Source organism: Gopherus evgoodei, chromosome 1 (assembly GCF_007399415.2).
Source record: "Gopherus evgoodei ecotype Sinaloan lineage chromosome 1, rGopEvg1_v1.p, whole genome shotgun sequence".
Classification (NCBI taxonomy): domain Eukaryota; kingdom Metazoa; phylum Chordata; order Testudines; family Testudinidae; genus Gopherus; species Gopherus evgoodei.
Window position 1 is genome coordinate 901,252 of NC_044322.1, and position 71,934 is coordinate 973,185.

Genomic DNA, 71,934 nt, shown 5'->3' on the forward strand with positions numbered 1-71,934 from the left:
CGGTACCGGTCCCCGGCACCGAGACGATCCTCCGTGCCGGCCCGCGCAGACCCGTACCATCCAGGGTCGGCCCCACCGTGGCCCTCGAGACAGCCGTCCGTATCCTCCCAGACGGACAGCGGCTATGCGCTGGGCACCGACCGGCAGGCGGCGCTGTTTGGTGATCCGCCGCTGCAGGACCAAGGCCCACAACAGTGGGGATTCTGGACACCCTGGGCGTACCATCAGGCCCAGGGCCCCCAGCAGCTCCCTCCTAGGCCGGCGACTGCGGAACGTAGGGCCCCGGAAGCCTCGTTGTCTCGCCCCCCTCCCTCCCCGGAAGGGGAGGAAGGGTCCAAGCAGCAGGACTCCGCTGTGGCTCCGGAGGCAGAGGCGAGGGCTGAGGAAGACCCTCAGTTAGACACTCTCGTGCCGGGGGTCTCATCATCCTTCTCCCCGGATGAGGCGGTGGCGGGTACCTCCTCCAACAGTCCCCCCCGCTGGATCTCAGGGCGCACCAAGACCTCCTCAGGCGATTGGCTCAAAATCTGAGTCTGCAGGCGGAGGAGGTCTCGGAGATAGAGGATCCAATTGTAACCATCATCTCCTCTGATGCTCCCACCAGGGTCGCCCTGCCCTTTATACGAACCATCCAGGCCAACGCCAACACCATCTGGCAGACTCCGGCCTCCATCCCTCCGACAGCAAAAGGCGTCGAGAGGAAGTACATGGCCCCTTCCAGGGGATACGAATATCTCCATGTACACCCGACCCCGTGTTCACTGGTGGTTCAATCGGTGAACGATAGGGAGCGTCATGGCCAGGAGGCTCCGGCCCCCAAATCAAGAGAGGCCAGGCGGATGGACCTCCTTGGCCGTAAGGTGTATTCGGCTGGGGCACTGCAGCTCAGGGTCTCCAACCAGCAGGCCCTGCTGAGCAGATATGCCTTTGATTCCTGGGTGGCAGTGGACAAATTTAAGGAGCTGCTGCCACAGGATGCTCGCCAAGAGTTTACGGCCATCTTGGACGAAGGCAAGAAGGTCGCACGCACGGCCTTGCAAGCCTCCTTGGACGCTGCGGACTCGGCTGCCCGTACCCTTGCGTCAGGTGTTACGATGCGTCGCATCTCCTGGCTGCAGGTTTCCGGCCTTCCGCCGGAGCTCCAGCATACCATACAAGACCTTCCTTTCGAAGGCCAGGGCCTATTTTCTGACAAAACAGACCCCAGACTCAAGAGTCTGAAAGATAACCGAGTCGTTATGCGGTCCCTCGGGATGCACACTCCCGTGACGCAGCGTAGACCCTTCCGGCCGCAACAACAACAACAACAACAATGCAGGCCGTTTTCCCAGTTCCGCCAGCGGCAGGACCTTTACAGGCGCCGCGGCAGGAACGGGAGGCGCAGGCAGTCGGGGAACCAAGGGGGGCAGAACCAAGGCTCCTCAAAACCCCCGCCTGGTCCTAAGCCTTCATTTTGAAGGTGCGCTCGAGGGCGCAGTAACAGTTTCCCCCATGGATCCTTCCCCCCCGTTTTCCAACCGCCTTTCGTTTTTCCTCCCGGCGTGGTCCCAAATAACATCGGACCGCTGGGTCTTAAGCCTGGTGCAGACGGGATACCGCCTGCAGTTTGTTTCGTTTCCTCCTTCCCGCCCTCCTTCCTCGTCCCTCTTCAGGGACCCCTCTCACGAGCAATTCCTTCGGCAGGAGGTGCAGACGCTCCTCAGCAAAGGAGCTATAGAGGCGGTTCCGGAAAACGAGAAAGGCAAGGGGTTTTATTCCCGCTACTTTCTGATCCCCAAGGCCAAGGGGGGCCTCAGGCCTATCCTCGACCTGCGAGAGCTCAACAAATACCTCGTGAAGTTGAAGTTCCGCATGGTATCCCTGGGGACCATTATTCCATCCCTGGATCCGGGAGACTGGTACGCCGCCCTCGACATGCAGGACGCGTATTTCCACATTGCCATTTGGCCGCGCCACAGACGCTTTCTCCGCTTCGTTGTGGGGGCTCTTCATTATCAATTTGCAGTCCTCCCGTTCGGCCTGTCCACGGCCCCGAGGGTGTTTACAAAATGCATGGCAGTTGTCGTGGCGCATCTTCGGCGCAACCGTGTCCACGTGTTCCCTTATCTGGACGATTGGTTGATTCGGGGCACGTCGGAACAGCAGGTGACCAGCCATGTCCGCGTGATCACCGGCATGTTTGCGAGTCTGGGCCTGTTGATAAACACAGACAAGTCCACCCTGAGGCCCACTCAGAAGGTGGAATTTATCGGGGCCGTCCTGGACGCCACTGTGGGCAGGGCCTCGCTGCCTCTGCAGCGGTTCCAGACCATGGCGGCGATCGTTCAACGCTTGCGGTCAGCCCCGTTGACGTCAGTGAGGACATGTCTAACCCTGTTAGGCCACATGGCGGCGTGCACCTTTGTGACCGACTACGCTCGGCTCCGCATGAGGCCTCTCCAGCTGTGGCTTATCAGTCATTACAGGCCGACAAGGCAACCGTTAGACATGTTACTCACAATCCCCCAGAAGGTCTTAGATTCCCTCGGCTGGTGGTTGGACCAGTCCGTATTGTGTGCGGGTCTTCCCTTTCACCCGTCTCAGCCCTCGGTATCCCTGACAACGGATGCCTCAGATCTAGGCTGGGGGGCCCACCTAGGGACCCTGCGGACGCAGGGCCTGTGGTCTCAGGAGGAGGTGGGGCTACACATCAACATGAGGGAGTTGAGAGCGGTCCGCCTTGCTTGCCAAACGTTTTGTCATCAACTTCAGGGTCGTTGTGTAGCCGTGTTCACGGACAACACGACGACCATGTATTATATCAACAAGCAGGGCGGCACCAGGTCCTCCTCCCTGTGCCTCGAGGCGATATGACTCTGGGACTTTTGCGTAGCCCACTCCATTCACCTCAGGGCTTCCTTCCTTCCCGGAGTACGGAACACGCTGGCGGATCGATTGAGCAGATCCTTCCTGTCACACGAGTGGTCCCTTCGCCCGGACGTCGCTCTCTCCATTTTCCGGAGGTGGGGTTATCCCCGGGTGGACCTCTTTGCGTCCAAGGGGAACAGGAAGTGCCAAGCGTTCTGCTCCTTTCAGGGCAGGGAGCCGGGGTCGATAGCGGATGCCTTCCTCATCCAGTGGTCGACCCACCTGTACTATGCGTTTCCTCCGTTCCCTCTGGTTCACAGGGTCCTCCTGAAGGTGCGCAGAGACAGGGCTCGTGTGATCATGGTGGCCCCGGCATGGCCCAGACAGCACTGGTACACCATGCTGCTGGACTTGGCCGTAGCCGACCCAGTTCCCCTGCCCCTTCATCCGGACCTGATTACCCAGGACCACGGGTCTCTCTGTCACCCAGACCTGCAGTCGCTGCACCTAGCGGCGTGGCTCCTGCGTGGCTAACTGGTTCCGAGCTGCGCTGCTCCACGCCCGTGAGAGAGGTGCTCTTGAGCAGCAGGAAACCGTCCACAAGAGCCACGTATTCGGCGAAATGGAAACGCTTCTCCTGTTGGTGCGTAGAGAGAAATCTCCGCCCTATGGAAGTTTCGGTAACCGAAATCTTAGACTATGTTTGGTCCCTCAAAGAGCAAGGTCTGGCCTTATCGTCGTTGCGAGTCCATCTAGCAGCTATCTCCACCTTTCACCCGGGTGCGGACGGTCGCTCCGTTTTTTCTCACCCGACGGTGTCGAGATTCCTTAAAGGGCTGGAACGGTTATTCCCTAACGTCCGTCCCCCTGCTCCAACCTGGGATCTTAACCTGGTGTTGTCCCGGCTCATGGGGCCCCCCTTTGAGCCGTTAGCTACTTGCTCCCTGCTTTACCTCTCTTGGAAGGCTGCCTTTCTAGTAGCTATCACCTCAGCTAGACGGGTGTCGGAACTCCGAGCCCTTGTGGTAGACCCCCCATATACGGTCTTCCACAAAGACAAGGTGCAGCTTAGACCACACCCTGCCTTTCTACCCAAGGTGGTCTCAGCCTTCCACGTCAACCAAGAGATTTTCCTCCCGGTTTTTTTCCCAAAACCTCACTCCTCAGGCAGGGAGCAGCAGCTCCACTCGCTGGATGTCCGTAGAGCTCTCGCGTTCTACATAGAGAGGACCAAACCCTTCCGCAAATCCCCCCAGCTTTTCGTGGCGGTAGCGGACCGTATGAAAGGGCTTCCTATCTCCTCCCAGAGGTTATCCTCATGGGTTACGTCCTGTATCAGGACCTGTTATGACTTGGCCCATGTCCCTACGGGCCGTGTGACTGCGCATTCTACCAGGGCGCAGGCGTCGTCGCTGGCTTTCCTTGCCCGTGTGCCCATCCAGGAAATCTGTCGGGCAGCGACCTGGTCATCGGTCCACACCTTTGCTTCCCACTACGCCCTGGTACAGCAGTCGAGGGAGGATGCGGCCTTCGGAACTGCAGTGCTCCGGGCCGCGACTTCTCACTCCGACCCCACCGCCTAGGTATGGCTTGGGAGTCACCTAACTGGAATGGATGTGAGCAATCACTCGAAGAAGAAAAGACGGTTACTCACCTTTGTAACTGTTGTTCTTCGAGATGTGTTGCTCACATCCATTCCACACCCGCCCTCCTTCCCCACTGTCGGAGTAGCCGGCAAGAAGGAACTGAGGAGCGGGCGGGCCGGCAGGGATATATATTGGGCGCCATGGCGGCGCCACTCCAGGGGGCGACCTGCCGGCCCACTGGAGTTGCTAGGGTAAAAAGTTTCCGACGAACGTGCACGCGCGGCGCGCACACCTAACTGGAATGGATGTGAGCAACACATCTCGAAGAACAACAGTTACAAAGGTGAGTAACCGTCTTTTTTGTAGACATCTATCCTAAACCCCCTTTGCCATCTCTTTTCCCAGCTGAACAGTCCTGATCATTTTAATCTCTCTTCTTCTGCTAGCTGTTCCATACCTCTACATAGATTTTGTTATTCCTCTCTGTCCTTTTGCTAATTCAAATGAATCTTTTTTGAGATGAGGCAACCAGAACTGCACACAGTATTTAAGATGTGGTAACATCATGGATTTAAATAGAGGCAATATATTTTCTGTCTATTTTTTTTTGCCTTTCTTAATGGTTCCGAACATGCTCTTCATTTTTTGATTGCTGTGGCACATTGAGCAGGAGCTGTCAGAGAACTATCCACAATGACTCCAAGATCTCTCTCTTGAGTGGTAATAGCTAACGCAGAGCCATCATTTTGTATGTTTAGTTGGGATGATGTTTTCCAGTGTGCGTTACTTTGCACTTATCAACACAGTCAAAGCTGATTCCCCACTCTGGCACTTTGAGTGCAGAAGGTAGGGGCCCACAAGGACTCTGAAGAATAATACTTGCCACTTCAGGCTTGTATTAAACTCCCAAGGTTACATAGGCCCCTGGCTTTGGGTCATAGTGCTCCCACCACCCAAGTGCAGAACCCCTTTGAGAGCCCAGGTAGACCCATGTGGGAATTCCTTCCTGTGGGGCACCCTCAAGCTCTTTCACCTCCCCTCTGGGGAAGAGCCGAGAAAAGGAAAAGAAACAGAAATCAGCTGTTTCCGCCAGCTGAACCTGGAACCCTTTCTTCCTCTGAGTAGTTAACTGAAAAACACATGCACAGACCCTCTTTACCTCCTAAGACACAGGAATCCAGTCATGTTCTTAAAAAAGGTAAATATTATTTAAAAAAAAGAAAGAAAACACATCTGGATAATCAGGCTGTTGCTAGATATTAAAGGAGCAACTGATAGGGATTAAACACCAAGAATGGCTTTCCTGGGGTCCAGCTTAAGGGTTACAAAAGAAAACAAAAGTACCTGTGTTAGCACAGAGGAATCCACAAGCCCAAAATTAAGAGGCAAAACTCATTGTGTCCAGCTAAACATTTTCTGTCCTATTTATATATATCTGTAGTTCCAAATGAGCAATTCTAGGGATAAATGATGAATTTTTATACCTGGCCCAAGATTCTTATAGCATATCTGCTGCTCTGTCTCTCCAGCTGGGAGAGCAACCGCACAGACACAGAGGGAAATGTTTGTTTTGTTTTTTTCCCCCAATTTTAAAAGTTTCTAGTATTCCTATTGGCTCGTTTGGTCAGGTGCCAACTCACTTCCTCTTACCTAAGCATTTCAGTGAGACTTCTTAACCCGTTACAGGTAAGGCAAGTAGAATACCACTACTAAGAAGGATTTCTATAGCTAACTGACTGGCTGGGTGGCCATAAAAGAGTGCTTCCCCTCTCCTCATTTTCCACAAACACTGACTTTTATCTGCTATTTTTCTGCCCACTTGCAAAGTTTTGTGAGATCCCTTTGTAACTCTTTGCAGTTTGCTTTGGACTTCATTATCTTGCGTAATTTTGCATCATCTGCAAATTTTGCCACCTCACTGTACAAGTCTTTTTTCAGATCATTTATGAATATGTTGAATAGAACTGGTGCCATTACTGATGCCTGGGGACACCACTATTTACCTCTCTCCCTTCAGAAAATTGACCATTTAGTCCTACCCTTTGTTTCCTATCTTTTAATCAGTTACTGATCCAGGACAGAATCTTCCTTCTTACCCCATGACAGCTTACTTTTCTTAAGAGCCTTTGGTGATGGAACTTGTCAAAGGCTTTCTGAAATCCAAGTACACTATGTGCCATGGATCACCTTTAACCACATGTTTATTCCCCCCTCAAAGTATTCTAATAGAATGGTGAGACATGATTTCCTTTTGAAATGCTGTGTTGATTCTACCCCAACAAATCATGTTCAGCTATGTGGCTGATAATTCTGCTCTTTACTAGAGTTTGATCCAATTTGCTTGGTGCTGAAGTTAAGTCTGTATTGCCAGTATCACCTCTGGAGCCTATTTTTAAAATCATCTTCACACCTGATGTGCACAGGAAGGTCATTTTCCCTAAAGCTTGTTACATCCCCCCTCTATGAATACATTCTGCACCTCCCAAGGGGGTCCTGATGCTCCCTGTTTGAAAATCTCTGGATTAGATAATCTATTCACTCCTTCCGGCTTTTAATTTTATGCTTCGATGAATCATTGTCTTGGCTGCAATTTCAATAAGTTGCTATTGTTAATATTGGAAGGAATTCAAGGATAGATGCTCATCAAGAAGAATTCTGATTGTCACAGTAAAACAAGGATATATGGTCCCTTTACCCTCCTGTTTCTGGAGGAATCTTATAATTGTTCCACTCTTTGAACTGAGAACAATAACCTATGTATGCTAAATGCTTCTCACCATGCACGTCTGGCAGCATTCCTCTGTTTCTTTCCTTCTGGTGCTTGTGACAAGCACTATACAGTCACCCCAGCCTTCCTAAAATAAACAGGTTTATTAACCATCAGAAAAAAAGTGTTTGGAAAAGTTGTTAAAAAATAACCGTGGGGCTCCGAGCAGTGGCTCTGGATCCCTGAGCAGCCCCTACCATGGCCCAGCTCTGGCTTCTCTCCTGAAGAGAAGTTGGAGTCTCAGGTAAAGAGAAGGAGTAGGAGTGGGGTATTGGGGGATGGGATGGGATGGGGCAGAGAGGGGGACTCAAATAAGAATAGGAGCATAGTTGGGGGTCACAGAGGGGTGGGGCTTCTGCTTGTGTCCCGCTTTTTCCCTTTGAAAAGGTGGTCACTTTACAGTGAACGCGCTGGGCTAGGCTAGGAGCTAGCTGTGCTTCTGTGTGCAAGCTGAATCCCATTTCTGCCCCTTTGCATTGCTAGGGCAGCACAAACAGAGGGGACAAAGAGGGAATCTGGCCCTGAGTCTCTTACCAGGACTCCTGTGTGTCAGGCCCTCATTCAAACATAACTTTTGGAATGTATTTATCTTCTCACTTCCTCTGTGAGGCAGGGCAGGGCTATTATCCACCTTTACAAACACCATACTGGGTCAGACCAAAGGTCCATCTAGCCCAGTATCCTGCCTTCAAATAGTGACCAGTGCCAGGTTCCCCAGAGGGAGTGAACAGAACAGGGAATCATCAAGTGATCCATCCCCTGTCGCTCATGCCCAGCTTCTGACAAACAAAGGCTAAGAATACCATCCCTGTCCATCCTGGCTAATAGCCATTGAGGGACCTATCCTCCATGAATTTATCTAGTTCTTTTTTGGACCTTGTCATAGATTTGGCCTTCACAACATCTTGTGGGTTCCAGGACTAGCTGCTCCAAGAAGCAGTCCTTTACGGTGTCAAGAAATTGTCTCTGCATCCTATCCTGAAATTACATGTACCGAGTCAATATGGGGACAGTAGAAATTCCCCATTATTGTTATTGATTTTTAATAGCCTCTTTTATCTCCCTGAGCATTTTACAGTCACTATCACCATCCTGAGCAGGTGGTCATTAATATATCCCTACTGATATATTCTTATTATTAGCAGACAGAATGTCCACCCATAGAGACTCTATGGTACAGTTTGCTTCATTTACAATTTTGTTTCATTTGATTGTACACTTCCTTTCACATATAGTGCCACTCCCCCACCAGCATGACCTGTTCTCTTCTTTCAATAGATTTTGTACCCTGGTATTACGGTGTCTCATTGATCATCCTTATTCCACCAAGTTTCTGTGATGGCTATTATATCAATACCCTCATTTAATATGAGATACTCTAGTTCACCCATCTAATTATTTAGTTTTCTGAATTACATGATGAAATTGCATGCGGCTTTTTTTTTCATTTGTTTCTCAACAGATCCTACCTGTATTTTATCATCTTCCATCCTCTCCTCCTTGCCAGGTCATAGAGAATCTCCATTAGTCTATCCTCCCTAACAGATGTCATTGTCCAAACGACATGCTCTTCTGCACCTGTCAGCTTTATTCCAGTCATTAGTTTAAAAACTGCTCCACAAGTTACTTAATGTGAAGCACCAGCATTCTGGTTCTATTTTGGCATAGGTGGAGCCCATCCTTCCTGTATAGGCTCCCTCATTCACAAAAGTTTCCCCATTTCCTAATAACACATGCAGCATTGCTTTGCCTCGGTGCCATTACAGTTAGAAGGGGGTAGACTCATCAGATGCACAGTGCACAGTCATCAATGAGAGAGGAACTACCTAAATGACTGCACCTGGGGCTCCTGCTTTAATCATGTCTCTGACACGACTCAGTCACATGCACCTGGCTGAGGCCACAGGGAAAGGAGGGTGACTGTGTCACTTAAGTATTTCCTTAGCACAGCTGGTGCAGTCCCATGGATCAGGCAGTACCCAGAGCTCAGGAAGGGTGAGGACTGGAACTGCAGAACACCTCTCAGCTATTTCCCTGACTCATGGATGTTTAACCGGAGACAGAAAGGTGACAGGTCAGGTATAATGGGAAACAACATCCACGTCCCTTCTCTTTATTGACTCTGTCAAGAGGAATTCTAAGGTTGGAGCAGGCACCAATACAGCTCTTTATAAGCAAACATCACACTGGTCCAGTGGCTCTTAATGAACACAGACACATTGTAAAAACTGTTACCTGCAGTGGTCTCCTTCCCCAATATGCTAGCCTCCCTCACCAGCCCCTCTCCCATTCTTCCAGACTTTATACCATGTCTGAACCTCTCTTTACAGAGTGGAGTTCACTAGATCTCATCATCTTTGATGTAACATCCTGAATAGAATAGGTGGTCGTGGCCCATGTATTTCATCTCCCATGTCACTGGAGCTGGAGCTAAATGATGAACTGACCCTTCACTTGAAGAACATCCTGATTATCCTAGCAGAAAGGTATTGGCTTTTCACAGTGTACACAATTGGGTTCATAAGTGGTGGAACAAAAAGAGAAATGTAGCCCAGGAAAAGATTGAGCAGTCGAGGAGAGGTCTTCCAATATCCGTGTATCAGACCCAAGCCAATCCGTGGTGTGTAGAAGAAGAGGACAGCACAGAGGTGGGAGACACATGTGTTCAGGGCCCTAAGGCACTCCGCATGGGACGTGACTTTCAGCACTGTTTTGAGGATCATAACATATGAGAGGAAGATGAACAGTGAATCCAACCCTACCACTATAACTATAAGAAAGAAGCCATAGATGTAGTTGACTGTGATGTCCGCACAAGCCATCTTAATAACATCCTGGTGCAGGCAGTAGCAATGGGAGAGGACATTGGCTTGACAATATTGGAACCGTTTAAGGAGAAAGGGCAGTGGGAATATTAAAGACACTCCTCTTAGCACAAACACCAGTCCCATCTTTCCTATTCTTGGGAGGGTTAAGATAGAAGCATATCTCAGTGGGTTACAGATAGCAACAAAGCGATCAAAGGCCATCAACAGGAGTACCGATGATTCAATGAATGAAAGTGAGTGGATGAAGAACAGCTGGGCAAAACAAGCATACAGACTGATCTCCCTAGAGTTAAACAAGAATATACCCAGTGTTGTCGGCATAGTGGATATCGACAAGGCAAGGTCTGTGATAGCCAACATGGAAAGAAAAATGTACATAGGTTCATGGAGGCTTGGATCTGTTTTTACAATGAACAGAATGACTGAATTTCCTACTATTGAAATAACATATACTAAGCAGAAGAAGATAGAGATCCAGAGATGGACGTCTTCCTGCCCAGGTATCCCAGTGAGAAGGAACACTGCAAAGCTGAATTTGGTGTCATTGACAGCTGTCATAATATACTGGGCAAGTCCAGGGAGTTTTGAAATATCCTTCCTGAAATGAAAAAACCCATGAGACTAGAGGATTTTTAACGAGACATCTTTCTGATCTCAGTGCAAGAGACTCCCAGGAGCTTAAGGAAGATAAGCTAAAGCATGGTCTTGGATTTACACCATCAGTAGGAACATAGGCATTGCCAGACTAGATCAGATCTGTAGTCCATCTGGCCTTGAATCAAATGCCCTGTAGCAGATGGTTCAGAAGATGGTGAAAGAATCCCTGAAATAGGCAGCTATGAGATAATCTGCTCTCAAGGAAAGTTTCTCCCCGAGGCCCACTAATTAGACATATATTGTAGTATAAATTAGGCATGTTTAAAGCCCTTCTAAAAGCTTTTCTGTTAAGTCCTCACAACTGTAATTGGATTTTCTGCTTATCCATATAAACATCCAGTCCCTGTTTGAAACCTGCTAAGTTCTAGGGCCCACTGATATCTTGTGGTTGGGAATTCGGCAGGCTATTTGAGTGCTGTGCGATTTTACAGTTGTGATCTTTCCACTGACAACCTTTCTGGCCCTCCATTTTGGAGTGCGGCCCATTGTACCATGACGTGTGTAAACACATGGCAAGTGCATAGTGAAAACGGTCATTGTATTTATCTGTCCTGCATTGAAGCTGTTTGTTAATGTGTTTCCATTATGGGAAGAGGATAAGAAGGCAAGGGAAGGCAGGCTGCTCTCGGTCTGGTGCTTAGGCTCATGCCTGGGTCTGCATGGCTGCCCAGCACCCACGATCTAGGGCCAGAAAGGCTGGGGCTGCGCTGCACACTGTGGGGTGGGGAAGACTGGGAAGCTTGGGGTGCTCCAGGCCTGTGGCACTAGTCTGGGGCACGGCCTGTTGCTGCTGTGGGGCTCTGGCCTGGCTCCATGGGGGGGGAGGTTGTGGAAGGGACGGGGCCTTGGGTGGAAGGGGTGAGGTTGGGGGTTTGCCTGCCCCAGGAGGGGATTCACCACCATGCATGATTTCTTTGCCTAGTTTATATATAGATAATTTTCTCCACTCCTCAGGTTCTATATTATGCATTTTCTCTTTGCAGGAATAATGACTTCAACTGCATCACTCCAGATTTACATGTGTAAATACAACCAGAACCAGTCCCTATTAATTTTCTCTACCAAATACTCTCAGTGATACTCTCTGTCCTAGAAGAATCCCTCCAAGAGAAGCTAAAGTGCTTTGTCTGGCCAAAGCTGACTGACTCCAAGGAGTTCGATCATCCTACAGGCTTCATTTTATCCTCACAGGACCTGCATCCTCTCCCCATGCAAGGATCTGTAGATATTTGGCAAGTTACAAGCTAACATAGTCAGATTGACAGGGGAGGGGTTGGCATCACAAATGGGCAAACAGTTCAAACACTAGGTTTACACTGATATCCAGTTGAGGGTGCAAGTTACTTCAGCCATGTTCATGTACGAGATGATAGGTGTAAATTACATACAACCCTTATTACACTCCCCTTTCCTGCACCTTAGCTTTACTCTTTGCTGAAACACTGACCAACGGTTCGGTTCTCTTAGGATTTCTTAAAAGGTATTGCAGAGTGATTGAGTGCACATCCCTGAATATAAGTGTTAGAAACAGGTTTTGGTCAGTTACCAGGAGACAGTATCATATAACTGTTCACTGAACACAGAGTTAATAACACAAACCATTGCAAACAGTATGTGGAGCACTTCTGAAATACTTTCGAAAGATAAAACCATTAAGTAGTAAACTTCCCACTTTTCCTTCCTGTAGAGACTCCAACAACTTTGGGGCTGGATTTCGATATATCTGCATGTCATGAAATTTTGATTTCTAATATTTGTGTTACAGTGAAAAGTGTTGGCATAACATTTACACATCTGTACTTTAGTCCACACGTGAACCCATTCTTTCCCCTCTGAGCTCCTTTCAGAGATGATTTCTCAGGATAGAGTGTGACTTACAATATAGTGTCAGTCAGCTGGATGTCTTCAGAACCTAAACAGCAAAGAAAAGCCTAGTAGCTCATCTGTCCTTCCGTTAACAGCTAACTGGTTCCCCTCAATCTATAGCCTATATCTAGAGGTTGCAGGGAGGGGGGATAGCTCAGTGATTTGAGCATTGGCCTGATGATCCCAGTGTTGTGAGTTTAGTACTTGGTCCTGCTAGTAAAGGCAGGGGGCTGGACTCAATGACCCTTCAGGGTCCCTTCCAGTTCTAGGAGATGGGTATATCTCCATTATTATTTATTATTACTGGGATCAGTATGGAAAATATTCATTCCCTGAGCTCTCACTCTCTTGTACAGAGTAACCCCAGCACACAATGAGGGTTTGCAGGAAGTGGATTTCAAAGTCAAATGCATCAGTAATCACAGAAATAGAACTTCATTTCACACATGAAACTAGTCTATTTCTCTCTCTCTCTCTCTCTCTCTCTCTCTCTCTCTCTCTCTCTCTCTCTCCATCTACGTCTTGTATTGATAAAATTAATAGCACCCGGGTATGTCATACTGTCAGACATGTAGCTGAGCTGCCATAAGGAATGTGTATGTTAAACCCACTTGTTGGGCTGTTTGCTGTAGAGCTACATTGGGTTAACTATTGAGGTGCTGATGTTATGGCTATATTGGCTGCAACCATTGTGGCTCTTCTCAGTTTAATAGCAGGTTGCTGGGAAACAAGCAGGAAGGGAAACAACAGCTCAGGAAAAGCCATCGCTCAGTAACCACCTTAGGGAGGTTGAGAGACAACACAGGAGCTACAAGCTGGGAAGAGCCTATTTCTGGGCTCCAGCCACATCACACAGCTTGATTTGCCAGAGCTGGGAGTCTGTCCAGAGGTGGGTCAGCTGCTGTGAGAAGCTCTTAACACTGACAGGCACAGACACCTCTGGGGATGTCTGAAGGCCTTGCCCTGCCTGGGTCCCTGTCAGAGAGGGAGGGCTTGGGGTCAGAGACGTGTACAGACTGTTGTTTGAAAACCCTTCAGTTCTCCCATGTTTCGCTTTATTGCTACTGTTCAGATTAAAGAGTAGTTTGGTACAAGAAGCCTGGCTGGTCACTCATCTCACCACTTGTCACAGACTCCCAAAGGAAAGAACCACAGGACCCAGTCTGAATGTGGGAGGATCATGAGATTCTACCCCATGAGAAGGAAGGTTACTTTTCCTGACATCTGGCACTCGGAGACTAGGGAGAGGGGTGAGATGCAGGTAGCCCTGTAACTTTTAGTTGTATCTACAGAGCAGAGATGCTAGAGCCCTCAGCCATTCAGAAAATAGAAATATCCCCTGTCTGACCAGTTATCACAGAGCAATGCAGCTCTGAATACCTGCATTCTTAATCAACCCAAATAATAAAACTTTTGAAAAGGCATTTGCTGATTAAATTTCCAAGAGCAAATAATCCCAGGGCCACCCAGAGGGGAGGCAAGTGGGGAAATTTTCCCCTGGCACTTCAGTGGCCTCCACAAAAGTTTTTTGGAGCCTCTGGAGTGGGGTCCTTCACTCGCTCTGGGGGCCCTGGAAATCTTTCGTGTGGCCTGGGTCCCCAGAGCTTCGTTCGCTCTGGATCTTCGGTGGCAATTCAGCTGCATGGGGTTCTTCCGCTCTGGGACCTGCCGCCAAAGTGCCCCGAAGACCTGCGGCGGAGGGGTCCTTCCACCCTGGGAACTGCTGCTGAAGTGCCAGGTCCTTGGCAGCAATTTGGCAAAGGGATATCCTTCCGCTACGGGTCTTCGGTGACAATTCGGTGGCGGGGGGCCCCACTGCCGAACACCCTAGGCCTCCTGAATCCTCTGGGTGGCCCTGAATAAACCTGTGGCAATTTTTGAATTATTAACTGATATTTCTGAGGATCTCCTTTCACTCAGCCGCTGGCAGGATCAGACCCAGAGCTGAGAAAACCTCATTCAGGAAATTGCAGTTTTTTAACACTCCAAGCCCCCTTTGGATGTCAGATTTGTGTGCAGCTTCAATAACCCCCTGAGGAGCATGGGCAGGTGTAGGGGAGGGGTTCCCAAGCTCCCCAGTGCTACCAGCCCTTCACTGAGTCACTCTGACAGCCCAGCTGAGTCCTCTGCCGCTGCACAGAACATCTGCAAATGAAAACAGCTGGCACCCTTTATCCTTCACTTTTCATCTTAAAGATAGTGAAACCTGCCAACGTACCCAATTCCTGCTACGAGGGGAGCTGCTGACACCAGAGGTCTTCACCCTAAAGGACAAGGAGTCACTGAAGAGGCTGCACAGGCAGCAGGCAGTATCTGTTCAGATAGGAAGGCAGCTGCCTTTATGAAGCATGTCTGCACATTCCCTTGGGGCCACTTGGCCATCAGGGAACCTCAGCTGCTTGGCTTTGTGTGCTCCAGCTTTAACCCCCATCACGGCCAATGGCAAACTGCAGGCGGCAAAATCACAGGGGATGTGCAGTGATGCTACCCAATGGGACTGCAGCACCAGCCCTGCTGCAGGCTCTATTCCTGGCATCTGAGCTTCTCATCACTGTTCATATTGTTCTGATTAGTCACATTGCTACCTCAGGGGCAGCCGAGATGTAAAAATGATGCTGTCACAGCTGTGATCTCGCTGAAATAAATAGTAATAATAAAAATCAGTAATAGAGGATCAGATTTCTCCCATACAGCCCCCTGTCCTGCATTACACTCCCAAAGTGCAAGCTAGGAAAGGGAGATTCTACAATGCTGCACACTTGGAAATTTCCTTGGATCATTCCAGTAGGATATAAATGTCCTCTCTATTATGGTGGTGAAGTGCTGAAATAAATTGTCCAGGGAGGCTGTACACTCTCCATCATTGCAATTTTTAAGAAGTTAGACATACACCTGTCAGGAATGGTCTAGATAATACTTAGATTTTCCATGATCATAGGAGTCTAGACTTGATGACCTCTTGAAGTCCCTTCCAGTCCTGCAATTCTCCCTGAGCCATAACAGGTTGCCCCAGGAGCCAGGGTCCCCAAAGTTAGGCACAGTTCTCAGTGATCCACTGTATCTAGGCTTCCCACCCACAATCCCTCTGCCTCCACAACTGCTCTAGGACTCCCTCTAGCTCCTGGCTAGCACAGGTTCAACAGAGATGTGCTACCAGGCCCTGTCACAGTAGCCACTGCCCACAGGATCTGCTGAAGGGGCCTTGTACAGGCTGCGGGGGGCTGCACAGACATGGGAGTGCTGGTTAGAGTAGCTGATGGGCAATATACTCCAGACATAGACTGGCCAGGAGGTTTCAACCTTTCTATACCCCAAGTGCAGCCATACACTCCGTCAGTGCAACCTTCATTTATGTTACAAGGAAAAGGCAGATGAAAAGCCTCCAGTTTCTCTTGGGGATTGAAAATCTCAGCTCTGTAAACAAAGACCATTGCCCATCTATCCCACATTGAGTAGAAAGTGACCTATATTAATGAGTTTGCATGGTACAGATCTATGTGCAGTGAAAGATCATATAAATCTGGGTTTTTACTCCACCAAGGGTGCAAGCCTGGGAAACTGGGAAATTGGCTGTTGTCTCCTGTTTGTACTTGAGTGATTTAGGATAAAACACTCAGGTAGCTTAGTTGATATTCACCCAACAGTTCTGCAAGAACTCAAATATCAAATTGCAGAACAACTAACTGTGGTGTGTAACCTATCACTTAAATCAGCTTCTGTACCAGATGACTAGCAAATAGCTAATATGATACTGATTATTAAAAAAGGCTCCAGAGGTGATCCAAGCAATTACAGGCCTGTGATCCTAGCTTCAGTACAAGGCAAACTATTTGAAACTATAGTAAAGAACAGAATAATCAGACACATGGATGAACATGATTTGTTGTGGAAGTATCAGCACAGCTTTTGCAAAGGGAAATTATGCCTCATCAGATGATTATGATTCTTTGAGCTGGTCAACAAAGGTGGACAAGGGTGATCCAGGGCATATATTATACTTGGACTTTCAGAGAGTAGTTGACAAGGTGCCACAACAAAAGCTCTTAAGAAATGTAAGCAGTCATGGGGTAAGAAGGAAGGTTCTCTCCTGGCTCTATAACTGGTTAAAAGAGAGGAAACAAAGAGTAGGAATAAATGATCAGTTTTGCAGAATGAAGAGAGGTAGCTCATGATGTCCCACAGGGATCTGTACTGGGACCACTGCCGTTCCATATATTCATAAATGATCTGGAAAAAGGGGCAAACGATGAGGTGGCAAAATTTTCAGACAAGATGAAATTATTCAATATAATTAACTCCAAAATAGAGTGCAATGAGTTACAAAGAGATCTCAGAAAACTTGTTGGCTGGGGGAACAAATGCAAAGTAATTCATGTGAAAAAATATAATTCCAACTATACATACAAAATGAAGGTTCCAAATTAGCTGTTACCACTCGAAAAAGAGATCTTGGAGTCATTGTGGATAGTTCTCTGAAAACACCTGCTCAATATACAGAGGCAGTTAAAAGAAAAGCTAACTGAATATTGGGAACCATAGGTGGTGGATATAAAATGCCAGGACAGGCTCAGCCTTCCCTGGTGCATCTGCGGCCTCCAGACGTCAGTTGCTTGTTTTGCACAGAGAAACAGGTTTGCTTTCATGCAAGGCCACCAACCCGCAGAGGTGAAGCACTTCATGGTTTTATCTACCCCTTGATGTTCTAATAGCGTGTTGTGTACTAGTAAATCATTTTTCTGCATAACTGGGACAGGACTACTCACACTGGAAAATGTTCTCCAAGGTACATCAATATCCCCTTGTTTATATACAACTTTGATTTGTACTTTTGAAAAGGTGAATTTTGTGATAACCAACTTCAAGCTTTTGGTTCCTTTTCTGCTTTTGACAACAATCTGATTATTTTTACTATTTCCTGTTCCTTTGCTAGCAAAACTTTTAGATCTGGAACCCTGTGTTGAATTTCTCTTTTGCTGCCCCCATCAGAGTCAAGTTTGAATTTTCCATGGGATCTATTTGCCTGGGTTTCTTCCATGGAATACTACTACAGGATTATTATTATTATTTTTATTTTTTGGGTAATAAATTAGCATGATGATTTTCCTGAGCATATGGCCCTTTTTACTGTGATATTGCACCTTCTGAATTATGGGTCGCTGTTCTGGAGTGGATACTTCACAGGCAGTTTGCCAATATTCTGCAAAAGTGATGCATATTTAAGTGGAACTCCGTCTGAGGATGTAAATCCATAAGCATCCCATACTAGTAAAAAATATTTTATAAGTGAATTGTATACCCAAGCTGAATTTGAACAAAATTATCAAGGGGTGGCTCTTTGTAGTAATAGACATTTTTTGGCATTGTTCCAATAAGCATGCCACTGTTGAAAGTTTCAGACATTGAGCAGACTGTGGAACACCTGAGAGTGATATTTCCCACAGAGAAGGAAGCCATGCCTGTTTTTCTTGGATTTACTTTAGCGTGGACATTGGTAGAATGGGTATTTGATTTTGGAGGGATATCATAAATTCCAAACCCTGTACATAATTTACCTTGATCATGATAGCTAGATTCATCAACGAAAGAACAATAAATCCTATGATTTTTAGATGGAGTGAGATTAATATGAATAATTGATTTAAGAGTTTCTCTTGATTTACAGCTGGACACACATGAGGGTTTCCAGACTATAACAGAGCCTCTGGCAACGGAGACTGAATCTGCATTGGGTCCACTGTTATTTTTGCCCTGCAATAACAAGGTCCAGTGTGCCAGTTGAGCATTAGACACTTATGCATCTTTGACTTGATTAGAAAGCAAAAACTGAAAGGGTGTATGCAACTATTGTATTTAGGCCTCTCAAATACCCTTGGAGCGAAGGGAAATTTTGAGAGTGGGCGGAAAGAAGGTTACTGCGTGGAGAGACACGGGGGCACAAGTGTCAGCTATCCACCAACCCTTCGTAGACCCCAAATTCATCAACCCAAAGGCCCAAGTGACAATTTACCCCTTCATGTCACAAGCTGTAGACTTGCCTACAGCTGAACTGCCTGTCCAGTACAAAGGCTGGTCAGGAATGTGGACTTTTGCAGTCTATGACAATTATCCTATCCCCATGCTACTGGGGGAAGACTTGGCCAACCAGGTGAAGAGGGTCAAGAGAGTGGGAATGGTTACACATAGCCAAACCAGCCAAGTTACCAGACCCATTCCTGTTCCTGAGCCATCCACAGATGCCCCGTCTGTGTTACCAGAGACCCAGACAGAGGTAGTGGACCCGGATTCCATGTCAACCACTGAAACAGCCACAGCACCTCCAGTCCCAGGCCCGGAACTGGAACAGCAACCAGCACCAGCAATTGCAACCACATCTTCAAACTCAATGCCAGAGGGTGCCAGCGAGCCAAAACTGGCAGAAGCAACAGACAGCCATACCCAAAAGGCTCAGCCAGAGCCTGAAATACCCTCAGGTGCACTAGTGGAGAGCGGTTCGCCAGCAACGGAAACAACCCCATCACCTACATCACTTCCAGAGGGACCAAGCCCAAGTCCCCAGTCTGAGGCAGAACTGGTGACCTCAACCTCAAGGGAACAGTTCCAGACTGAGCAAGAAGCAGATGACAGCCTTCAGAAAGCTTGGGTGGCGGCACGGCGCACCTCACCGCCTCTCAGCTCTTCTCACCGATCCCCGTTTGTTATAGACCAAGGACTTTTATACAAGGAGATTCTTTCTGGTGGACATCGGGAAGAATGGCAGCCGCAAAAACAGTTGGTGGCTCCAACTAAGTACAAGGGGAAGCTCTTAAGCTTAGCCCATGATCATCCCAGTGGCCATGCTGGGGTGAACAGAACCAAAGACAGATTGGGGAAGTGCTTCCACTGGGAGGGGATGGGCAAGGACGTTGACAAGTATGTCCAGGCTTGTGAGGTATGCCAAAAAGTGGGAAAGCCCCAAGATCAGGTCAAGGCCCCTCTCCAACCACTCCCCATAATTGAGGTCCCATTTCAGCGAGTAGCTGTGGATATTCTAGGTCCTTTCCCAAAAAAGATGCCCAGAGGAAAGCAGTATGTACTGACTTTCGTGAACTTTGCTTCCCGATGGCCAGAAGCAGTAGCTCTAGGCAACACCAGGGCTAACGCTGTGTGTTAGGCCCTAACAGACATTTTTGCCAGGGCAGGTTGGCCCTCCGACATCCTTACAGATTCAGGATCTAATTTCCTGGCAGGGATCATGCAAAAACTGTGTGAAACTCATGGGGTGAACCACTTGGTTGCCACCCCGTACCACCATCAAACCAATGGCCTGGTGGAAAGGTTTAATGGAACTTTGGTGGCCATGATACGAAAATTCGTCAACGAACACTCCAATAATTGGGACCTAATGTTGCAGCAGTTGCTGTTTGCCTACAGGGCTGAACCACATCCCAGTTTAGTGTTTTCACCGTTTGAACTTGTGTATGGCCACGAGGTTAAGGGGCTATTACAGTTGGTGAAGCAGCAATGGGAGCAGTTTACACCTTCTCCAGGGACTAACATTCTGGACTTTGTAAGCAACTTACAAAACACCCTCAGACACTCCTTAGCCCTTGCTAAAGAGAACCTAAAGGATGCTCGGGAAGAGCAAAAGGCCTGGTATGACAAACATACCAGAGAACGTTCCTTCAGGGTAGGAGACCAGGTTATGGTCTTCAAGGCGCAACAGGCCCAATAGGTGGAAGCATCATGGGAAGGGCCGTTCACGGTCCAAGAGCACCTAGGAACTGGGAACTACTTCATAGCATTTCCCAATTCCTCACTAAAGCCCAGAGTGTACCATGTTAATTCTCTCAAGCCTTTCTATTCTAGAGACTTACAGGTTTGTCAATTTACAGTCCAGGGAGATAATGCTGAGTGGCCTGAAGGTGTCTACTACGAAGGGAAAAAAGACGGTGGCGTGGAAGAGGTGAACCTCTCAACCACCATGGAATGTCTGCAGTGGCAACAAATCAAGGAGCTGTGCACTAGCTTCGCCCCATTGTTCTCAGCCACCCCAGGATGGACTGAATGGGCATACCACTCCATTGACACAGGCAATGCTCACTCCATTAGAACCCCACCCTACCGGGTGTCTCCTCACGCCCAAGCTGCTATCGAACGGGAGATCCAGAACATGCTACAGATGGGTATAATCCGCTCATCTACCAGTGCATGGGCATTTCCACTGGTTCTGGTACCCACACCAGATGGGGAAATATGCTTTTGCGTGGACTACCATTAGCTAAATGCGGTAACTCGCCGGACAACTATCCAATGCCAGGCACCGATGAGCTATTGGAAAAGTTGGGACGTGCCCAGTTCATCTCTACAGTAAACTTAACCAAGGAGTACTGGCAAGTACTGCTAGATGAACCTGCCAAGGAAAGGTCAGCATTCGTCACCCATGTGGGGGTATATGAATTTAATGTACTTCCTTTCGGGCTTCGAAATGCATTCGCCACCTTCCAGAGGCTGGTAGATGGTCTACTAACAGGACTGGGAGAATATGCAGTTGCCTACCTCGATGATGTGGCCATTTTTTCGAACTCCTGGCCTGAACACCTAAAACACCTGGAAAAGGTCTTTGAGCGCATCAGGCAGGCAGGACTAACTGTTAAGGCCAAGAAGTGTTAAATAGGCCAAAATAGAGTGACTTACCTGGGACACCAGGTGGCTTGAGGAACCATAAACCCCCTACAGGCCAAGGTGGATGCTATCCAAAAGTGACCTGTCTCAAATTCAAAAAAACAGGTCCAATCCTTCTTAGGCTTGGCCGGGTATTACCGGCGATTTGTACCACACTACAGCCAAATCGCTGCCCCACTGACTGACCTGACCGAAAAGACCCAGCCAAATGCAGTTAAGTGGACTGATGAGTGTCAAAAGGCCTTTACCCAATTTAAGGCAACGCTCATGTCTGACCCTATGCTCAGGGCCCCAGACTTTGACAAGCCATTCCTAGTAACTACAGTTGCATCTGAGCGTGGTATAGGAGCAGTTCTCATGCAGGAAGGACCTGATCACAACTTCCTTCCTGTCGTGTTTCTCAGCAAGAAACTGTCTGAGAGGAAAAGTCACTGGTCAGTCAGTGAAAAGGAATGCTACGCCATTGTGTACGCCCTGGAAAAGCTACGCCCATATGTTTGGGGACAGCGGTTCCAACTACAAACTGACCATGCTGCTCTAAAGTGGCTTCATACTGCCAAGGGGAACAACAAGAAACTTCTTCGTTGGAGTTTAGCTCTCCAAGATTTTGATTTTGAAATTCAGCACATCTCAGGAGCTTCTAATAAAGTAGCTGATGCACTCTCCCGTGAGAGTTTCCCAGAATCCAGTAGTTAAAAAGTGTTCTTAAAATGTACAAGTCTGTTAGTTATATACTTAGTGGTATATGTAAAGGTGCATGTGTTGTATTAATCTGGTTATTTTAAAGTTCTAGGAGGAAATCGCCACCAGTGAGCTTCCCCACTGTCTGCAATTTGGGGGGCGTGTAATAAACAGATAGCTAAGGGTTAATGTTTCTTTCACCTGGAAAGGAGTAACCTGAAACACCTGACCAGAGGACCAATCAGGAAACAAGACTTTTTCAAATCTGGGTGGAGGGAAGTTTTTGGTGTGAGTTCTTTGTTTTTGGTCTGTTCCTTTTCCCATCTCTGAGAGTGATCTTTCTATCTCCTGGCTTTCTAATCTTCTGTTTCCAAGTTGTAAGTACAAGGATAGTAAGACAATAGGTTTATATATTTTTTTTGTATTTACATGTGTGTAGTTGCTGGAATGTTTTAAAATGTATTCTTTTTGGATAAGGCTGTTTATTCATTTTTTTTCTTTAAGCAATTGACCCTGTGTATTGTCACCTTAATACAGAGACTATATTTTATGTCCTTTTTCATTCTTTTTATATAAAGCTTTCTTTTTAAGACCTGTTGGAGTTTTTCTTTAGTGGGGACTCCAGGGAATTGAGTCTGCAGCTCACCAGGGAACTGGTGGGAGGAAGAAGTCAGGAGGGAAATCTCTTTGTGTTAGATTTACTAAGCCTGACTTTGCATACCCTCTGGGTGAGGGGGAAGAGAGATTAGATCTCTCGTACTTGTGTTTCCAGGACTTGAAACAGGGAGGGTAGAATCCCTTTGTTTAGATTCACGGAGCTTGCTTCTGTATATCTCGCCAGGAACCCAGGGAGGGAACACCTGGAGGGGAGGAGGGGGAAGGGAAATGGTTTATTCCCCTTTGTTGTGAGACTCAAGGAATCTGAGTCTTGGGGTCCCCCAGGGAAGGTTTTGGGGAGACCACAGTGAGCTAGGCACTGTATAATTCCTGGCTGGTGGCAGCAATTACCAGGTCCAAGCTGGTAACTAAGCTTGGAGGTTTTCATGCTAACACCCATATTTTGGACGCCAAGGTCCAGATCTGGGAAGAAATGTTATGACAGGAGGCGACGGCAGCGCAGTGACGAGAGTGATGAGAACATGGACACGGACTTCTCTCAAAGCACAGGCCATGCCAATTTGGACATCATGGTGGTAATGGGGCAGGTTCACACCGTAAAACACCAATTCTGGGCCAGGGAAACAAGCACAGAATGGTGGAACCGCATAGTTTGCAGGTCTGGGATGAATCTCAGTGGCTGCAAAACTTTTGCTCGCACAAGGGCACTTCCATGGAACTTTGTGACTTGCTTTCCCCTGCCCTGAAGCACAAGGATACAAAGACAAGAGCAGCCCTTACAGTTCACAAGCAAGTGATGATAGCCCTGTGGAAGTTTGCAACGCCAGACAACTACCAGTCAATCGGGAATCAATTTGGAGTGGGCAAATCTACTGTGGGGGCTGCTGTGACCCACATAGCCAAAGTGATCACTGAGTTGCTGCTATCAAGGGTAGTGACTCTGGGAAATGTGCAGGTCATAGTGGATGGCTCTGCTGCAATGGGATTCCCTAACTGTGGTGGGGCGATAGATGGAACGCATAACCCTATCTTGGGAATGGAGCACCAAGGCAGCAAGTACATAAACTGAAAAGAGTACTTTTCAATGGTGCTGCAAGCACTGGTGGATCACAAGGAAAGTTTCACCAACGTCAATGCGGGGGATGGCCGGGAAAGGTATGTGATGTTCACATCTTTAGGAACTCTGGGTTGTGTGAACAGCTGCAGCAAGGGACTTTTTTGTCTCTTCTGCAGACCAGAAAATAACTGTTGGGGATTTTGAAATGCCTATAGTTATCCTTGGGGACCCAGCCTACCCCTTAATGCCATGGCTCATCAAGTTGTACACAGGCACCCTGGACAGTTGTAAGGAGCAGTTCAACTATAGGCTGAGCAAGTGCAAAATGGTGGTAGAATGTGCATTTGGACATTTAGAAGTGCACTGGTGCAGTTTACTAACTCAGCTAGACCTCAATAAAACCAATATTCCCATTGTTATTACTGCTTGCTGTGTGCTCCAAAACATCTGTGAGAGTAAGGGAGAGACGCTTATGGCAGAAGGGAAGGTCGAGGCAAATCGCCGGGCTGCTGATTATGCGCAGCCAGACACCAGGGCAGTTAGAAGAGCACAGCAGGGCTCGGTGTGCATTGGAGAAGCTTTGAAAACCAGTTTCATGACTGGCCAGGCTACCGTGTGAAAGTTCTGTTTATTTATCCTTGATGAAAACCCTCCCCGTTGGTTCACTCTACTTCCCTGGAAGCCAACCGCCCTCCCCTCCCTCCTTTGATCTCCGCTTGCAGAGGCAATAAGTCATTGTTGTTTCAAATTCATGCATTCTTTATTACTTCATCACACAAATGGAGGGATAACTGCCAAGGTAGCCCAGGAAGGGTGGGGGACAAGGGAAGCGCCAGGTGGCGTGGTGGAGGAGGGGTGGAGGGAAGGAAAAGGCCACACTGCACTTCAAAACTTATTGAATGCCAGACTTTTGTTGTGTGGGCAGTCCTCTGTGGTGGAGTGAGGTGGCCAGAGGCTCCCTGCCCCCCACATTCTTGGGTGTCTGGGTGAGGAGGCTATGGAACTTGGGGAGGAGGGTGGTTGGTTACACAGGGGCTGCAGCCGGAGTCTGTGCTCCTGCTGCCTTTCCTGCACCTCAACAATATGCTGGAGAATGTCAGTTTGATCTTCTAGTAGCCTCAGCATTGCATCCTGCCTCCTCTCCTCATGCTGCTGCCACATATCATCTTGAACCCGACACATGTCCTCACATTCATTTTGTGCTTTCCTGCACTCTGACAGTGTCTGCCTCCATGCATTCCGCTGGGCTGTTTCAGGGTGGGAGGACTGCATGAGCTCAGAGAACATTTCATTGTGAATGCATTTTTTTCGCCTTCTAGTCTTCGCTAGCCTCTGGGACACAGATGATACAGGAATGTTGAAACGTTTGCAGCTGTGGGAGGAAAAAAAAGGGAGAGTAGTATTTAAAAAAAACACATTTTAGAGAACAATAAGTAGACTCTTTCACGGTGAACCAAGCTGTTAACATTACATGGTTCCAAACAGCAATGCCCTCATTTCACATACAAAGCACCTGTTGGGTTGGCCATTTAAAAGGAGAGGCTGTAGTTTTCAGGTTAACATGCAGCACAAACCCAACTAACCCATCCACACACACACACATACACCCTATTCTCTGGGATGATTGCTTCACCCTTTCTCCCACCACGTGGCACACAGCAGGGATGATTTCTGTTCAGCCACAGGTCAGCAGCCCAGAAGGAATGTCCACCTCTGAATGTCCTCTTAATAAAATTTCCCTGTTTCCACCAGGTGACCATGAACAATATCACTCTCCTGAGGATAACACAGAGAGATAAAGAACAGATGTTGCTTCAATGCCAGCAAACACTGGGACCATACGCTGCCAGGCTTAGTTATGCAATGATTCCACATTACGTCGGGCAGGCTCTGAGGGAGCCCAGACTGTCAGATACATTTTATTTTAAAAAAAAGAAAGAAAAAACATCTGGATAATCAGGCTGTTGCTAGATCTTAAAAGAGCATCTGGCAAGGATTAAACACCAAGAATGGCTTTCCTAGGGTCCAGCTTAAATGTTACAAAAGAAAACAGTGATATCTGTGTTAACATAGAGAATCCACAAGCCCAAAATAAAGAGATAAACCTACCTGTGTCAAGCAAAACATTTTCTGTCCTATTTATATATATCTGTAGTTCCAAATGAGCAATTCTAGAGATAAATGATGAATTTTTAAACCTGGCCCAAAATTCTTACCGCATATCTGCTGCTCTGTCTCTCCAGCTGGGAGAACAACCACACAGACACAGAGGGGAAGGTTCCCACCACCCAATTTTTAAAAGATTCTAGTCTTCCCATTGGCTCTTTTGGCCAAGTGCCAACTCACTGCCACTCACCTAAACATTTCAGTGAGACTTCTTAACCCTTTACAGGTAAGGCAAGTAGAATACCACTACTAAAGAGGATTTCTATAGCTAACTGACTGGCTGGGTGGCCATAAAAGGGTGCTCCCCTCACACACGCACACACACTTCATTTATCACAAACACTGAATTTCATCTGCCATTTTTTGGCCAACTTGCAAAGTTTTGTGAGATCCCTTTGTAATTCTTTGCAGTCTGCTTTGGACTTCACTATCTTGAGTAATTTTGCATCATCTGCAAATTTTGCCACCTCACTGTACAAGTCGTTTTCCAGATCATTTATGAGTATGTTGAATAGAACTGTTGCCACTACTGACCCCTGGGGGACGCCACTATTTACCTCTCTCCCTTCGGAAAATTGACCATTTAGTCCTACCCACTGTTTCCTATCTTTTAACCAGTTACTGATCCAGGACAGATTCTTCCTTCTTACCCCATGACTGCTTACTTTTCTTAAGAGCCTTTGGTGATGGAACTTGTCAAAGGCTTTCTGAAATCCAAGTACACTATGTGCCATGGATCACCTTTGACCACGTTTGTTCCACCCTCAAAGAATTCTAATAGAATTCTAATTAATTTTATAACATTATGAATTATTTTCTTGAACGGATCTTTATCTTGGCTGCAACTTGAACAAGTTGCTATTGTGAATATTGGAAGGAACTCAAGGATAGTTGCTCATCAGGAAGAATTTGTATTGTCACAGTAAAACAAGGACATATGGTCCCTTTACCCTCCTATCTCTGGGGGAATCTCATAATTGTTCCACTCTTTGAACTGGGAACAATATCCCATCTATGCTAAATGCTTTTCACCATGCAGGTTTGACTGGACACCTCAGTCTGTTCCCTTCCGGTACTTGTGACCAGCGCTATACAGTCACCCCAGCCTCCTTAAAACAAATGGTTTATTAACAAGCAGAAAAAGGCATTAGGAAAAGTGGTTAAAAATAACAGGGAACTGTCCTTTGTCTACACTCATCTGTCTCTTGTATCACTGCAAGCTAAGTTACACAGGCTTTGCTCTGGAGATAGAAGAACAGAACTGGCTCAATTCACATTCTTTTGAGATGACAAGGAGCTCCTGGTACCCAGCCTCATTTCACTGTATCCCTGAGAGCATCTTCCCATTTGTTTGCCCATTTCTTGTGGAAGAAGTCTTTGCTGAAACCTCTGTGTGCCTGGGTCGAGTCACTATGGTTCTGAGCCATGGCCATGCTATGGGGCCAAATTGTGAAGCTGACCTTTGTGCTCAGACAGCTTTCTCCCAGACACATATCTACGGTGAGGCCCCCATGTCTGTTTGTCCATTGTTTGACAGTTAGACCCCATGACACTCCAAATCTCACCTCAGACACAAGTCTGGTAACTGTGCTGAACTTCCCAAACATCCTGTGATGCTCCAACACTCCCACATAAATCTGCAATCTATCCCTCACTGTTACTCCTGAGTACCCTGGTATCTGCCACACACACCAAGGGGCTGGATTCATGGGGCTTCCCAGAAGGCAGCTGTCACAGGGGCTGTGATAAGAAGCCTTTTATAGACCAATGTCAGAGGTGTTGCTCTGTGGAACCCTGACATAGCCCTGATCTTTGGGTCTCAGAGTATCTGAGCACCTGGAATGTATTTATCCTCCTGCCACTGCTGTGAGGCACCATCTGCTGCCTCATCTTTTCACAGCAGGCCCTTCCCCCTACTCCACCACGTCCACCAAGACTCCTACCATTGGCTAGGGAGGAGCCAGGCAATGGTAAGAGATGCCCTGGGAGCCCAGACTGCTATAGGGAGCCCGGACTCTCCACCTTCCTTAGGGGGTGCATCCTGGGGCCTGGGGACACAGGCTGGGGACATATTTTGGGCCCTTCAGCCTAATACCAAGAAGAGGTGGAGGGTCTGGGGCTCCTTGCAGTGGCTCTGGATCCCTGAGCAGCCCTTACCATGGCCCAGCTCTGGCTTCTCTCCTGAAGAGAGGATGGAGTCTCAGGTAAAGAGGAGGAGCAGGCATGGGGTATTGTGGGAAGGGATAGGGCAGAGAGGGCGACTCAAATGAGAGGAAGAGGAGCATAAATGCGGGTCGCAGAGGGGATGGGGCTTCTGCTTGTGTCCCGCTTTTTCCTTTAAAAAGATGGTTACCTTACAGTGAACGGGCTGGACTGGGCTTGGAGCTAGTTGTGCTTCTGTAAGGGAGCTGAGTTCCATTTCTGCCCCTTTCCATTGCTAGGGCAGCACAAACAGAGGGGACAGGGTGGGAATCTGGGTCTGTGTCTCTTGACAGGACTCCTGTGTGTCTGACTCTCATTCACACATCACTTTTGCAATGTATTTATCTTCTCACCACCTCTGTGAGGCAGGGCAGGGCTATTATCCACCTCTACAGAGGCCATACTGGGTCAGACCAAAGGTCCATCTAGCCCAGTATCCTCCTTCAGATAGTGGGCAGTGCCAGGTGCCACAGAGGGAATGAACAGAACCGAGAATCATCAAGTGATCTATCCCTTCTCGCTCATTCCCAGCTTCTGGCAAACAAAGGCCAAGAACACCATCCCTGCCCATCCTGGCTAATAGCCATTGAGGGATATATCCTCTGTGAATTTATCTAGCTCTTTTTTGGACCCTGTTATAGACTTGGCCTTCACAACATCTGGTGGGTTCCAGGACTAGCTGCTCCAAGAAGCAGTCATTTAAGGTGTCAAGAGACTTAATCTGTGCATCCCATCCTGAAGTGATATATACCCAATTCATATGGAGACAATTGAAATCCCCCATTTTTATTATTGATTTTTTAAATTTTAATAACCTTCTAATCTCCATAAATATTTCACAATCGCTACCAACATCCTGGGTAGGTAGTCTGTAACATATCCCTACTGCTATATTCTTATTATTAGAATATGGAATTTCCACCCATAATAATTCTAAGTTTGGTTCATTTACGATTATTACTTCAATTGCCTCTTCCTCACCAGCATGACCTGTTCTGTTCTTTCAATATATTTTGTACCCTGGGATCACTGTGTCCCATTGATTATCCTCATTCCACCAAGTTTCTGTGATGGCTATTATATCAATACCCTCATTTAATATGAGGCACTCTAGTTTATCCATCTAATTATTTAGCTTTCTGCATTACATGATGTTCATGAATGGGATTTTTTTTATTTGATTGTTTCTCAACAATCCTACCTGTATTTTATCACCTTCCATCCTCTCCTCCTTACTAAGACATAGAGAATCTCCATTAGTCTATCCTCTCTAAAGGTTGTCACTCTCCAAACGATGTGCTTGTCTGCACCTGTCAGCTTTCCCAAAACCCTTAGTTTAAAAATTCCTCTACGACCTTCTCATTCTTAAGTGCCAGGGATCTGGTTCCATTTTGGCTTAGGTGGAGCCCATCCTTCCTGTATAGGTTCCCTCATTCACAAAAGTTTCCACATTTCCTAATAACACATGCAGCACTACTCTGCCTCTGTGACATTACACTCAGATGGGGGTGGACTCATCAGGTGTGCAGTGCACAGTCAACAGTGGAAGAGCAGTTGCCTAAATGACTGTGCCTGGGCTCCTGTTTTAATCATGTCTCTGACACGATTCAGTCACATGCCCCTGGTTGAGGGCAGAGGAAAAGGGGGGTGACTGTGTCCCTTAAATAGCTCTTGAACACAGCTGTTGCTGTGCTCATGGATCACGTAGTATCCCGAATGCTCAGGAAGGGTGAGGACTGGAACTTCAGAACACCTCTCAGCTATTTCCCTGGCTCATGGATGTTTAACCAGAGACGGAACGGTGACAGGTGAGGTATAATGGGAAACAACATCCACGTCCCTTCTCTTTATTGACTTTATCAAGAGGAATTCTGAGGTCAGAGCAGGCACCAATACAGCTCTTTATAAGCAAACATCACACTGGTCCACTGGCTCTCTATGAACACAGACACATTGTAAAAGCTGCTACCTGTCTTGGTCTCCTTCCCCAATGTGCTAGCCTCCCTCACCAGCCCCTCTCCCATTCTTCCAGGCCTTATACCATGTCTGAACCTCTCTTTATAGAGTGAAGTTCACTAGATCTCATCATCTTGGATGTAACGTCCTGAATAGAATTGGTGCTCGTGGCCCATGTTTTTCATCTCCCATGTCACTGGAGCTGGAGCTAAGTGATGTACTGACCCTTCACTTGAAGAACATCCTGATTATCCTCGCAGAAAGTTGTTGGCTTTTCACAGTGTACACAATTGGGTTCATAAGTGGTGGGACAAAAAGAGAGATGTAGCCCAGGAAAAGGTTGAGCAAAGGAGGAGATGTCTTCCAATATCCATGTATCAGACCCAAGCCAAGCTGTGGTGTGTAAAAGAGCAGGACAGCACAGAGGTGAGAGACACATGTGTTCAGGGCCCTAAGGCACTCCATATGGGACGCAATTTTCAGCACTGTTTTGAGGATCATCACATACGAAAGGAAGATGAACAGTGAATCCAACCCCAACACGGTGACTGTAAGAAAGAAGCCATAGATGTAGTTGATTGTGATGTCCGTACAAGCCATCTTAACAAGATCCTGGTGCAGGCAGTAGCAATGTGAGAGGACATTGACTCGACAATATTGGAACCGTTTAAGGAGAAAGGGCAGTGGGAATATTAAAGACACCCCTCTTAGCACAAACACCAGTCCCATCTTTTGAATTCTTGGCAGGGTTAAGATAGAAGCGTATCTCAGTGGGTTACAGATAGCAACGAATCGATCAAAGGCCATCAACAGGAGTACTGATGATTCAATGAATGCAAGTGAGTGGATGAAGAACAGCTGGGCAAAACAAGCATCCAGACTGATCTCCCTAGAGTTAAACAAGAATATACCCAATGTTGTCGGCATGGTGGATATCAACAAGGCAAGGTCTGTGATGGCCAACATGGAAAGGAAAATGTACATGGGCTCATGAAAGCTCGGATCTGTTTTTACAATGAACAGAATGACTGAATTTCCTACTGTAGAAATAACATACATTAAGCAGAAGGGGATAGAGATCCAGAGATGGACGTCTTCCTTCCCAGGTATCCCGGTGAGAAGAAATACTGCAGAGTTCAATTTGGTATCATTGACAGCTGACATAATGTACTGGGCAGGTCCGAGGAGTTTTGAAATATCCTTCCTGAAAGGAAAAAAAACAAACAAACCACTAGACTAGATGATATTTAATGAGACATCTTTCTGATCTCAGTGCAAGAGATTCCCAGGAGGTCAAGGAAGATAATCTAAAGCATGGTCCTTGATATGCACCATCGATAGGAACATAGGCAGTGCCAAACTAGATCAGATCTGTAGTCCATCAAGCCTCGTATCCTATGCCCATTACCAGATGGTTCAGAAGAAGGTGAAAGAAGCCCTGAAATAGACATCTATGAGATAACCTGCTCCCAAGGAAAGTTTCTCCCCAAGACTCACTAATTAGACATATAATGTAGTATAAATTAGGCAGTTTTAAAGCCCTTCTACTGTTTTTTCTGTTAAGTCCTCACAACTGGAATTGGATTTTTTGCTTACTCATATAAACATCCAGTCCCTGTTTCAGCTCTTGGGCCCACTGATATCTTGTGGTTGGGAATTCGGCAGCCTACTTGAGTGCTGTGCAATTTTACAATTGTGACCTTTCCACTGACAACCTTTCTGGCCCTCCATTTTGGAGTGTGGTCCATTGTACCCGTGACACGTGTATAAACACATGGCAAATGCATAGTGAAAAAGGTCATTGTATTTATCTGTCCTGCATTGAAGCCATTTGTTAATGTATTTTCTTCACAGGTGGAGGGTAAGGACGGCAAGGGAAGGCAGGCTGCTCTTTGTCTGATGCTGATGCTGGCAGCTTGGTCCACATGGCTGCCTGGCCCCCGTGCTTCAGGTCCGAAAAGGCTGGGGTTGGGCCACACCCTGGGAGCGGGGAGGCTTGGGAACTTGGGTGCTCCAGGCCTGGGGCACTGGTCTGGGGCACAGCCTCTTGCTGCGGTGGGGGGCTGGCTTGGCTCCATGGGGGCTTGGGGGGTCATGGAAGGGGTTTGGGCCTTCGTTGGAAGGGGCGAGATTTGGGGTTTGCCTGCCCAGGTGAGGATTCACCACCACCCATGGTTTTCTTGCCTAATTTTTATATATATTATTTTCTCCACTCCTCAGGTCCTATGTTATGCAACTGTCTCTTTGCAGTACAGGAATAAATTCTTAAGCCCAGTTTCTTAATTCAGTAATAATGACTTCAACTGCATCACTCCAGATAAACCTGTATAAATTCGACCAGAACCAGGCCCTATTACATTTCTCTACCAAATACTCCCAGTGATCTACTCTGACCTAGAGGAATCCCTCCAAGAGAAGCTGAAATTCTTTGCTTCGCCAATGTTGACTGACTCCAGGGAATTCAATCATCCTACAGGTCTCATTTTCTCCTCACAGAACCTGCATCTTCTTCCCATGCAAGTGTCTGTCATCAGGATTTCTTCAGAACTTGAAAAGATCGCAGCGTCTCAGCCCTCCTTCACTCACTTGTCAGCAAAGAAAAGTTTATTAGCTCCTCTGTCCCTGGGTTAACGGCTGACTGGTTCTCCTCAGGTTCTGTTCTGTCAGTCTGTAGCCTATACCCAGAGTGGTAACAGGCATTGGGGTCACTATAGAAAATATTCATTCCCTGAGCTCTCACTCACTAGTACATACCCCAGATGTGTTATTCAGGCATGGTGAGGGTTTGCAGGAAGTGGAATTCAAAGATAAATGAATGAGTATTCATTAAAATGGAACTTCATTTCCTACAGGAAAGTAATCCATTGCGCTCTCTCTCTCTCTCTCTCTCTCTCCCCCTCCCTCTCTCCTGTATTCATAAAATCCATAGCACCCGGGAATGGCACTGGGACAGACATGTAACTGAGCTGCCATAATGAAGGGACATGTTAAACCCACTTCATGGGATGTTTGCTGTAGAGCTATAGTGAGTTAATTATTGGGATGTTGATGTTATGGCTATATTGCGAAAAACCAGTATGGTTCATAGCAGACTGCTAGAAAATAAGCAGGTAGGGAAGGAACAGCTCAAGAAAACCTGTCGCTCAGTCAGCACTTCAGGGAGGTTGAAAGACAGAACGGGAGCTGCAAGCTGGGAGGAGCCTATTTCTGGGCTCCAGCTTGATTTGCCAGAGCTGGGAGTCTGTCCAGAGGTGGGTCAGCTGCTGTGAGTAGCTCTTCAGACTGACAGGCACAGACACCTCTGGGGATGTCTGAAGGCCTTGCCCTGCCTGGGTCCTTGTCAGAGTGGGAGGGTTTGGGGTCAAAGATGTGTACAGAGTAGTTTGGTTTAAGAAGCCTGGCTGGTCACGCATGTCACCACCAGTCACTCACAAGTTCCCAAAGGGAAGAACCACAGGACAGAGCCTGAGTGTAGGAGGATTGCGAGATTCTACCCCATGAGAGGGAAGGTTACTTTTCCTGACATCTGGCACTTGGAGACCGGAGAGGGGGATGAGATGCAGTTAGTCCTGTAACTTTTAGTGGTATCTACAGAGAAGAGATGCTAGAGCTCTGAGCCATTCAGGAAACAGAAATATCCCCTGTCTGACCTGTTACCAAAGAGCAATGCATCTCTGAATACCTGTGTTCATAACTGACCCATCCAAATAATAAAACCTTTGAAAATATATTTGCTAATTAAATTTCCAGGAGCAAATAAATCATTAACTGATATTCCAAATAAACCATTAACTGTGGTCTCTTGTCATTCAGCCTCTGGCAGGATCAGGCCCAGAGCACACTGCACCTCCAGAAATGGGACCACGGAGAAAGCCTCAGTCAGGAAAGTGCAGTTTTTTAACACTCCAAGCTCGCTTGGGATGTCAGATTTCTGTGCAGCTTCACTGACCCCCTGAGAAGCATGGGCGGATGTAGGGGAGGGGTTCCCAAGCTCTTCAGTGCTACCAGCCCTTCACTGAGTCACCCCGACAGCCCAGCTCAGTCCTCTGCCGCTGCACAGAACATCTGCAAATGGAAAAAAACCTTGTAGCCTTTTCTCTTCATTTGCATTGTAAAGATAGTGAAACCTGCCAACGTACCCAATTCCTGCTAGAAGGGGAGCTGCTGACACCAGAGGTCTTCAACCAAAAGGACAAGAAGTCAGTGTAGAGGTAGCACAGGCAGCAGGCAGTATCTGTTCAGACAGGAAGGCAACTGCCTTTATGAAGCATGTTTGAACGTTCCCTTGGGGGCCACTTGGCCATCAGGGAACCTCAGCTGCTTAGCTTAGTGTGCACCAGCTTTAATCCCCTCATGGCAAATGGTAAACTGCAGAAGGCAAAATCACAGAGGACATGTGGTGATCCTACCCAACATGACTGCAGTGCAAGCCCTGCTGCAGGCTCTATTCCTGGAATCTGGGCTTCTCATCACTGTTCATATTGTTCTGATTAGTCACCTGGCTACGTTGGGGGCTGCTGAGCAGTAACTATGATGCTGTCACAGCTGTGATCTTGTTGAAATAAATAATAATAATCAATAATAGAGGATCAGATTTCTCCCAGACAGCCTCCTGTCCTGCATAGCACACTCAGAGTGCAAGCTACGAAAGGGAGATTCTACAAGGCTGCTTACTTGGAAATTTTCTAGGATCATTCCAGTATGATATAAACTTCCTCTCTGTTATGGTGCTTAAGTGCTGGAATAAATTGCCCAGGGAGGTTGCAGAATCTCTATCCTTGTAATTTTAAGAGCAGGTTAGACAGACACCTGCCAGGAATGGTCTAGATAATAATTAGCTCTTCCATGATCACAGGAGTCTGGACTTGATGACCTTGAAGTCATGCAATTCTCCCTAAACCATAACAGGAGGCCTCAAGATCCAGGAATCCCCAAAGTTAGGTACACATCTCAGCGATCCACTGGTAGCTACACTCTCCCACACACCCATAATCTCTGGATCTCCACAGCTGCTCTAGGACCCTCTCCAGCTCCTGGCTAGCACAGATTCATCAGAGATGTGCTACCTTTTCCTGTCACAGTAGCCACTGCCCACGGGATCTGTTGAAGGGGTCTTGTACAGTGTGGAGGGGGCTGCACAGAGGTGGGAAGGTTGGTTAGAGTAGCTGATGGGCACAATACCCCAGCCATAGACTGGTTGGGAAGTTTTAACCTTTCCATACCCATAGTGCAGCCAGACACTCAGTCTATGCAACCTTCATTTATGTTATGAGGAAGAAGCAGATGAAAAGCCTCCAATTTATCTTGGGAATCCATAATCTCAGCTTTGTAAACAAAGTCCATTGCCCATCTATCCCATGTTGAGTGGATAGTGACCCATATCAATGAGTTTGCATGGAACAGATCCCTGTGCAGTGCAAGATGGTATAAATCTGGGTTTATTCTCCACCAAGGGTGGAAGGCTGGGAAACTGGGAAACTGGCTATTGTCTCGTGTTTGTCCTTGAATGTCTTCGGAATAAAACACTCAGGTAGCTTAGCTGGGTGTGTGGTGTTACCTGCTCCTGTGTTGGGTAACAACGCTGCCTGGAGAGGCCAGCAGTCGAGTCTGAGAGAGGCCAGCCCAGCTGACTGGTTACGGGGCTCAGTGGTTCCCCAGACTGCACCCCGGAGGGACAACCTGTCACAGAGTTTGTAGAAGAAATTAACAAATTAAACAGAAAAAAGTCACTAGGACCAGATGATATTCACCCAAGAGTTCTGAAGGAACTCAAATATGAAAACTGCAGAACAACTAACTATCACTTAAATCAGCTTCTGATGACTGGCAAATAGCTAATATGATACTGATATTTAAAAAAGGCTCCAGAGATGATTCCAGCAATTACAGGCATGTCATCCTAGCTTCAGTACAAGGCAAACTGATTGAAACTATAGTAAAGAATAGAATTATCAGACATATGAATGGACATGATTTGTTGTGGAAGAATCAGCATGGTTTTTGCAAAGGGAAATTATGTCTCATCAGTCTATTAGAATTCATTGAGCTGGTCAACAAATGTGCACAAGGATGATCCAGGGCATATAGTGTACTTGGACTTTCAGAAAAGCAGTAGACAAGATCCCACAACAAAGGCTCTTAAGAAATGTGAGCAGTCATGGGGTAAGAAGGAAGGTTCTCTCCTGGCTCAGTAACTGGTTAAAAGAGAGGAAGCAAAGAGTAGGAATAAATGGCCACTTTTAGAATTGAGAGAGGTAGCTAAGGATGTCATAGAATATTAGGGTTGGAAGAGACCTGAGGAGGTCATTTAGCCCAACCTGCTGCTCAAAGCAAGACCAATCCCCAGACAGATTTTTGTCCCAGATCCCTAAACGATCCCCTCAAGTAGGGAACTCATAGCCCTGCATTTAGCAGGCAAATGGTCAAACCACTAAGCTATCCCTCCCCCACAGAGGGCTGTATTGAGAGTGCTCTGATTCCACATATTCATAAATGATCTGGAAAATGGAGTAAACAATGAGGTGGCAAAATTTGCAGATGAGATTAAACTATTCAATATACATAACTCCAAAGTAGACTGTGATGAGTTACAAAGGGAACTCAGAAAACTTAGTGACTGGGAGAACACATTTTTTTGTTGACAAAAGCAAAATAATGCATATTGGAAAAATATAATTCCAACTATCACAATGTTTCAAACTCTGTCTGTGTGATAATTTCCAAGAGTCCTTCTGAATTCTTGTTGCCGTTGCCTCAATCCCTATACCTCTGCAATACTGACTGGCAGACAAGTAGTTGAGGCCATGAATTAAGGAAGAATCAGAAAGAATTTGGACATAGTAAGACTATTCAGTATCAATTCAGTTACAGTTTTACACTAAATAGATATTTTGAAAACCTATATGCCCATGTGGATCAGGACACAAGCCAATCTCTCAGTGTCAGGCTTTAGGGTGACAGTATCATTGCGGTCAAATCACACACACCCCATCAGTCTACTGCTGTTTTCTTACACCTTCTTCTGCAGCACCTGGGGCTGTCACTGTCAGAGAGAGGACACTGGACTAGATGGACTACAGGTCTGATCCACTAGGCCACTCCTATATTGGAAATGAGCAAAGTTTCCCCCATGGAAACAGACATTGTTATGCTGGGTTATAATGTTCATCTTTAATTAATCTCATGGTAATCTGGGGCTCCCACATGAAGCTCAGAGGTTGACTGACACAGCCTTGGCTGAGCTGGAGGCTCTGTGTGTATGGGGGTTATAATGTTGTGCTCCACAGAATGGGCATGAAGGGCACAAGGGTCCTGGTATTTAAGGCTACAGGTTTGAAGCTCTGTTACTTCCTGTTTCATTTGGTGAGGCACTTTATGTAATAAGAGAAGCCGTACAGGTGCCTGTCTTAGCATTTGCCCCTTGTGTGTGAGATTTCTCACTGGTGAGACACATTCACTGATTAATCCTCAGCCAAGGGAGCAGGTGTGACAGAAGGCACCTCACCCCCTGCAGAGGAAGAACTGTGGGGAACGTGGGGTGTCTCTGAGATTGCAGGATCCAGGTGCAACAGTGCTGCCTCTGGCAGGACATAACTGAAAGTATCAATTCGGGACAAAATGCTTAGAGCGGGGCAGTCAGAGCCAGTTTCCCATTATTGCCACCAGCATCACTACTTATGGAGATGACTGGTTGTCATGAAGTGTTTGGGAGTTATGGCCCTGCACCCACCACTTCCTGCGATTCACCGTGACTCTCAGTCAGCCAGTAAAACAGAAGGTTTATTAGATGACAGGAACAGAGCCTAATATAGAGCTTTTAGGTAAGACAACAGGATCCCCTCAGTCAGGTCCATCTTGGGCCTCTCTCCATTTCCCCAGCCAGCTCCAAACTGAAACTCCCTCCAGCAGTCTACCCCAGACACACCGCAGCTCCTCCTCCAGCCTTTGTCTAGTTTCCCGGTGTGATGTTATTGACATAATCTGTAACTGTGTAGATCTCTGTTGTGACATCTGTTATATATTTTAAGCAAATATTGTATAAAGGTTGTCGTGTAAGGGGTGTTATATCCCTGGGGGCAGCCGGTTTAGGAAGAAATCACTTGAGGCCAGACAGCAGACAGCTAATAAAACTACCATTTATTTACAGACACAGAGCTTGCCTAACTAGCCGAAGCTGGCTGGGCTATCCCCTAATAATCTAACTCAGTTGCCATGAGAACAAAAAACATGACAACCAAATACACAACATATTCCTCCCCCTCAATAAGAACATCCCATAAATAAAACACACACTAGACTAGAGAAGGTGGGTAGACTGCCTCCATTCCCGGATAAACCCTGGGGATTATTTTGCCCCATAACCATGGGTTCGTCCTAGCTAAAGATCCAGCCAATGAAGAGGCCTTCTGTCTCTAGGTGGATTACGGCAAACTTCTGGTGTTGTTGCACCCGTAAGCACCATGGGCTCAGGGTCCACAGCATAAACAGGTGAGGAGGTGGTATCAGCTCGTGCTGGGCAAAGGAGTATCTCAGCTGCCGGCAGTAATGGAGGAGAACAGTCAGGAACAGGTGATTGGTGATTCGGTGTCTCACCGGAAGAGATGAAGTCAGACCACTCAACTGCAGATGTGTCCTGAGGACTGGCATGACCTGGCAACAGCTGATCTACATGTCGCCGCCAGTTAAGATTCTCTGCAGTCCGGACTGTGTAGGAAACAGGTCCTGTTTGAATGATGATAGTAGCAGGGACCCATTTAGCTCTGGAAGTATACTTCCGAGCCAAAACTGGCTGTCCCGGGCTAAAGGTTCAGTCTTTTGCACTGGGTGCCCGTCTGAGGACTTGATATTGCTTCTGAAGTTGCACAATTTGTCAGGGTTCCGAAGGTTTCAGCAGATCAAAGCAAGTGCGCAGCTGTCGTCCCATCATTAGAAAGGCCGGGGATGCCTGGGTCGTAGCATGAGGTGTGTTTCTGTAGGAAAGTAACAAGGTATCGAGATGCTTTTGAATGGAATGTTGTCCCCTTGCTGATTTCAAAGCGTGTTTCATTTTCTGCACAAATCTTTCAGCTAATCCGTTGGTGGATGGATGATATGGTGCTGACGTGATGTGGTGTATCCCATTTGCCTTCATGAAATTTTGAAACTCCTGAGAGACGAACTGCGGTCCATTGTCGCTCACAAGTTGTTCTGGCAGACCGAAAAGACTAAAGAGTCCCCGTAGTTTTTGGATAGTACTCTCTGCAGTAGTGGACTGCATTATAGAGACTTCTGGCCATTTAGAATGGGCATCTACTGCCACCAAGAACATGCTTCCTTCAAGGGGGCCAGCGAAGTCAATGTGAATACGTTGCAACGGGTTTTCAGGCCAGTCTCATGGGTGTAGGGGTGCCCACTGGAGTGCATTCCTCACACACTGACATGACATACAAGCTTTTGCCTTCTCTTCAATAGCACTGTCCAATCTAGGCCACCAAAAATAGCTTTGTGCAATTTCCTTCATGCGCACTACTTCACAGTGACCGGAATGTAGCTGTTCTAACATCTGTGATCTCAGTGGTGATGGAATAATGACACGTCTCCTCCACAACAAACAGAGAGGTTTGTCGAGATTTTCCATGCATCACCAGGTCCATAACTTGGGACAATACTGGGTCAACGCGAGTTGCCTTCTTTATCGGAGTGGCAGTGATGGGTATATTCTCTACCTGTTCAAAGTAGAATATTTCCTTTTGGGCACTATCTTGATGTTTGACCGGCAAAGGCAACCTTGAGAGGCCATCTGCATTGCCGTGCAGAGTGGATTTCCGATATTTGATTTCATATGCGTGTGCTGAAAGTAACAATGCCCAACATTGCATACGACTAGCAGCTAATGGGGCAATGCCTGTGTAGGGTCCGAAAATTGACGTCGGAGGTTGATGGTCTGTGAGAAGAGTAAACTTTCGCCTAAACAAGTACTGATGAAACTTCCGAATTCCAAAAACAATTCCTAATGCCTCATGTTCGATTTGGGCATAGTTAGTTTCTGCTTTGCTTAGAGTGTGTCAAGCAAAAGCAATAGGTCTTTCTTCTCCCAAAGGCATAATGTGTGACACGACTGCTCCCACTCCAAAAGGGGAGGCATCGCAGGCCAATTGTAGGAGTAAGGATGGATCAAAGTGCGTTAGAACTTCAGAATTTAGCAGTGCATCCTTAGCTTTGTTAAATGTAACATCACAGGCTTCAGTCCACTTCCAGGCCTTGTTCTGCCCCAGGAGCTCATGAAGTGGTTTTAGCAGTGTGGCTAACTGTGAGATGAACTTTCCATAATAGTTCAGTAGTCCTAGAAACGAGGGCAGCTGGCTTACATGTCAAGGTGGGGGAGCCTCCACAATAGCATTAACTTTTGCAGGGGCCTTATGAAGACCCGCAGCATCAATGATGTGTCCCAAATATTCAACAGAGGGCTGGAAGAATTCACATTTGTCTTTGCAAACTCGTAAACCATACTCTTCCAGTCTTTGTAGGGTAGCCTCTAAATTCTTTAAGTGATCCTCTTCATTCATTCCAGTGACCAGGATATCATCCAGATAGCACTGAACTCCTGACAAGTCACACAAGATCTGGTCCATAGCCCTCTGGAAGAGGGCAGGAGCAGACATTATTCCGAAGGGTAGGCAACAGTATCGATAAAGCCCCTTATGAGTCACAATAGTCAACAGCTCTTGGGACTTTTCATCGATGTACATCTGTAAATATGCTTGACTCAGATCAATCTTACTGAACTTTGGTCCCGCAGCCAGGCCTGCGAAGAGGTCATCGAATCGGGGAAGCAGGTATTGCTCTGCACACAACACTGGGCTGACAGTGACTTTAAAATCACCGAAAACCGGAAAGAGTTATATTTTTTCACTGTTGGAACGATAGGAGTGGTCCATGAGCTATGGGCAACTGGTATTCGGACTCCATTGATGACCAGGCGTTCCAGGTCTGCTTCAACTTTTGGCCTGATGGCATATGGCACAGTTCGGGCTTTCAGATATTTTGGTGGACTGTCAGGTTTAATGTTCAATGTCACAGTGATTCCCTTCATACTTCCCAAATCATCTCCAAAAACAGCAGCATGTTTCCTTAGTATAGGAGTTAGACTAGTTTCTTCTTTAGTTATCCGGTGCACTTCTGCCCAGTTCAGCTGAATATTCCCAAGCCAAGACCTACCCATTAAGGCTGGGTAGTTACTTCTCACCACAAACAGTGGCAATTTAGCAGCCTGTCCATTCAGCTCCACCTTGACATCATGGGCACAGCTTCTCCCGTATACGTCTTCAGAACAGTTTTTGTTGCCTTAAGCGGAAGATGCTGTAGCTTTTCTTTATACACAGTCTCAGAGACCAGCGAGACGGCTGCACCGGTGTCCAGTTCCATGCGTATAGGTTTGCCGTCCAACAACGGGGTTACCCAGTATTCATGTGAGCCCACCGCCAAGGACAAAACATACAGTGATACTTCCTCTTGCGATGAGGTGTCACCTTGATCATCCTGGGTCTGCTCTAGGGTACGCAGGGTTCCTCTTTTTGTCGTCCAGACCACAGGCCTCTTTTTCTTTTGTTTACAGGCACACTCAATATGTCCTTTTTTGCCACAGTGTCAACACACCCAGTCCTTACATCTGCATTCTGATGCCTGGTGACCCGGCTTACCACAGCGGTAACATTCTTGACTCTGCACAGTTTTGTGGATAGGTTCTTGTGACACTTTTTGCACCCTAGGGGATGCACCGATGTATTTCACCTCCCTTGTAGCCAGTTCCATAGAGACAGCAATATCCACAGCCTTCTGTAATGTAAGCTGAGCCTCTGTCAGCAGGCGCTTCCGTATAGCTTCACTGCACAGGCCACACACTAACCTGTTATGCAGGGCATCATTTAACATCTCTTTAAATTCACAGTGTTCTGCTAGCTTTTTTAAAATTGCTACAAATTATACAACTGTTTCATCTTCTTTTTGGTCTCTTTTGTGGAACCGAAATCTTTCAGCAATTACCAGTGGGGTTTGGGGGAAAAATGGGAGCCCAGGATTTCCACGATGTCACTGTAAGATTTAGTCTCAGGCTTACCAGGGTGTAGTAAGCTGCGTAGCAGGGAGTACGTTTTAGCCCCTACAACACTTAAGAATATTGGCACCTTCTTCGCTTCTGTAATGTCATTTGCAATAACAAAAAGCTCAAAACACTCAGTATACACAAGCCACTGCTCTATATTCTCATCAAAAGGTTCCAGTGGCCCGGTCGGAGTAGCCATGATTTTTAGTTTCACTTTCACAGTCAGTGCAAACAAGCAGTTTTTGTTTGTTTGTTCTTTACCTTGACTTCTACTTCCTTCTGTTACTGGAGCAGCACCGGAATCCCACCCTCGTCGCCACTTGTTATATCCTCGGGGACAGCCGGTTTAGGAAGAAATCATTTGAGGCCAGACAGCAGACAGCTAACAAAACTACCATTTATTTACAGACACAAAACTCCCTAACCGGCCAAAGCTGGCTGGGCTATCCCCTAATAATCTAACTCATTTGCCATAGGAACAAAAACCATGACAACCAAATACACAACAAGCGCTCTATGGAGAGGTTATGGTTTGCTGGTTATGATTATCCTGTCTATAGGTGTGTATCATTTGTATAGTTGAAGTTATGGAGTTATACTGGCTCTATACTGTCTGTATTTCAATCTTATGCTGTGCTTCTGGGAGACATCCCAGACAAGTTGGTGTCAGCTCTGCCTAGCCTGCTTGATGGCCCATTAAGGACCATCAGCTACACAACTGACCCATTGAGAGAAGGCAGATGCACCTTGTGACTCAGCAAAGTATGCAGGGACTTGCCCATGTGACTGCAGGCTCCATTTTGCTGTAATTTTCCACAGTAAGAACAGAGAGGTGTTCTTACACCTGGAAAAGCCTATAAAAGGCTGAAGCCTCATCTCCATCTTGTCTTCAGTCCTGCTTCTTACCTCTGGAGGAACTTTGCTACACCGAAGCTTTGAACCAAGGACTGAAAGACTCATCCCAGCTGCGAAGGTTACTCCAGACACTTGATTTTAACCTGTAGTTTGTTCCATCACTGCTACAAGCCTGAACTAAGAACTTTGCCATCACTGTATGTAACTGATTCCATTTAACCAATTTGAGCTCTCAGCTCTATCTTTTTTCCTCTTATGAATAAACCTTTAGATTTTAGATTCTAAAGGATTGGCAACAGCGTGATTTGTGGGTAAGATCTGATATGTATATTGACATGGGTCTGGGGATTGGTCCTTTGGGATCAAGAGAACTTTTTTTTGTTTTACTGGGTTATTGGTTTTCATAACCATTTATCCCCATAATGAGTGGCACTGGTGGTGATACTAGGAAACTGGAGTCTCTTAGGGAATTGCTTATGTGACCTGTGGTTAGCCAGTGGGGTATGTAGTAAGAGGAGGCCCTGAAACAAATTTTATGTCAGAGGCCCAGTCTGAGGCCTGAAGACTGAACCAAATTACTTCCAGGCATTGCTAAGCAAAAGCTGGCCTATGAGCCAGAGGCAGGCCCAGCTCACAGAAGTTGGCGAGAAGAGGGTTGTTAGAAGCAGGTGCATCGACATATAAGTGCTAATAAGAGGACCTTGCGCCAAGATGACATCAGGATACTCCACAGATATAACAAGGAACAGGCAGGTGCATCTTAAAGACAGGATCAAAAGGACAGCATGATGGATAGCTCTATCTGTTTGAAACAACATGATCAAAGGGGGAGACAGCACTCTAATGAGCAAAGAGGCTGGACCTCAATACGTCAGGAGGGGTGAGTAATCTGTCCTGTAACTGTATAAAAGTAAGTCCCGGAGTGCGCATCTTTGTCTGGCCTAGTGGGCAGTGGAAAGTCCCGCCACTGACTGAGCCAGTCCATTGTCGGGGACACAAATTCTTAGAATGCCTTGTAGAGTCTACGGGAAACTATTACTGTGCTTTGTTTGACAATAAACCTGGCTCGGGTTCCGTTGTACCTTACTATGGTCAGTGATCTTTGGGGGTTCTCTCTGGCTTTGCTGTGTCAGCTCTCTGCACAGAGCCAGGATAGCACACAGAGGGAACACGCACGCAGCCGACTGTTATCATCATTGAATAAGAGCAGAGCACCACTTCAGTAGCTATTGACAACAGGGCAAAACCAAAGTCATCTCTGTCTGGCTGGTTTGGTTTCCCTTAGAGGTGGAAAAAAAACAGCCTTGGGCTGTAACTTCCCTGCTTTAAGCACTTTGTCCTGAACTGGCACTCTCAGTTGGGTCCCGCCACAGCCAGCATCGTTGCACTCCAACCAGTATGAATTTCTTTCCTGGTTTGCCTCTCCTTCAATGTGGGGAGCACAGTGCTCACTTTTGTAATCAAACCGATGTTCCCCCCTCCCCAGACGCTTCACTTAACGGCATCCTGAGTTTAGATTAAAACTCCAAACGAGTTTATGAATTAAACTGGGGTTTCTCAGGTTTCCACACACAGGTTAGAAATCCCTTTGGCCGGGGTGCAGTGCTTCCCCTCAGTCCGGCTTATTTCCTCAGGTGTTTCCCGTCCTCTTGTGTGGAGAGTGAAGAGCCAACGATGATGTCACTCCCTGATTTTAGCTATAGCACAGAGTGGGAACCCTTTCTTTCAAAGCTCTGTACCTTTCTCACAAACTGCTCTGGGAGCCAACTCCCCAAAATGTGACCTCTAAGGAAGGGTGAGCTACGTGGCCTAATCACAAGCCCTTGTGGAGTCACAGCATCTATAACTTATAGGCTGTCTGGAGCATTCCCAGAAACCTTCCTAAGGCCTCTTGTTTTCCCTACTGGCGCATTTCCCTGAATAGCCCCTTCCCAACCAGCTGCCTAGACTGAAGGCATCTTGCCTAGTGTTCTTTACCAAGGTGTGACTGCAACTGAAAACAGATACGTAGCCAATATTCATGACTTCAGGTACACAAATGATACATGCATGCAAATAGGATAATCATATTCAGAACATCATAACTTTTCCAATTACAACTTACACATCTTACATGAAATGTGGCATAAATATGCTAGAATCACATCATAATAATATCACTATGAGACATAGGGGGGTGCAGTGTCATACAAAGATCGATAGTTCTTTCTGCCGGTGAAATACCTGAAGTTACATAACAACAACAACCGTTGGAAATAAAGCTGAGTAAACATTGTGACACCCAGGCTGCAGCTCTGTGGCTTGCCAGGCAAGGAGACCCTGAGACCAGCACAAATGCACTCAGGGCCAGGAACGTTCCCAGCGCTGGCCTTGGACCAACAATTACAAAGAAAAATTTAATGTCAGCAGTGCTGCCCACCTGGTATGTACATCCCGCTCCCTGTCCCCAACACACCCAGCTCTGCTTGTCTGTCCTGTATTCCCGCTGCCTGTCCCCATAACCCTCAGTGCTTCCGGATTCTCTGTGCACACACCCTGCTTGCCTCCACTACCCTCAGCACTGCCCACCTGCCCACGTGCACCCCGCTTCCTTCCTCTGTAACTCCCAATGCTGGCTACTTGTCCATTTAGGTCTCCAACCCCCCACAACTTCCAGCCCTGCCACACAGAGCTGCCTCTCACCCAAAACCAAAAACAGGAGCAAGACCTCACAGGGGCAGCTCACAGAAACATCTCCTCAGACTAAGTTAAACTCAGTCTGCCTGCACCCGGGAAAAAGGGAAGATTGCCTGTCCCTGTAGACTCCCTGTGTATCTCCACAACCCTCAGCTCTGCCTCCTTCTCTTTGTACAACTCCCTCCTTACCTCCACAACCTCCAGCACGGCCTGCTTCTCTGTGTACACTTCCCTACCTGCCCCACAACCCCCAGCGCTGATTTCCTGTCCGTGTACGTGCTACTCTGCCACCAAAACCCCAAGTGTTTATCCTCCAGTCCATGTACACCCCATGCCTGTCCCCAGAAATCCCTGCACTCCCTGCTTATCAAAGTACATTGCCTGCCTGCTCCACAACGCCAAGTGATGCCCACCTGTCCATGTACACCCCACTCCCTGCCTCCATAATCCCCAATACTGGCTCTTTGGCCATGTAGGCCCCCCATCCAAAGAACTTCCAGCTCTGCCACACAGTGATACCCCTCACCCAGGTGCCAGATCCCACAGCAGCAGCTCACAGCAAGACCTCCTCCGAAGTGGTTAAACTCAGTGCCTGCCTGCAGTGGATAAAGGGGGAGATCAGCTGAATTGCCTTTCCTGGAGTGAAGGGAATACAACAGCTGCTTAGCTTGTGCATGGAAGGAGAGAGGGACACACACGGTGGAGGTAGAGAGGATGTGGATACTAAAAATAGCCTGTGTCAGTAACTCTTCCTCAAAACAACAAAAAGCTTTAACATATTGCAGCCTGCTAGAAAGCCAGACACCCCTTCCTTAGGCTGTTTTTCCATGTCAGCAATTGCTGATGTTACCATGAGGCTATATTGGGGCTGCTCAAGGGAGGAGGGATGGGCGAGGTGGGGGATGGTGTCAGACACTATCTGGCACAATGTGGTCTACACCACACTACAGTCTGAGACATCCCTCTTCCCCCCAGGTCCTATGAGGACTTCTGATGCCACTTTGGTCTATGCATTAGGCAAGATGTTCATTCCCGATTTTACCCTGTTTTAGGACTTGGAGCCACTGTGCTCTGGATACTGCATGTCCCCACTGCTCTCCACATACTGTGCGTTCCTGAACCTCCCCAAGGTTAGATTTCTAACACTGCGCAATTTCCTCTAAAACTGAAGCATGCTTTCATTTTTACTGCTTTTTGGGCTTGTCGAGCCAGAGATGCAGGGGCACAGAGAGAGCAGATTCCTTTTCCGCCCTAAACATTTTTTTATCCTTGTTGATCTGAACCCATGCACCTCGTAGTCTGAGATTTTTGGAACTCTGCTGTCAGTTCCTCTTTGGTCGTAGTCTGAGATTTTTGGAACTCTGCTGTCAGTTCCTCTTTGGTCCAAATGAGCTCACCCTTCCTTAGAGGTCACAGTATGATTCCAGTTCAAGTGTAAAATAGGGGGATTTAGGGTGATCTCCAGGCCTTCTTGGGAGTTTTGCAATTGATCTCAATGAGATCAAGATTGCCACAGTTAGTGATTAACTTTCAGCTCCTAGCTGGGAAAATCACAGCTTTGAGTCCTGCTAAAGAGAATGCTATTTTGTTAGGGTGCTGAAAGATCCCCACATGTAAATGTTGCATTCCTATTTTTTTCTACAGAAGGCCAGAGTCAGTCTGGAGTGACCCAGTGAGGACAGATACACACTGCAGAGACTTTGCCGTAGTTACCAATAGGACAGTGAAATGACTAATTTTGAAAACTTGATCGAATCTGAGATTATCCCACATAAACTGAAAAAAGGAAGCTATTGCAACAGATAGCAGGACACAGTAATACAGAAGGAATTGTCCTTAAAAACAAATATTTGTCTAAACTATTTCCAATACATCTGTAGTTCCAATTTTAACAGATAAATCCATTCCTGTTTCTGACACTACTAAACATTTCAAGTCACTGTGCAGGTTAATTCCTGCCCAGATGGTCCCTGACTTGAACCTGGAACTTTTCCTGAGCTCTTAACACTAATTTTAATGCAGAAACAAGTAACTTACCAAATCCTGTTCAACGGAGGGTGCTACTCAGTATACGAATCTCACATACCTGACACTCGGCATGCCAGACAGTGACCTTTATCATTCAACCGAACAGTCCCTGCGGACTCTCCCATTGCCCAGGACTCCCAGACAATTCCCTCAGCTCTGTGAGCAGAGGGAAGAACAGAAAATAGACCATGGAGCACTTCAGCTTGAGAGCCTCCCCTGAGAGTGGAGAATGATTGGCCGATAATAAGGGCTCAAACTATTAAGGGAATCTGAGTATTGAAACTGCAATGTACTGCCAACTGCACTGTGTGTGGCAATTCTGACAAGATATGGGACCAAAACACATTTTTAATAGATTGTATCAGCGTACAGGCTGCATACCGTCCATGCAATTGTAATATCCCATCCATTAGCCTCTGAAAAGTCAATGCCACTCCATATAGGCCAAATGATATGATCTTGAACTGATGAAAGCCAAAGGGTGTGAAAAGCTTTCTTCTCCCAGGATTCTGGCATCAAAGGTATTTGCCCGTATCCCTTTGTGAGTCTAAAGTGGATATATATTTGGCGGCTGAATCTCTTCTAGATGTTCATCAATACCTTGCATTAAGAAAGCAGATTGGGAGAGGCAACCTAGTGCCAGAGGATATGGAAAAATCTAATATACTCAATTAGGTTTTTTTTGCCTCTGTTTTCACGAACAAGGTCAGCTCCCGGACTGCTGCACTGGGCAGCACAGCATGAGGAGGAGGTCAACAGCCCTCTGTGGAGATATAAGTAGTTCAGGACTATTTAGACCAGGCCTGCACAACTCGTAAAGTGGTGAGGGCCACGTTACTCCAAAGAAAAAAGCTGAGGGCAGAAATCCCCCAGTCCCGCAGAAACACTCCCCCCCAGCGCAGCCCGGTCCTGCGGAAACAAGCCCTCCTTCCCCAGCGCTGCCACACCAAAACAGCTGTGGGCCAAAAAGGAAGGTTGGGGGTTGAAGGAGGGTGATACTTTATTAAGAATTTTTCAAATGAAACAAACAATTTTTTAATTTTTTTTTTATGAATCATGGGAAAAATTAAAAACACCTGTTCCGTTGAAAGAAAACATTTGTACTTTTCATAATTACCTTGCAGCCTTGGGGAGCCCTGCGCCCTTTAAATCCCAGCCCCAGCCTGGCCCTGGGAGTCATGGCTGGGATTCAAAGGGCTCTGGGCTGGCCGGAGTCACGGGAAACAGTGAGCCCTTTAAATCTCATCTGCGGCCGGGATTCAAAAGGCTCTGGGCTGGCTGCAGCCGCAGGAAGAACTGAGCCCTTTAAATCTCAGTCGCAGCCAGGATTCAAAGGGCTCTGGGCTGCCCGCAGCTGCTGGGAGCCCTGAACCCTTTAAATCTCAGCCGCCGTGAGGATTCAAAGGACTCTGGGCTGGCCGCAGCCACCTGGGAGCCCTTTAAAACCCAGTCCCAGCCCATCCGCCAGAACCGCGGTGGGGACTTAAAGGGCTCAGGGCTCCCCCCAGTGGTGGGGAGCCCTAAGCCCTTTAAATCTCAGCAGTGGACGGGATTCAAAGGGTTCTGGGCACCCTGCAGCGATGAGGAGCCCTGAGCCCTTTAAATCTCAGTCACAGTCTGGAGCCCTTTCAAGCCATGGAAGCCGGTGTCCCACTGGGGAGGGGGCCAGTGGTGTGCCTGAAAGTCCCACCCCCGCAGCTGTGATTGGGCAGAACTCAACCACCGGCACTGCTGGCTCCTGCCTGCAGGCAGGTACACCACCAGGAGCTGCCCCACGAAGCGCCACCCACGCCAGTCCTGCTACTTTGCTTGTGATGGTGAGCGAGCACAGTGTTTCCCATGTGTGCGGGGTTTAGAATCCCCCCACGGGCCGCACAGTGAGCCTCCGTGGGCCGCATGCGGCCTGCGGTCCTGTCATGGTATAAATCCCCACTCTGAACCTTAGAGTCCAAAAGATGAGGTACCAGCATGAATTCCTCTAAGCTCAATTACCAGCTTAGAACCTGTAGTGTTGCCACCAACCAGGACTTGGAGTGCCTGGTACACTCTGGTTCACCTAAAACCTTCCCTGGGGACACTAAGACCCAGACCCCCTGGATCTTAGCACTAGGAAAGTAAACTCTTTCCCCCACTGTTGCCTCTCCCAGGCTTTCCCTCCCTGGGTTACCCTGGAAGATCACTGTGATTCAACTCCTTGAATCTTAAAGCAAAGGGAGATGCACCTTCCCACCCTCCTCTTTTCCCCTCCCCAAGAGGTAATACAGATTTAAGCTCTATGAATCTAAAACAGAGGACATTCCACCTTTCCCCCTCCCTTCTCTCTCCCTGTCTCCCACCAATTCCCTGGTGAGTACAGACTCAATTCCCTTCAGCCTCAACAAGGGGGAAAAAATCCACCAGGTTTTAAAAAAGAAAAGTTTTTAATAAAAGAAAAAAAAAGTTGTCTCTGTAATTTAGATGGTAAATGTTACAGGGTCTTTCAGCTTATAGACACTAGAGAGAAGCCTTTCCCCCAGCACAAATACAAATTAAAATCCTTCCAGCAAAATACACATTTGCAAATAAAGAAAACAATCAAAAAGACTAAACAGCCTTCTACTGGTACTTACTATTTGAATAGAAAATTTGAGAGCATGTAGGTATGTCTGGTCACTCTCAGAAACCAGAGAAAACAACAGACAAACAAACAACACAAAACAAAGACTTCCCTCCACCGAGATTTGAAAGTATCTTGTTTTCTGATTGGTCCTCTGGTCAGGTGGTCCAGGTTCACTGCTTGTAACTCTTTAAGGTAAAAGAGACATTAACCCTTAACTATGTGTTTATGACAGGGCCATATGTTGTGCAGGCCTGATTTAGACTCTTCATTCACTGAAAATTAAGAAAGAGACTAGAAAAACACAGGAAAAAAGCTTCAGAAACACATACCCTCTGCCATCGAAAAACACTGCTCTGAAAAGTGGCATTTTTTCAAACAGCCAAAGAAGTGGTCTATATAGTAGCAAAGTTGTCAAATTTTCACAAGAGGGTGAAAGATGAAAACAGAGTCTATGATGCAAGATCACCAATGTACGTCTTTCCCTGGCTAAGCATGGATTAGCTATGCAAGGGCAGGATGAGAGAGAAGCCTGCAAACTGTGGAAATTTGCTGGAATAATGGAATTTGTTCCACAATATGATGAAGCATTCACAAATAATAATAATTAAAATTAAAATTAAAATTAATAGTAAAGCTGATACATTACATTTGGTTGTAGCAAAGGCCTTCCAAATGAACTGGATGGCCACAGTATTTTTTCACACACCAGAGGGCTTGTTTACCTTCTTTTCACAGCCTAGCACTCAGCATGCTCGCATGGAGGGTCAGGAGACCCTTTCAGTAAAACTGGGATTCTCTAGTTTAAATTACATGAGACGGGCCTGCAAGCGGGAAAATGCATCTGCTGTAAAAACTCCATGAGAGCCCTTCTCAGGAGTTTGGTGAGACTGTCAGACCCTCCGTAATGAAGATTTATTAAAGCGTTCAGTTTGTTGAAGAATGGGCAAAAAATAGATTTTCGTGTGACCAAAGAGAGGAAGAAGTGTATTCATGGGCTTACATTTTACCGATCTCCGTGCAGGGCAAGACAGTATAATTTTGGTTTTATATTTTGAAGGGTGACCAGGACAACCAGAATGACCATGGGGAAGCTTCTGTTGTGGCTCCTGCCGTCCCTGTGGTGCATAAGGAAGAACGCAAGTAGTGTGCCATGTGTGAAGGGGACGAAAAAGTCTTGGGCTATCCCTCATTTAAACATAGTTACATGGCATATTGCCAAAAGGATCTGGGAGGAAAAACACAGACCTCGATACTGGAATTTGTGTGGGATTTTGTGGAAAAAAAAACCCAAACACTCATGAAAGATTATGTGTCAATTATACTGACATGGTACCAGTTGAGGTTGGGCTTGCTGAATCAGGATGGGGCTTACCACCTGTCGGGGAAAAGACCACCACCTTGTTAATTGATCAGACAGCCTGAGGCTCCTTTAATTGAGAAATCATCAATACATGCGTGCACACATGGAGAGACAGCGTGTCCCCTAGCAATGGTTAAGCCGCTCTCCCGAACTGATTTTTGCCACAGCTTATAAAGCGTAAAACCGCAAATTATTATATTTGCTTACACATAAATCATAACCTTATTTGGCAATCATATGACATACGTTGCAGAAGAGCAATTAACATTATCCTTATATGGTAGGTATAACATATGTAAAATTGCAAGCTCTTATCTTTTACTTCCTTAAGGATGTTTACATGACTGTCAGAAGACCCTGACATCAGTTACCCTACTTGCGGTCTAGCTGACCTGCCTCGTAAGGCCCTTTGGGACTCAGTGTCCAGTGTTCAGTTCCTGATTCTGGCCAGTTGTTGCTATGCTGATACTTGGATTATTTATGCTAACGCAGGCCTTTTAATATGTTACTGTAGGGCAGTGGTGAGCTGGTTCTTAGGGGAATTTTTCCCTTATGCTAGCAGCATGATCATGGTTTGTGTATAACGGAACTGCCTTCTGGGAGTGCAGTTCCGCAGTGGTTATGTTAGCAACTTATTTCTTATGTGTTAGTACTTTAGGCCTATGATTTTATAATTTAGTATAAGCAGATTAGATCTGTTGTAAGGGGGGGGCAAATTTCCCTGTCAGGAGATATTTATACATAGGAGAATATGAAAAAGTGGAAGTATGCACACCAACTGGAAGAGTCCAGTCAATTGAGATGATATTCCTGGGTCATCTACCATAGAAGGGGATTGGGCACACTGACTGTCATAAACATAGAGAAAAGAGTTACATAAAATCCCTCCTGGGTAGTGGACTAAATTGCTTTACCTGTAAGGGGTAAAGAAGCTCAAATAACCTGTTTGGCACCTCACTAAAAGGACCAATAAGGAAAGAAGATACTTTCAAATCTCTGGTGGGGAGGGGAGGTTTTGGTTGTGGTCTTCGTTTTTTCCCTCTCCAGATGGAGAGAGAAACCAAGCAACCCCATCTCCTAAACATATCCTTGAAATAATTCATTTAAGAATTGCAGAAATTGTTAGGCAAAGAAACGCATTAGGTTATCTTTTGTTTTAGCTTCTGAATTCTCCCTATGCTAACGGGTAGTTTTATTTCTGTTTCGTAACTGTGAAGGTGAGTCCAGAGGGGAATCCGCTGTGTTTTAAATTTTCTTCTTTCCTTGTAAAGTTACCTTCCATCCTGATTTTGCAGGTGTGATTCTTTTACTTTTTTTCTTTATAATAAAGTTCTTCTTTTAGGAACCTGATTGATTTTAGTGTCCTAAAGATAAAGGATCCAGTCTATAGTTTTATTAAAGCAACTGGCTTGTGTATTATTCTCAAGCCTTTCCAGAAAAGAGGGTGAAGGGTTTCAGTGATATTTTGGGGGGAATATGGATTCCAAGTGACCCTTCCCTGAATGTCAAGTATCAGAGGGGTAGCCGTGTTAGTCTGGATCTGTAAAAGCAGCAAAGAATCCTGTGGCACCTTATAGACTAACAGCTCATGCTCCAAAACATCTGTTAGTCTATAAGGTGCCACAGGATTCTTTGCTGCCTTCCTTGAATTTTTGCCTACAGCACTTGGTGGTGGCAGCAATACCGTCCAAGGACAAGGAAGGGAATTTGTGCCTGGGGGAACTTTTTAACCTAAGCTGCTAGAAATAAGCTTAGGGGGTCTTTCATACAGGTCACCACATCTGTACCCGAGAGTCTAGAGTAGGGAGCGAACCCTGACACTGACCCACCAGATCCCTTCCAGGATTGTGTCCCTGTTGGTCACATTAGCCCATTTTGCATCACATTGGGAGCTCATGTGGACTTTTTTGTCCTCTATAACCACCGTTCTGCGCCCTAGCCAATGGATTTGTCCCTCAGTATATTCAGGTGAAAGCATGATTCAGGATTATCATATGGAAAAGGAATTGTTCTTGGGTTGTTGTTACAGTGATGTCACAGGAGTTTAATTCCCTGAGTTCCTGGTAATCTCAACATGCTGAGATGCCAGCTGCTCCCTCCTCAGCCACTAACCCCAGAGAGGAACAATAGTTCGGTGCCAGGCACACACATGTTTCAGCAAAGGGCTCATTCCACAAGAAAGAGGTAAACAGGTGGGAAGATGCTCTCAGAGACACAGGGAAATTAGAATGTGTCCCAACAACTAAACGGGGATATGGTTGAGGTCTATAAAATCATGACTGGTGTGGAGAACACAAAGAAGAAAGTATTGTTAGTCTTGTTTACTACTTCTCATAACATAAGAACTAGGGGTCACCAAATGAAATTGATAGGCAGCAAGTTTAACACAAATAAAAGGAAGTTCTTCTTCACACAACTCAGTCAACCGATGGACTCCCTTGCCAGAGGATATTGTGAAGGCCAAGACTATAACAGGGTTAAAAAAAAAGAACTTGACAAATTTATGGAGGATAGGCCCATCAGTGGCTATTAGCCAGGGTGGGCAGGGATGGTTTCCCTAGCCTCTGTTTGCCAGAAGCTGGGAATGAATGACAGGAAGCTGCCGTCCCATGCCCTGCGTCTAGAGCCGTGATACTGTGAGTGTCAGGAAGCACCTTTCGTAGGGGGTGGTACATGCAGGCAAGTCCAGGGCCATGTGAAGCTACCTGCACCTCTTCAGCAAATGAGATCTACCCCAGGGAAGTGCCCCACACCCCAACCCTCTGCCCCATCCCTGAGCCCTCTTGCACACCTTTACTCCATCCCAGGGCCGAACCCCAACCTCCTGCCATCTCCTGAATCCTAAGTCTTGCCCAGATTCCCACTCCCACCCCAAGCTCCTGCTCTGAGCCCCCTCCTGCACTCCAAAAGTTTTATCCCCAGAGCCCACACCCACAGTTGGAGCCCTCCCCCTCTCCTGCACCCACCTTCCTACCTCTCCCGCAGCCCCCTCCTCATCTCTGAACCCCTCATCTTTGTGCCCATTCTGGATCCTATTAGGCGTCACAAATTCTAATAGCCCTGGGCCCCCAGAAGAGTTAATCCAGCCCTGCTCATATATCACTACAAACTAAATTATTCAGGCTTTGCTCAGGAGACGGAGAGACAGAAACCATCTACCTTACATTCTTCTGGGAAGCCAGTGGGCTCGTGGGACCAGTGATGTAGTTAGAACAGAATAATTGGGTGGGCTGAGTCTTCAGGAACCCCAATGCCCCCTACAGAGACAGATTAGGATTTTGACTCAACCAGAAAATTGAGGTACCCTCTCCATCCCTTCTTCAGCTCCTTTCCTGCTGGGGAAATGGTGTCAAAGGCAAAGGGGTTTACACTCAGCACTCCTGTTAGGGAATGAGGTCAGGCCACTCTGTCAAGCAGTGGGGGGCTTATTCTTCTTCCCCCGCCCAGCGATTCTGAGATGCTGGGCTTACCCCACTCCTACGCTCAGCACAATTCCAGAACCCCAACCCGCTCTCCAGGAGTTGGGTGTGGGGAGAGGGGCAATCCCCTGCACCCGGACCTCGCTTCAGCAGAGGAGTGGTGGCTAGGAGGAATGGATCAGGGTAACACCATTGCCCCAGGATGTGTAGCTAGTCCACTACTGGCCCAAACCCGTCCACACAAGGCACACCCCCATCTGGCATAAGAGACCTGGGAATCAGTGCTCCGGACTGGCAGGAGAGGGATACAGCTGGGCACCAGACTGGGATCGGGAGTCCCAGCTGGTGGATTGGGCTTGGATGCTCAGAGGGTGGCCCCCGTCCGCCACCCCTGGCCCACTCATGGCTACACCCCTACTTCAACCCAGCCTTGTGTCCCTGTGTCTCCGAGAGCATCTTCCCATCTGTTTGCCCCTTTCTTGTGGAAGCAGCCTGTGCTGAACCCCGTGTGAGCCTAGGCCCTGTCACCAAAGTGCTCTGTGCTCAGTGTTTTACGGGGTCAAGGTGTGAAGCTGACCTTTGCCCTCAGACTGCTTTCTCCCAGCCAGACCATCTAAGATGAGGCTCCTGTGTCTGTTCCTCTATTGTTTGCAATGGATGCAAACACCGTTCTGGTGACTGTGTGGAAACTCCTGGCATCCTTGTGGCACTCCCACATTCCCCTCTGAAATCCTCCTCCTTATTCCTTGTTTCTCATGGAGAAGGGAAGGGTCCTCCCTTACTGGAAGGATCCAAAGGAAATTTCCATGTGTTTGTAATGCAAGAAAGGGGGCTGCCAACGAGTAATCAGCCCCATATTATTATTCTATTTTATTTTATTTCAGCTAGATCACAGCTGTGATGGCCCCATTGTTACCACTCATCCACCCTCGAGGTAGCCATGTAACCAATCAGAACAATATGATGACAAGCCTGGATTCTTGGAATAGAGCCTGCAGCAGGGCTGGTGCTGCAGTCCAATTAGGTAGTATCACCCCATGTCCCCTGTGATTTAGCCTCCTGCAGTTTGCCATTGGCCGTGAGAGGGGTTAAAGCTGGTGCACACAAAGCCAAGCAGCTGAGTTTCCCTAATGGCCAAGTGGCCCCCAAGGGAATGTGCAAACATGCTTCATAAATACAGTTGCCTCCTATCTGAACAGATACTGCCTGCTGCCCTGCAACTTCTTCAGTGACTCCTTGTCCTTTAGGGTGAAGACCTCTGGTGTCAGCGGCTCCTCTTCTAGCAGGAATTGGGTATGTTGGCAGGTTTCACTGTCTTTACAATGGGAAGTGAAGGGTAAAGGCTGCAAGCTGTTTAAATCTGAAGATGTTCTGTGCCACCGCAGCAAACTCAACTGAGCTGTCAGAGTGACTCTGTAACAGGGGCAGGAGGACAGGCAGCAAAGTGCTTAGTGAGTTATTCAATTCCACAGACACCTGAGGTAGGAGTATTAAAAGCATGATGTCTCAAGTCAGGATTTCTCAAGGGATCCCACTTCCACAGATACTGTAGGCTCTGAGCCTGATCCTGCCAGGGGCTCAGTGAAAGGAGACCCCAAAGAATTCAGTGACTAGTTCCCAAATTCACTCAGGTTTATTTCCTCCTGAAAATTTAATCAGCAAATGAATTTTCAAAGATTTTATTCTCTGCTTTGATTGTGAAGGCAGGAATTCAGGGCTGCATTGCTTTGTAGTAACAGGTCAGAGAAAGCATATTTTCCCCTTATAGTTACTATAGTTACAGGGCTACTGGCATCTCCTTCCCCTCTCTGGTCTCTGAGTGCCAAATGTCAGGCCTTGTAGCCTTCCTGCACCTGCTGTGGAATCCCACCATTCCCCCACCCTCAACTGTGGATCAACTGTGCTTGTCAAGCAGGTCCAAGTGGGTTCAGCACCTGTGGTTGACATGTGTGTACTAAGGTACAGAGGTGTAAATGTTAGGCCAAAACTATTCATTGTAATACAGATATTACAAACCAAACCCTCATGCCATGCCTGTATATCGAAATCAAGCAGCAGAGTTGTTAGAATCTCTGCAGGAAGGAGCAGGGGTAACTTTACTGCTTAATGGCTTTGGATTTAGAAAGTGTTTCAGAAGTGCTCCACATACTGCTTGCAATGGGCTTAACTCTTTGTTCAGTGGACATTTGTGTGATACTGTCTCCTGGTAACTGACTAGAAGCTGTTTCTAACATTTATATTCAGAGTCATGCATTCAATAACTCTGCAAGACTTGTGCAAGACTTTCCAAAAAGTAAGAAGAGACGCGAACCGCTGGTCTGTGTTTCAGCAAAAAGTTTAGCTGAGGTTCAGGAAAGGGGAGTGGTATAATAGCTGTATGTAATTGTCCCAGGTCTCCAATTACATGAGCATGGTTGAAGTAACTTGTACTCCCAAGTGGATATTAGTGCAATGACATGTTTGAAGTATTGACCCGTTTGTGAAGCCAACTCCTCCCCTGCACAGCTGAAAAAACTGTCAGTGTTAGCTTGTAATTTTCCTAATATCTACAGACTGTTGCATGGGGAGAGGATGCAGGTCTCAGGGGTATAAAGAAAAATCTGTAGGATGATCGAAGTCTCTGGATTCCATCAACATTGGCCAGGCAAAGCACTTCAGCTTCCCTTGGAGGGTTTCTTGGGGTTCAGAGTATATCACTGGGAGCCTTTGATAAGTGTGAGTTAATAGAGCCTGGTTCTGATTGAATTTACGTACGAAAGTCTGGCGGGTGGCTGTTGATGTCACTGTCATTAAATTAAGTACCTGACCCTAAAAATTTATCTCATATGCAGCGAAGAGGCAGTTGCATATCCTGAACTGTCAGGAGTGCAGAAAAAAATAATTCATATAATGAAGCTATAAAACACATTTAAAAATCTTAACAGTGTAGGACAAATAAATATAATGACCGTATTCACCATGCACTTGCATGTGTTTATACACATGGCATGATACAAGGGACCACACTCAGAAGTAGGGGGCCAGAAATGGTATCTGTGTGAAGGGTATAACAGAGTTCAAAAAAGAACTATATAAATTCATGGATGATGGATCACTTGATGATGACGTATTCGGCTCATTCGCTGTGGGGCACCTGGCCTAAGCCACTGTTGAAGACAGGATGCTGGGCTAGATGGACCTTTTGTCTCACCCAGCATGGCCACTCTTATATTTTTATGATTTAAGGGCACAATGATAAAATCACACAGCAATCAAGTAGGATATGGAATTCACAGCCACAAGATATCAATGGGGGAAAGATCTTAGCAGGATTCAAAAAGGGACTGAGTAATCTGAAAATCCAGTTAGAGTAGAGGATTGTTTTAAAAAAGTTTTGGAGAAGCTCTAAACCTTCCTGATTTACACCACAAAATATGTCTAACTAGTGGGTGTCAGGGGGAAACTTCCTGGGAGCAGACTATTTCATAGCTGCCTAATTAGGGCTACTTTCACCTTCCTGTGAAGCATCTGGACATGGCCACTGGTTACTGGGGTAGATGGACTACAAGTCTGATCCAGTCTGGCTAATCAGATCTGTGTAAATCCTAGAGTAAGTTTTTGCTTATCTACCTTCATGCTCTGGGAGTCTGTAGATTTGCACTGAGAGCAGAATGGTTTCTTGATCATCTAATTTCCTCCTTCTTTTCTTTTAGAAAGAATATTTCAGAACTCCTCAGACCTGCCCAGTACAATATGTCGGCTGTCAATGACACTAAATTTAAATCTGTAATATTCCTTCTAACCAGGCTACCAAGTCATGGAGACGCACATCTCTGGATTTCTATCTCATTCTGCTTCATGTATGTTATTTCAATAGTAGGAAATTCAGTCATTCTGTTCATTATAAAAATAGATTCAAGCCTCCATGAGCCCATGTACATTTTCCTTTACATGTTGGCTACCACAGATCTTGGCATATTGATAACTACCATGCCAACAATACTGGGCATATACTTGTTTAACTCTAGGGAGATCAGCCTCGATGCCTGTTTAGCCCAGCTTTTCTTCATCCATGTGCTTCATTGTATTGAATCCTCCGTGCTATTGTTGATGGCCTTTGACCGTTTCATCGCGATCTATAACCCGCTGAGATATACTTCCATCTTAACCCTGCCGAGAATAGCCAAGATGGGACTGGTGGCTGTGCTAAGAGCTACGGTCATAATACTTCCACTCCCCTTTCTCCTGAAACGGTTCCACTACTGTCGAGCCAATGTCCTCTCCCATTCCTACTGTGTGCACCGGGAGATCATGAACATGGCTTGTTCAGACATCACAGTCAATATTATCTATCGATTGTTTACTAAACTCTTCCAGATGGGGTTGGACTCGCTGCTCATCTTCCTCTCTTATGTGATGATCCTCAAAACAGTGCTAAGCATCGGGTCCCACGAGGAGTGCCTGAGGGTCCTGAACACCTGCTTCTCGCACCTCTGTGCCCTCCTGCTCTTCTACACACCAGAGATCAGCTTGTCTGTGATACAGAGCTTTGAGAAGGGCTCCTTACCGTTACTTCAAATTGTCCTGGGCTACATCTCCCTGCTTCTCCCCCCGCTGATGAACCCAATTGTGTACAGTGTGAAAAGCAAACACCTTCGTGAGAGGATAATCAGGGTGTTCATCAAATGAAGGCTCAGTTCATCACTTAGGTCCAGTGACATGGGAGACGAAAAAAATGGGCCACCTATTGCATCCTGGACCCTTACATCTAATATGGCATGAGTTACTGATCTCCACTCTGAAGAGAGGTTCAGGAAGGGTCTAAGGCTGATGAGGGAGGACAGGGATGGTGAGGGAGGACTGGACACTGAGGGAGGGAGACCAAGGCAGGGAGCAGCATTTACAGAGTGACTTTTTGTGGCGAGCCAGGGGATCAATGGGATTTTGGCCCATAAGGAGCCATATTCATGGTCACTGTTACCTCACAATTCCTGTTGATAATCAATAAAGAGAAGGGATGTGGATGCTGTTTCCCATTACACCTGGTCTGTCACTGTTCCATGTCTGGCTAAACATCCAAGGGCTATCAAACAAGCTGCAGAGCTGTTCTGCAGTCGCAGTCCTGGCCCTTCCGGGTGCAGCATGATCCACGGGTGCTGCACCAGCTGGGGACAGGGGTTATTCAAGGGGCCCGGTAAATCCATTTTCGCCTGCACTCTCAGTCCAGTGTTTGAGACTGAACGGTGTCAGAGACGTGATTAATGCAGGAATGCCAGGAGAAACCATTTAGGCAACCCCTTCATTAATGGCTTTGCACACAGCACACCTGCTCAGTCCACTCCCCGCTGAGGCAGAGCAGAACTGCATGTGTGAGGAATGGTCTGACACACAGGAGTCCTGGTAAGAGACTCAGGCCTAGGTTCCCTCCCCTTCTGCTCCATTTGTGCTGCCCCAGCAATGCAAAACTGTGGAAACCGGCCTCAGCTCAGGCCCAGCGAGCTCCTATCCCAGCCCAGCCCATTCAGTGTAAGGTGAGCAGCTTTACAAAAGGGAAAAGTGGGACTTAGGCCAGAAGCCCTGTTCCCTCAGTGACTTCACCCCTGCCCCTCTTCTTTCCCCTTGAGACCCAATTCCCTGCTCCTCCTCTTCCACTCAGACTCCATCCCCTATTCAAGCCAGAAGCCAGAGCTGGGCCACAGAAAGAGCTGATCAGGGAGCCAGAGCCTCTGTGAGGAGCCTCCAGCTGCCCTGGACAGGAAACTGGGGGGACAAGAGAATGCACCAGTCTATGTCTTTGTCCCTCAGAAATCATCCCCAGAGAAGGTGGAGAATCTGGGAATCCCCACAGCAGCCTGGGCTCCTGGGGTAGATGTAACCGTGCTTTTGTGGATCACCACTGAAAAATACCAAATTGAGGAAAAACTTCTGAGAAAAAGGCAGACAGACCCCAAAACTAGTGGTTATTCTCCTATGACATATACCAAGGATGACCACAGTGAGTGGGGTGAGGTGAGGGAGCAGAGAGGGGCACAATAAAGGAACTTTTCTTTGTAGGACTCAACCATATGAGGTAGAAGACACTGCCTCACATGCACTGTTCTGCTCACAACTTTATGTTTAAGAATCCTGCTTGTGGCATTTTCCCTAATTAATATGCGATGACTTTCCTCCTTGAAGAAAAAATTACTTTCCTTCACTCAGACTTTGTGCTTGTGAGTGGAGAAGTGTTGGCTTTCAAGGGCACCACGGGGTGGTGTGTAATTTTCCCAGTTTAGTGGATGGGGGGCTCGAGCCGCTTCTCTGTTGTGTTTTGTGAAAAGGAACCCCTAGAGATTGAAGGCTGCCCTGGTTGCTTCTGCCTCCACCTGGCAGAAGGCTGACATCTGTCAAACTCCTGCTCCTTTCCAGCCTCAGTTTCCTCCTCGTCAGTTTGTCCCCATCGGTTCTTGTGCCAACACTGTATTTTAGCTGCAGGAGCTCATCTCCCTCCCTGGTGTTTACTCCCCTGATATATTTATAGAGCAATGGCTCACCCATGATCACAGCCGAGAAGGGAATTAAACATACCTGTCCTGAGTCACAGCGCAGTGCCTAGACCACAGCAGCAGGCTTCCAGCCAGCTGAGTGGTGACAGGCCTGGATGGAATCTCTGCTGCTCTTGCAGAGCTCCCCCTCCCGGCCATGCTGCAGAGAGCAGGGATAGCAAGGAGCCAGTTAGGGAAGTTTGATTCTCCAGCCTGTTCTCCCCCAGCCACAGCACAGTTTAGAGCAGCCTGGGCACTTGGCTAACCTCTGCCTGACTTTAACAACTTCCAAGAGCACAGCACACTCTGGCCATGTCCGTGCTGATCAGGGCCACCACAGAGTGTCCCCTGGGGGCTTGAGGTGGCCCTACAGGTGCCCTGCTCTTCCCTCAAGGGTTCTTGCAATCACTTACTCTCAAGCTGGAATATTTAAAACAAGAGCTCCCTTTGAGGTGTCACATTTATTCAGTTTTCTCCAAAACACAAGGTCCCCTACCCTCCAACTTGACCAGTCTGTCACCCTTGTTGCTGGTGTCTACATTGCTTCAGACTTGCTGCAACCCCATTTCCCTTGAGCCCCCCACCCACATCTTTTATCACTAAGCCCTACCCCTGCTGCTCCACTTCACCTGAGGCTCCGCCTCCCGGCCACGCCAGAGCCAGGCCGTGGTAAGAGCTACTGTGATGTTTTATGATCAAAATGTGGCCACATAGATCACTTTCACCACCACTGTTATATATTTGCAACACACTTGTACAAAACGCGGCATGTAAGATGTCTATGAAAAGGTTATGATTTGCCGGTTATGCTTGTGCTATCTCCATGCATGTATCATTTTTAGATTTGAAGGCAGGACTATTGTCTCTATACCTGGATTTCAGATGTTTGCTCCTGAGGTAACACCCACAAAGTTGTTAGCCTGCAAATCTTGGAGGGACTATTCAAATTAAGGACTCACGAATAAACGCTTAACTGACAATGGACCATGAGAGACGCCCATCTACACTGGATAGACTGTCCCTCAAATGTACTGTCCGGGTATAGGTAATGATTTCCTGCTGTGACTAAGCAAAGTTATGATGGAGATCTGACTGGCCATGGGATTCTAAACCCCAATTTGTCAGCTGCAATTTTCCAGTAGCTGTTCTGGGGCTGTGTTAGAAACAGTAGGTTTGCTTGCACATGGCCAAAGCTATAAAAGGCCATAAAAAGAAATGCCTTCATTTTGCATCTTTCCTGCTCAAGCCTCTGGTCTATGAATTTATACTAATGGGAGCATCTAACGAATGCCCTGAGGTCCTTCCAATCATTTTTAAGCAACCAGAGACGTATCAAGCTAGCAGCTTATTTCATCATTGCTACAAATCTGAAAGAAGAATTTTTCATTTATTGTACATATTTGACTCTGTAACAGGTTGCTGGCCAGGAGGCCCGGAGCCAGGCCTCTGTTAGCCCAGCTCCAATTAAGAAGTATTAATTGGGGCTGGCTGGGTATGCCATGCCTAACTGGTGAAACAGAAGCACCTGTGGGCCTTATTGGCAGGGGGCTATAGAAAGCTGGCAGGAAGGCAGTGGGGAGGGGGGAAGCGGTGAAGAGCAAGGGAAGGGAGGAGCCACAGGCTATGTGTCCCCACTGGCTGGAGAAGCTAATTATCCCACAGGTTATTGGTTTGCATCTGTCTGTAACTAGAAGGTGGTGGGAGCTGACACTGTTAATAAAAGAACCACGGGTGATTACACTTGGAGAAGGTCTCTGGCTGATTTCTGTGAGAGCAAGCAAAGGCCTCATTACAGACTCCTTTAACCAATTATAAGTCTTGCTTTTTTTTTTTTAATAAATAAAGCTTTAGATTACAGATAACAAAGCATTTGTATCAGTGTGATTTTTGGGTAAGATCTCAGTTATATATTGACCTGGGTGCACAGTTCGTCCTTTGGGATCAAATGAACCTGTTCTTACATTACATTGGTTCCAAAGACCCACACATCTTTCAATCTAGTGTTCTTGATGGGGATATAAGGACTGGAATATCTAAGGAAACTGCTTTTATGACTTCTTGTTAGCCAGTGCGGTGAAACAGAAGTTTATTATGTATTCCTGCTTCTGTATATCTCCTGGGAGAATAACCATGAGTTTTGGGGTCTGTCTTCCCTATTTCTCAGCAGTTTGTCCTGAATTTGGTATGCACAGTTGTGACCCACAGAAGAACGGCTACATCTACCCCAGAGGCTGAGGCTGCTGAGGAGATTCCCACTCTCTACCTTCTCTGGGGATGTGTCCTGAGGGGGAGAGACATAGGTTGACACATTCTTTTGTTCCCCCTCACAGCGGCTCTGGCTCACTGGCCCAGCTCTGGTTTCTGGCCTGGACAGGGGCTGGAGCCTCGGTGGAAGAAGAGGAGCAGGGAGTGGGACCTCTGGGAGGAAGAGAGCGGTAGGGGCAGGGTCACAGAGGGAACCTGTGTCCAGCTGTGTCCAGTTTTTGCCTTTTGAAAAGGTGCTCACCCTACACTGAATGGGCTGGGCTGGGCTAGGACGAAAGGTTCATCTAGCCCAGCATCCTCTCTTCGACAGTAGCTTAGGCCAGGTGCTCACAGGGAATGAACAGAACAGGTCATTGTCAAGTGATCCTTCGTCCATGAATGTACGTAGTTCTCTTTTGAAATCTGTTATATCCTTCACATAGACACCCTTTCTGGCCCTGCACTTCTGAGTGTGGCCCTTTGTATCGTGGCAAGTGCATGGTGAAAATGGTCATTGTATTTATCTGTCCTGCACTGTTGCTATTTTAAAATGTATTTTATTGCTTCATTATATGATTTATTTTTTGTGCGCTCCCTGACGGTTCAGGATATGCAACTGCCTCTTTCCACCCTATGAGATAAATTTTTAGAGTTAAGTCCTTAATTCAATAACAGTGATATCAGCAGCCTCACGCCAGAGTTTCATGTGTAAATTCAATCAGAACCGGGCTCTATTAAGTCACCCTTACCAAATGTTTCCAGTGATATTCTCTAACCCCCAAGAAACCCTCCAAGAGAAGCTGAAGTGCTTTGCCAATGTTGATGGAATGCAGAGACTTTGATCATACCTACAGGCTTCTCTTTAACCTCACAGGACCTGCATCCTCTGCCCATGCAACAGTCTGTAGATATTAAGAAAATTTCAAGCTAACACTGACAGTTATTTCAGCTGGGCAGCAGAGGAGCTGGCATCACAAATGGTCAATACTTTAAACACTGGTATTGCACTAATGTCCACTTGAGTGTACAAAAAGAACAGGAGTACATGTGGCACCTTAGAGACTAACACATTTATTTGAGCATGAGCTTTCATTACTTCAGCCATGCTTATGTAATGGGGACTCGGGTCAATTACATACAGCTACTATACAACTCCCCTTTCCTGCACCTCAGCTAACCTCTTTGCAGAAGCACAGACCAGCAGTTCGGATCTCTCATGACTTTTTGAAAAGTCTTGCACAAGCCTTGCAGAGTTACTGAGTGCATGACTCTGACTATAAGTGTTAGAAACAGCTTCTAGTCAGTTACCAGGAGATAGTACCACACAGATGTCCACTGAACAAAGAGTTAATAGCCCAAACCCATTGCAAACAGTATGTGGAGCACTTCTGAAACACTTGCCAAAGCCAAAGCCAATAAGCAGTAAAGTTACCCCTGCTCCTTCCTGCAGAGATTCTAACAACTCTGCCACTGGCTTTCAATATACAGGCATGGCATGAAAGTTCTGTTTGTAATATTTGTATTACAATGAATAGTTTTGACATAACATTTACACTTCTGTACCTTAGTACACACGTCAACCACAGGCAGGGCCGGCTCCAGGCACCAGCCGAGCAAGCTGGTGCTTGGAGCGGGAGATTCCAAGGGGCGGCATTCTGCTGGGAGCGATGCCAGGTCTGCAGCAAGCCTGCCTGCCAGAGTAACGCGGAGCCCTCCCAGCAGGATGCGCTGCTGGAGGGGCCACATGGCAAGCGCCCCGCTTAAGGAAGCCCTGGCTGCCCCCTTCTCTGTCTCCCCCCCTACTGGCGGGGGTGTGCACACTTCTGTCCGGGGTCTGCGGGTTGGGAGTCCCCCTGCACCCGCTGCCCCGCAGGTATTTTTTTTCCTTTTTTTTTTTAAATGTTTTTTCTTGCCTTTGCTTTTCCGGCTGGCAGGCAGGTTTGTTTCGCCCTCTGTCATGGTATACTTCCCCAATCTGAACCTTAGAGTCCAAAAAATGGGGTACCAGCATGAATTCCTCTAAGCTTAATTACCAGCTTAGATCTGATAAGCTGCCACCACCCAAAAAATTATAGTGTTTTGGGGCACTCTGGTCCCCCAAAAAACCTTCCCTGGGGACCCCAAGACCCAAATTTCTTGAGTCTTACAACAAAGGGGAATAAACCATTTCCCCCCTTCTCCTTTCTTCCTCCCAGATCTTTCCCACCCTGGGTTATCCTGGAGAGATAGACAGATTCAAGCTCCCTGAATCTAAACAAAGGGATTCCACCTTTCCCCCCTCCCTTCTCTCTCCCTGTCTCTCACCAATTTCCTAGTAAGTACAGACTCAATTCCCTTGAGCCTCAACAAGGGGAAAAAATCAAACAGGTCTTAAAAAGCAAAACTTTTAATAAAAAGAAAGAAAAAAAAGTAAAAGTTACAGGGTCTTTCAGCTTATAGACACTAGAGAGAAGCCTCCCCCCAGCAAAATACAATTTAAAATACTCCCAGCAAACTACACATTTGCAAATACAGAAAACAATCAAAAGACTAAACTTTTCCTGTTGCTTACTAAAATTAAACAGAAGAGATTTTTTCAGAAAGATTGGAGGAATCTGCTTACATGTCTGGTCCCTCTCAGAATCCAGAGAGAACAAAGGCAAACCCAAAAAACACAAACAAAGGCTTCCCTCCACCAAGATTTTTAAAGTATCTTGTTTCCTGATTGGTCCTCTGGTCAGGTGTTTTTGGTTTACTGTTTGTTAACCCTTTACAGGTAAAAGAATATTAACCCTTAACTATCTGTTTATGACACCCCCACCTCCACCCCTTTGCTGCTCCAGCTCAGCGGCAAGTTGGTTTCTCGCCCCCTTTGCTGCTCCAGCCACTGCACAGGTTTTCTTTGTTTTGTTTTGGTTTTTTTTTGCTTGTGGCAGCAAAAAAGCCAGAGTCAGCCCTGACCACAGGTGCTGAACCCACTTGGACCTGCTCGGGAAGCACAGCTGACCCACAGCGAGCTATGGCCGGAGCCCAGTCTGAGGGTGGGAGAATGGAAGGATTCCACCCCATGAGCAGGAAGGCTACAAGGCCTGACATTTGGTGCTCAGAGACCAGAGAGGGGGAAGAGATGCCAGTTACCCTGTAACTATAGTAACTATAAGGGGAAAATATGCTTTCTCTGACCTGTTACCACAAAGCAATGCAGCTCTGAATTCCAGCCTTCACAATCAAGGCAGAGAATAAAATCCATGAAAATTCATTTGCTGATTAAATTTCCAGGAGCAAATAAACCTGAGTAGATTTGAGAACTTGTCACTGATATTCTGTAGGGTCTCATCTCCCCCAACCCCTTGTAGGATCGGGCCCAGATCACACGGCACCTGTAGAAATGGGACCTCTTGAGAAATCCTGACTTGGAGCATCAGGATTTCAACACTCCTACCTCAGGTTTCTGTGGAACTTGAATAACCCACTGAGCACCTTGCTCCTTGTCCTCCTGCCCCCGTTACAGAGTCACTCTGACAGCACAGTTGAGTTTGCTGCGGTGGCACAGAACATCTTCAGATTTAAACTGCTTGCAGCCTTCATGCTTCTCTACACATTGTACAGACAGTGAAACCTGCCAACGTAAATAATTCCTGCTAGAAGGGGAGCAGCTGACACCAGAGGTTTTCACCCTAAAGGAAAAGGAGTCAGCGGAGAGGTTGCACGAGCAGCAGGCAGCATCTGTTTAGATAGGGAGGCAAGTGTCTTTATGAAGCATGTTTGCACCCCTTGGGGGCCACTTGGCCCTCAGGGAATCTCAGCTGCTTGGCTTAATGTGCACCAGCTTTAACCCCCATCATGGCCAATGGCAAACTGCAGGAGGCCAAATCACAGGGGACATGGGGTGATGCTACTTAATTGGACTGCAGGACCAGCCCTGCTGCAGGCTCTGTTCCTAGAATCTGGGCTTGTCATCATTGTTGAAATGGTTCTGAATGGTTACATGGCTACCTTGAGGGCGGCTGAGTGGTAGTGATGTTGCCATCACCACTGTAATCTTGCTGAAATAAAATAAAATAGAACAATAATATGGGTCCTGATTACTCCCTGGCAGCCCCTAAATTTCCCTTGGATCCTTCCAGTAGGGAACGTCCACTCCCTTCTCCATAAGGAACAATGAATAAGGAGGAGGATTTTGGAGGGGAGTGTGGGAGTGTCATAAGGATGACGGAGTTTCTGCAGAGTCACCAAACCGGCGTTTGCAGCCATTGCAAAAAATGGAGGAACAGACACAGCATTCTCATCTCAGATGGTCTGGCTGGCAGAGCACAGTCTGAGGGCAAAGGTCATCCTCACACCTTCACCGTGTAACACACTGAGCACACAGCAGTGTGGTGACTGGGCCCAAGCTCACATGGGGTTCAGCTTCCACAAGAAAGGAGCAAACAGATTGGAAGATGCTCAAAGACATAGGGAAACAAGGCTGGGTCGAAGCAGGGGTGTAGCCATGGGTTGGTCTGCGGGGCCAGGGCCCACCCACTGAGCATCCAGGCCCAATCCACCAGCTGGGACTCCTGACTCCAACTTGGTGCCCAGCTGTGTCCCTCTCCTGCCGGTCCGGAGTGCTGATTCCCTGGTCTTTTACCCCAGATGGAGGTGTGCCTTGTGGGAGCGGGTTTAGGCCAATAGTGGACTAGCCAGCGGTCCTTGGCCAATGGAGTCACCCTACTTCGTTCAGCCCACCTGCCACTCCTGCGGTGACGCAAGATCCAGGTGTGGGGATTTACCCCTCTCCCCCCACCCAGTAGCCAGAGAATGGGCCAGGGCACTGGAATAGCACTGCGTGTAGATTAGGAGTAGGGTAAGCCCAGCATCTCAGAATCACTGGGTGGCAAAGTGGAATAAGCCTCCACCCTCTGATCATGTGTCCTGACCCCACTCCCCGACAGGAGAGACGGGCGCAAACCCTTGCACCTTTTACCCCATTTCCACTGCAGGAGGGGAGCTGCAGCAGGGATGGACAGGGGCTCAGAGCTCTGCTGAGCAGGATTTTGGTGAGTTGCCAACAGTTAGGATAACTTTTTTTTTCAGGGAAGGAGAGGGGTCTGATTTCCCTGTGCCCCTGCATCTCTACATCTGGAGAGAATGAGAAGTCCTAGAAGGCAGTAAAAAGAACAGCATGTTTATGACTTCGAGGAAACCAGGTGGTGTTGGAAATCTCAACAGGGGGACTCCAGGGATTCACTCTGTGTGTGTGTGTGTGTGTGTGTGTGTGTGTGTGTGTGTGTGTGTGTGTGTGTGTGTGTGTGGGTGAGGGTGAGGGTGAGGGTGAGGGTGGGTGGGTGAGTGGGGAATGTGCAGCATACAGATCACAATGGTGCGTAGTCCTGAAACTGGGTGAAATAGGGAATAGACATCCTGCCTAATGCACAGACGAGAAGCGTAATGATTCCTGCAGCGGTAGAGGGGTGTCTCAGCCTGTAGGAGACTGTCTCTGACACCATCCCCAATCTGGAACATCCCTCCTCACATGAGCAACCGCACTACAGCCTCATGGTAATGTCATGGTGGCATCAGCAATTGCTAACACAGAAAAGCAGCTTCAGGAAGGGGAGTCTGGGTTTCTAGCGGTCTGCAATACATCAAAGGTTTGTGTCATTTTGAGAAAGAGTTACTGATGCTGGCTCCTTTTAGTCTCCATGTCCTCTCTCCCTCCTGCCATGTCTGTCCCTCTCTCCTTCCCTGCACAGGCTGAGCTGCTGCTGGGATTTACTTCCCTCCCAAAAAGGCAGTTCAGGCGAATCTTCCCCTTTTCCCCAGTGCAGGCAGACACTGAGTTTAACCTCGTCTAAGGAGGTACTTCTATGAGCTGGTGCTGTGGGGTCTGGCACCTTGTTTTGGTTCTGGGTTAGGGGCATCACTATGTGACAGAGGTGGAAGTTACGGGAGTTGGGGAACCTACCTGGACAAGCGACCAGCACTGGGGATTCTGGGATATGGAGTGGCATATAAATGGGCAGGTGGGTAGCACTGAGAGCAATGGGGGCTGGGAACAGGGTGTGCATGGACAGATGGACAACGCTGTGTGTTGTGAGGGTAGGGAGGGAGGTGTACGCAGAGAAGCAGGCAGTGCTAAGATTTGTGGAGGCAGGCAGGGGTGCTGGGTTTGAGGGGCCAGGGATTGGCAAGTACATGGAGTGATAGGAAGCGCTGCTGAAATTGAATTTGTCTTTCTAATTGTTGGTCCAACGCCAGTGCAGAGCTCTTTCCTGGTCCCGTGTGCATTTGGGCTGGTCTCAGGGTCTCTTTCCCATGGCAGGCCAAAGAAATGTAGCCTGGGTGTCACAACCTTTGCTCAGTTTTTGTTTCCAGGTGTTGTCGTTGTTGTTGTTCTGTAACTTCAGGCACTTCACCAATGGAAAGAACCGTTGATCTTTGTATGAAAATGCACCCCATATTCTTCATAGTGATATCATTATTATATGATTATGGGATAATTATCATGCATTCTTTGTAAGCGAGGTCATGTAAGATATCATTGGAAAAATTATGATTTTCTGAATATGATTATCCTATTTGTGTGAATGTATCGTTTTTGGATATGAATTTATGAATATTGACTATGTATCTGTATTTCAAATGTAGTTACACTTGGGTAATACCCACTAGACAAGATGCTGGTTGGAAGGGATCTATTCAGGGCAATGAGACTTTAGGGAGAACAATAGATCTGAGAAAAGACTTACCTTCCACCTGGTGAGCCTTCCTTTAAGAAATGGAAGCTATGACTCTACAGAGGCATGTGACCAGCCCACATAACTCTGGGCTCCATATTGAGGAGTCCATATCTTCACACAAACTGGTCTGGGAACCAAGTTTTGAAACAAAGGTTTCCTGCCATATGCTAAAGCGATATAAGGCAGGGAATGACATCATCATGATTCCTTACTCCCCACCCAAAAAGACTCCTGGATACACCTGAGGACAAAAGTCTGAACTAGGAGAAGTGTTTGACTCAGGCTAAAGAGATTTCTAGCCTGTGTATGGAGACCTGAGAAACCAAAGCTGCAAAGCAAATGCACATTGTGCCTAAAGAATTTGCCAGATGGCTTGTATCATCAATCAGGTTGATACACTGCTAATTCATACTCAATCTAACTATTGTGTTAAGCTTAGTTTGTGTTATTATTTGCTAGGTAATCTGTTTTGAGCTGTTTGCTATCGCTTATAATCACTTAAAATCTGTTTGTTGTAGTTAATAAACTTGTTTTATGATTTACTCTAAACCCAGTGTGCTGTTAAGTGAAACGTCTAGGAGTAAAATCTCAGCTTGGTTACCACAAGTATGCACTGTGCTCCCCATACTGAAGGAGGGGCAAACTGGGTAACAAATCCATACTGGTTGGAGTTTGGACCAGGACAGGATGGTATAGCTCTGGGGTTCTAGGTCAGGGAGCTGGTGGCTATTTTGGCTGTAGCCTCTCTATTGTTGGTTCATGCAATGGCTGGTCAAAAAACCCTGCATATAACTGCAGTTGGCTGTGTCCCCGCCTGTGTGAATGCCGCTGAAGGTGTAGGACCAGGAGAGGGTCTGCAGCTTGTCATAGCAATGCATTGAGAGAGGGAGCCCAGGCTGGTCAGTCAGAGGGCTCAGTGGTACCCAGGTTCCAGGTGTCACCCTGGGAGGAATCCGTCACACTTTGCTCATCAGCTGCTTCAATCTCCCATCATACTCTGACACCCCCTTTCCACACTCTCCATCCTCATCCCAAACTGCTTTGATTCCAACAGCACACTGGTCAGCAGTGTCTTCTCCATGCTCCCTAGTCATCCCTGGCTCCCGCAATCTCTGAGCCACCCCATGCTCCTCACAGCTCTTCTCCTGCAGGGGTGAGGTGCCTCTCATCAGGACTGCTCCCTTGGCTTGTGGAGGGGGATCAGTGACTGTGTCTCACCAGTGAGAAATCTCGTGAGTGGCAAATGCCAAGGCATGCACCTGCTTAGCCTCTCTTGTTATCAGGGCTGGCTCTAACAACCTCCCCGAGTGCTGTGCCGCCCAGCTGTAACACCTCCCTCCGAGCGCTGCCCTGACCCTCTGAAACAAACAACCCCCGAGCACCACCCGGCCGAAACAAACAAAAAAACTTCCAGCCCTGCCCTGGTGAACCAAAAAAAAAACAAAAACAAAAAAACCCACCCGAGTGCTGCCCCATCACCTGAAGATTGGCTGCCTCTTACAAGGTGCCGCCCCAAGCATGTGCTTGGTCAGCTGGTGCCTGGAGTCAGCCCTGCTTATTACATCCATATACAGCGTG

At 47.1% G+C, this 71,934-nt stretch overlaps 3 protein-coding genes across 3 annotated transcripts; 1 reads left to right on the forward strand and 2 right to left on the reverse strand.

The window, feature by feature from the left end:
• Positions 1–9,650: 9,650 nt before the first annotated feature.
• LOC115645528 (olfactory receptor 51G2-like) lies at positions 9,651–10,586 on the reverse strand. The gene has a single exon (XM_030550320.1). It carries the CDS (start codon positions 10,584–10,586, stop codon positions 9,651–9,653), a length of 936 nt encoding a protein of 311 aa, XP_030406180.1.
• A 19,534-nt stretch (positions 10,587–30,120) lies between these two features.
• Positions 30,121–31,056, reverse strand: LOC115645531 (olfactory receptor 51G2-like). Its single transcript, XM_030550334.1, has one exon. It carries the CDS (start codon positions 31,054–31,056, stop codon positions 30,121–30,123), a length of 936 nt encoding a protein of 311 aa, XP_030406194.1.
• Positions 31,057–58,640: 27,584 nt separating this feature from the next.
• Positions 58,641–59,576, forward strand: LOC115645537 (olfactory receptor 51G2-like). Its single transcript, XM_030550348.1, has one exon. The coding sequence runs from the start codon at positions 58,641–58,643 to the stop codon at positions 59,574–59,576; it is 936 nt and encodes a 311-aa protein (XP_030406208.1).
• The last annotated feature ends 12,358 nt before the right edge of the window (positions 59,577–71,934 follow it).

Excerpts from the sequence above, each read along its gene's own strand:
- LOC115645528 (XM_030550320.1), bottom strand. The coding sequence starts at position 10,586 with ATGACAGCTGTCAATGACACCAAATTCAGCTTTGCAGTGTTCCTTCTC.
- LOC115645531 (XM_030550334.1), bottom strand. The coding sequence starts at position 31,056 with ATGTCAGCTGTCAATGATACCAAATTGAACTCTGCAGTATTTCTTCTC.
- LOC115645537 (XM_030550348.1), top strand. The coding sequence starts at position 58,641 with ATGTCGGCTGTCAATGACACTAAATTTAAATCTGTAATATTCCTTCTA.